Source organism: Pecten maximus, chromosome 2, assembly GCF_902652985.1.
Source record: "Pecten maximus chromosome 2, xPecMax1.1, whole genome shotgun sequence".
NCBI lineage: Eukaryota > Metazoa > Mollusca > Bivalvia > Pectinida > Pectinidae > Pecten > Pecten maximus.
In genome coordinates, this window is record NC_047016.1 from 52,329,416 (window position 1) to 52,393,118 (window position 63,703).

The 63,703-nt window shown below is 36.6% G+C and overlaps 3 protein-coding genes across 3 annotated transcripts; 1 reads left to right on the forward strand and 2 right to left on the reverse strand.

The window, feature by feature from the left end:
- Positions 1 to 1,542: 1,542 nt before the first annotated feature.
- On the forward strand, positions 1,543 to 17,171 carry LOC117343755. The gene is made up of 11 exons (XM_033906244.1): positions 1,543 to 1,653; positions 3,845 to 5,015; positions 5,399 to 5,502; positions 5,912 to 6,227; positions 6,612 to 8,747; positions 9,177 to 9,280; positions 9,688 to 10,003; positions 10,378 to 11,614; positions 12,040 to 12,191; positions 13,335 to 13,406; positions 13,773 to 17,171. Exons 1-11 carry the CDS (start codon positions 1,648 to 1,650, stop codon positions 14,156 to 14,158), a joined length of 6,000 nt encoding a protein of 1,999 aa, XP_033762135.1. The 5' UTR covers positions 1,543 to 1,647; the 3' UTR covers positions 14,159 to 17,171.
- Positions 17,172 to 17,659: 488 nt separating this feature from the next.
- On the reverse strand, positions 17,660 to 28,589 carry LOC117322451 (glycerophosphocholine cholinephosphodiesterase ENPP6-like). The gene is made up of 7 exons (XM_033877370.1): positions 28,008 to 28,589; positions 22,553 to 22,701; positions 21,556 to 21,727; positions 20,855 to 21,150; positions 19,923 to 20,066; positions 19,020 to 19,131; positions 17,660 to 18,633 (listed from the first exon to the last, which is right to left on the reverse strand). The coding sequence occupies exons 1-7, from the start codon at positions 28,276 to 28,278 to the stop codon at positions 18,413 to 18,415; spliced, it is 1,365 nt and encodes a 454-aa protein (XP_033733261.1). The 5' UTR covers positions 28,279 to 28,589; the 3' UTR covers positions 17,660 to 18,412.
- A 3,385-nt stretch (positions 28,590 to 31,974) lies between these two features.
- Positions 31,975 to 41,594, reverse strand: LOC117322452 (uncharacterized protein C17orf98-like). Its single transcript, XM_033877371.1, has 3 exons — positions 41,057 to 41,594; positions 34,197 to 34,296; positions 31,975 to 33,496 (listed from the first exon to the last, which is right to left on the reverse strand). Exons 1-3 carry the CDS (start codon positions 41,333 to 41,335, stop codon positions 33,339 to 33,341), a joined length of 537 nt encoding a protein of 178 aa, XP_033733262.1. The 5' UTR covers positions 41,336 to 41,594; the 3' UTR covers positions 31,975 to 33,338.
- Between the last annotated feature and the right edge of the window lie 22,109 nt (positions 41,595 to 63,703).

Below are 63,703 nucleotides of genomic sequence, written 5' to 3' on the forward strand. Positions count from 1 at the left end.
GTATATAAAATGAATAGGTCATAACTTCCTGTGAAAACATTCCTTCTAACAAACTGCATTTGGATACATTGGATTTCTTTTTTTTTTCTTTTTTTTACACAAGGTAGACAAGTATAACACTACAACTAAGAATATCATATATCGCTCGTATACCAACCAATACTGCTTAGGTCTCGACAAGGAACAGTGGGGCTTTAGTTTTACGTTGTGTACGTGTTCCTATCAGTGCGTCTGCTCCTCTGTTCACTAGTTGAGGTGGTGTCTCATTCAATAAATAGTAATTCATGGCCCATGGTTACAGCCGTGGATCCATAAGTAAGGCGACTTTTTATGTCCTCTATATTCTCCTGTATACCAAACTCCAGAACAACACAACTAGCATATGCATTTGAGCCGAGCGGACGATAGAGCCGGCGTTTAATCAATCAAAACATTTCAAAATTATACAAATCAATTTCATGTATACATCGGTAAATTCCTAACGCTCTCAAGCACTCCATTTCTTAATAAACAATATGAGAAACCAAGCGAGCCACCCAACCTTAAAACCATTTTTTTTCTTTTCTTTTCTTTTTAACGGAGAAAGGAGGTGCATCAGCTCTAATTCTTCAGGTTTCTTAACAAGTGCTGGGATTTCTAACCTATTCTTGGAAACAAAATGCCTGGCATTATAATGCCAAACACTTATAAAACTACGAAACTATAATACTCTTCAGTAACAATATTAACCAATATTAAATGAAAGTTTGTCACGATCTAGAAGTCCGCGGCTAGAATGACTACACTACGATATATTTCACCCGAGCACCTGTGTACCCCCACGTGACTATCTTACACGTACTCAGCCTCTGATTGGCTGCCCTACCAAGCACACCTTACACGCGAAAAACATAGGACAGTAAATTCCCGCTATTCTGCGAAATGCGGGAATTTTGAATTATGTCATCTTGATCTGCATTTTCACCTTGTACCTTTTGGCCTGCTGTCTGTATTAGTATGAGTCCCTTTCTTGATGCAAAGGTTCTCTTCAATTGAAATTCTGTTATCACTTTAGCTAGCGCTAATTGAGCTCAGTCTGCATATATGGTAAAAAAGATAGAGGCGTTGTTTGTAAAATTATTAGTGTAAATATTTTCGATGATATCATTTATGTGAAGAAAAAAGACAAGTGAGCCTTGGACAGAGTCTTGTGGTACTCCTGTGCTAATAACCTTGATATTTGAAACATAAAACAACAATCATTATGAACTCTTTGGAACATCTCTATAAGATAAATCTGGACCAAGATCAGCAAAGTAGGTAAGAGCTGGTCTGTGCTGTTGTGGTTGCGTCCTTGGACAAGCCACTTTACCCGAATTGTGTTGATGTTATGCGACGGTTTATGTCGGTTCGTGTTCTCTGTGATATATAATGTAACACAGAAGACTGACTATTTTAACATATATATATTTTTTGATACCCAGTGTTATGTGTACACATACACAAACACACCGTCCATGACAAGAAAAGAAAATGACCTAGTCATTGAAATCTATATATAAACTAGGTTGTCAGCTACGACAGTTTGAGTAGAAGGACGTAAATTGCATAGATAATCAACGAGGAAGGTGGAATTAATCACTCTACAGAACCAGTTAACAAGTAATAATGGTGGTAAGTAATAGTTTCTGTTTGGTTGTGGCCTAAAGGATATTTATCAGATCCTGTCTTGCTTAAATGATTGTGTTATTTGTATGAAATGGGCTATCCTGATTGATATAACCGTTGTAGGGTATTACATACACCGACATAATATTAATCGATATAACGTAGTATACAAATTGAAATGGGTCATAACTTCCTGTAAAACATTCATTCTAATAAACTGCATTAGGATAAAACTAGATTTGTTTTTACACTAAGTATAACACCACAACTTAGAATAAGAATATCATATATCGCTGGTATACCAACCAATATATGTACAGTGCATTTTATCTGTTCTTGTTTATGGTCTGATTAGCTCCCCACAAGGAGCCAGGGGAGGGGGCTTAAGTTTTACGTTGTGTCCATGTTCCTGTCAGTCCATCTGTCCTTCTATCAACTAGTTAAGGCGATGTATCATGTAATAAATAGTAATTCATGGTCCATGGTTAGGGCTGTGGATCATCTAAAGTAAGGCGACTTTTCATTATGTCATATTGATATACATTTTCACTTTTGAACATTGGGCCTATTGTCTGCACTATTTGTCATCGAAACCTCTTTCGAGAGACATAGGTTCTAGTGTGATAAAATTCTGATATCACTTTAAAAACAGTAATAATCTTGAATTCATCAACATTAAAACCACTGAATTATTAATTGAATACAATGGGTCTGTCAAATATATTAGCTTTGTGAGCTAATATTTGTGTGCAAACGAGGTCTCACTTCTTAAACACGCCCACCCAATCAATATCCGGTACACGTTAATAGTGTTCTAAAATACACAACACATTATTGTAAGCATTATCTCTATATACAATGTATACACATAGGAAAGTCCAAACTGCACCAACGACGCCTGAGTAAAAGTAGATATCATAAATTATGTATAGTTAAAACTTATCTTTGTTTGATAATACGTGGTCACCTTTCATGTAATAAAATATCACACGAATCACGAGATGTACGAAAAGACACTAATAAAGAAAAGAAATAATAAGATAAAAAGTTAACAACAATGAAATTTACTTTCCAGATATTCAGCAGCTGATATTTTTTCTGTCCAACTATTCTGATCAGGCATCTTTCATATTTTGGATCGACTGTATTTGCTAGCAATTCAATAACTTTTTCACGAATTTTGTGTTTAATTTGTATAGCTAATGTGAAATAAGGACCTGTGTCATACATTGTTAGCGACACAGGCAGGTTTGATGAACACGTGTGGTAGTTCTTAATCCCTTCGTTATCCTTTGATAACTCTTTAAAGTTTATGTGTTAGTCTATTTCACTTACGTTCATTTTGTCAGCTGGAATCGAACCATGGACATGTGGCTCACTAGTCTAATGCTTTATTAGCTGATAAAATCTCCCAAGCTGAGTCAATAGGATATAATTAGACAAATGATCATAATGCGATTGATTACGAATTGCAAATTTAGCTACTTAAACGTTTATAAAGTATCATTTTAAATATTTTCAGAAACCGTAATTTTTTTTCTATGGAGGGAGGGATATTAAAAAGAAAAAAAAATGGAATCCTACGTGTTTTCAAATCAAAAACACAAAACAGACACTAAAATAAAAAAAATAAGCAAAACTTCAATTAGACAGTAATGTCAATCGGGATAAAAAAAAAGTACAAAGAATCGGAAAGAAAAAAAAACACATCATAAAAATGAAAATATCATTCATGCTGTTAAAAATTATAAGTGCCAGAAACTGAAATACTTAAATTATGTAGGCAACTTAGAAGGTTATCAAAATATCCTTCTTCGAAATGTACTGCTACAAATATCTGGTGAAACGGTTAATTCACAAAGGGTCAACTTTAAAAAAAAAAAGTTCTTGACTATATTAACTTGACATCAAATATTATAGCACTTATCGATCTCCTGCAGGAGTACGGAATTATCTTTTTCGTAACATCAACACAGCTGATATAACTAAACGATTGTTGTTGATATGTCAATGAGCCATGGTCTTTATCAATGCATGGAAGGAAAGGGTCTCCTCTCAACGAAAATTCTACCGTATGTAAGGAAGCAAAATAATGGGACACATTGATCGACAATATGCTTATTGTGTATATATTACAATTGTTTAACCGGTCATATGGGGAGTATTCATACATGTGAGTTTTTGTCTTTTGTTTCAGAAGCCGAGGCGGCATTATAAAAGGAGAAATACTGATCAAAATCGAGATCATAAAAAGCGCAAAAAAGACATTATACCACCACCAACCACAAAACAGTCGAAAAAAATAAAACTAAAGCCAAGTGATATATACCAGAAAGAAATTAAAGAATACAAAAGCATCGAAAACAAATCGTGGACTCCAAATAGCACCATTCTCATCTATGCTGCCAAAAATGATAAGCGTGAAGACCTTGAATACTTACAGTCTGCAGGAAAATTGGAAGGTGCCGTAAATACTCTTCTCGAAAAAGCACTGCTCCATGGTCATGAAGAACTGGGGAAGTGGTTCCTTCACATTGGAGCAAATTTAGAAAACATGTCCAAGCGTGTCTCGTTACTGCATTTTGCTGCTAGCAATGGATATTCGGATTTCCTAAAAGCGTTATTAGAAAAACACTCTCTAGACACCAATGCTACAGATGAATATCACGAAACGGCCTTGCACTTGGCAATAAGAAATGGTAATCCCGAAATTTGTAGATTGCTCTTACATTCTGGTGCCAGAACGGATATCCCTGATCGAGACGGTTTGCAACCATTGCATCGTGCAGCCCAGGTCAAAAACATCGCTCAAATGATTGATATTTTGTTGGAATTCAAAGCTGATATAGAGGCTATCGATGAGCACAGTAAACGTCCATTGGAATACGCGTTCGAGAGATCTATTAACAAACATGCTGCTGTATGTCATCTGATCAAACAAGGTGCAAAAGTAGGGAAAACGTTTGTATCGCAGGGGTCATTCTTCGGTAAAAATGCAGTCCAGGTAGGACATAGGCTTGGAATGACAACAACTATTTTGCGTGCAGTGCGATATAGGAATTCTGAAGTAAACAAAAAGGATTTGTCTGTTCTTGACTGTGTGAACTTGAATGGAGATATCGGATCACTCGTCGATCTACTGAAGGAGGACGGAAATATCATGAGTTTGTGTGACCTTAACACAGATGACACTACCAAACGACTGCTAAGTTATATTGAGTTTACAGGGAGTCATCGTCTTTACCAATGCATGAAAGAAAGAGGTCTTTTAGTGGCCAAAACTCCACCGTATGCTCGTAAACGAGACAATATCAACACACTGACGGAATTGCTTCGAGATAGTAATATACTGACGAATGATGTAAGAGGTATGTATCTTGTAATTCAAAAGCCAGTGTTTTGCATAATAGTACCACACTACTGAATTATAAAACTATCTGAGGTTTAATAGTTAGTTGTTACATGTGTTGTATTTTTAATTCAAGCTACTTGTGGACGTAGATCTTGAGTGCGAGATTCAGGCGGAGACAAGAATCAAAAGTTGCCTCTTTATCATGCTTTCAATATATTGTTTTAAACAACTGTTCCCTCTTCATGGTATGATTTTCTCTTCTTGCTACATCTTGTTATGGTTTTCGGTAACCTTATGAAAGAACAAAGACTTATGTTTTGTTCTCTTTGTTTTATCACTTTATACTGTAAATAGTATTACTGTAGTATATGTAAATATACGTGTGCTTGTGTGTATTAGAAACGGCTATCCTATCGCATGAAAAAAGACCATTAGGAGAGCAGATGATGGTTCTTCACTTTGAAGCAGTGAATGATGTGGAATTCATTTTAACAAGGGGAAAGGTAAGTTGATATCAACATGAAAAAAAAATTCGATCACACCTCTCATTCGTTCAATTCATTGGCTGAGCTCTTTAACTTGAGTATTCAAATATCACTTAGGAAAAGGGCTAGTTCGATTGTACCTATGATAGGATAATCCGCGTTGAAGTCAATTGTACCAGATTATACTAACGTGCATGATTTATATTTGCAGACCGAAACATATGGATACATGGATACATGGATACATAACTTTTCTTTTACATGTTAGAAGATGTTAAAGCTTCCTACTAAAACTGATATGTTGTATAGTTTTAAACATACATTTTTTCGGGTATTTATATAAGGTCTCGGACCTTTGATTATGGATTTTACTAAGGTGATTTTATTTGTAAGCCACGATAACACACGTGATTACAATGTTTTACAGTGCGGTTCAGCAAACACACTGATGAAAGACGCTAATTCAGCAGAACTGGTTGTTGTCGTATCTCCGTCCAAAGACGAACAGTCTATTCAGAAAGTAGTTGCTCTTGCTGCACAACATCATGTACATCGAGCTCGTGGTGTCTTTAAGAAGGACTCTCTAACATTCACACACATCCAAACAAGCGATTTCCTGACAGATTCCAATTTTCTACACGGAATTCGGTCGGATCTCCAATATTCAGTACTTGATTCTGAGAACAAAACTGTTAACCTCCCGGAAAAGAAACTCAAACTAACCAGGAGGAAGTCACCCTACGGTACGTTACTATTGATCGATATATATCCTTACAACAAAAAATATCGACTCCTACTGGAAAAGATTTCCATTTGAAGAATTCGCTCGATGCAGACGATGAGTTCTTTAGCAGTCAGAACGATCTTTTTGGCATGTTTGTTATTTTATAGAGCTTCGATTGATAAGACGGGGTATCCCATTTTAACAACATTCTTCAATTTTGCGAGATTTCTTTTGATATAATTTGTATACTTTATTTGTTTTCGTTCTGTTCAGGATACGGATTAATTATTTTTTCTACGTGTACAACTAATTTTGTGAGATATCAAGTCATATAAAATTGAATATGTTGTAAGTCATTATTTTAAATAATTTCTTGACAATGATTAATTGTGTCAATTTACAGATCTGCATTCCCTGCATCATCATGTTCTTCACAACAAGGTCGATGAGTTAAAGAAAATGCTACACAACGGTAAGACAATTGACGTAAATGTCAAGGATGAAGCAGGATGGACAGCATTAAATCTTGCAATTCTCTTGGGGAAAAAACAAATGGTTGAAATGCTTCTTGACCGCGGAGCTATTGTAACATTGGATATGGCACAATATCTACCAGCTTGTGTCTGTGGAGATTGGGACAGAAATGCCGTTGTGGAATTATCACCCCTTATTCTTTCGGTGCGCCTCAACCTCACCCGAATTCTACAGCTGCTGATTGAAAAGAACTCTGGTCATCCGTCCATTGATTTCTGTATTAAACTCTCATACGGATTGAAAGTGGAATCAGTGTTGTTGGAATCCGTTTGTAAAACAGCTGAACGAAAGCATCAGGCTATAGGCGCCGCTCGATTTAAGCCCACCTACACAGCCCGTATGAGTCGACCCATTCAAAGGGTTTGCCTTGGATTTTCGGACGATGTGAGTTACAAAGAAGAGAAAGGTGATATTCATGGCGTGCATATTGCTATTATGAACAAAAACATTTCCCCAGAGAGTGACTGGACAGAAGACACCGAAATGACAGAAGACGAAGAAGTCGTTTCCAAGGCTATCATTGACTTATGGGCTGACTATCTTTGGGAGCAACATTCTAATTTGAATGCAATCACTGCTGGTAGCTTAGTTAGGATAAAATGCGAAGAAATGAAACGCAAGGGACACATCATTTTACACTGTTCGCACAAGGAATACATTCCGCTTGAAAGCGAACGATTCCCAACCGAATTGACATGTGAAAAAGGAGCAATGCCTGTTGCGGTGCTTGAGGGAGAATTCAGACTAGCGCCTACAACCAATCCGCTGGCTTCTGGTTCTATTAGCAGTAGAGAGAAGGCTGCAGCAGAAAAAGATGAACCAGATCAATCCGATAACGACATCAGGTCTAATACAACACAAGATGTTGATCGGAATCGAAAACATGAAACGCACAAATACGACATTATACTACGTCCAACCACAAAACAGGAGATAAAAACAAATCCAAAGCCAAGTGATATATACCAGAAAACAATTGAAGAATACAAAAAAATCGAAAACAAATCGTGGACTCCAAATAACACCATTCTCATCTATGCTACCAAAAATGATAAGCGTGAAGACCTTGAATACTTACAGTCTGCAGGAAAATTGGAAGGTGCCGTAAATACTCTTCTCAAAAAAGCACTGCTCCATGGTCATGAAGAACTGGGGAAGTGGTTCCTTCACATTGGAGCAAATTTAGAAAACATGTCCAAGCATGTCCCGTTACTGCATTTTGCTGCTAGCAATGGATATTCGGATTTCCTAAAAGCATTATTAGAAAAAGACTCTCTAGACGCCAATGCTACAGATGAATATCACGAAACGACCCTGCACTTGGCAATAAGAAATGGCAATCCCGAAATTTGTAGATTGCTCTTAAATTCTGGTGCAAGGACGGATATTCCTGATCGAGACGGTTTGCAACCATTGCATCGTGCAGCCCAGGTCAACAACATCGCTCAAATGATTGATATTTTGTTGGAATTCAACGCCGATATAGAGGCTATCGATGAGCACAGTAAACGTCCATTGGAATACGCGTTCGAGAGATCTATTAACAAACATGCTGCTGTATGTCATCTGATCAAACAAGGTGCAAAAGTAGGGAAAACGTTTGTATCGCAGGGGTCATTCTTCGGTAAAAATGCAGTCCAGGTAGGACATAGGCTTGGAATGACAACAGCTATTTTGCGTGCAGTGCGATATAGGAGTTCTGAAGTAAACAAAAAGGATTTGTTTGTTCTTGACTGTGTGAACTTGACTGGAGATATCGGATCACTGGTCGATCTACTGAAAGAGGACGGGAATATCATGAGTTTGTGTGACCTTAACACAGATGACACTACCAAACGATTGTTAAGTTATGTTGAACTGACAGGGAGTCATCGTCTTTATCAATGCATGAAAGAAAGAGGTCTTTTAGTGGCAAAAACACCAACATGTGCACGTAAGCGAGACAATATCGACACACTGACGGAATTGCTTCGAGATAGTAATATACTGACGGATGATGTAAGAGGTATGTATCTTGTAATTCAAAAGCCAGTGTTTTGCATAATAGGACCTCACTGCTGAATTATTAAACTATCTGAGGTTTAACAGTTAGTTGTTACTTGTATTCTATTTTGAACTCAAGCTACTTGTGGACGTTGATCCTGAATGCGCGATTCAGGCGGAGACAAGAATAAAAAGTTGCCTTTTTATCATGCTTTCAATATATTGTTTTAAACAACTGTTCCCTCTTCATAATATTTTTTTTCTTTTTTTTTTCGTCGCAATTCCTCTTTACTTGCTACATCTTGTTATGGTTTTCGCTAACCTTAAAATTGTGTTGAGCTATTTTATGAAAGAACAAAGACTTATATTTTGTTCTCTTTGTTTGATCACTTGATACTGGAAATAGTATCACTGTAGTATATGTAAATATATTTGTGTTTGTGTGTATTAGATACGCCTATCCTATCGCATGAACAAAGACAATTAGGAGAGCAGATGATGGTTCTTCACTTTGAAGCAGTGAATGATGAGGAATTCATTTTAACAAGGGGAAAGGTAAGTTGGGGAAAGGTAAGTTGATATCAACATGAAAAAAAAATTCGATCACACCTCTCCTTCGTCAATTCATTGGCTGAGCTCTTTAACTTGGGTATTAAAATATCACTTAGGAAACGGGCTAGTGCGATTGTACCTATAATAGCATAATCTGCTTTGAAGTCATTTGTACCAAATTATACTAACTTGCATAATTTATATTTGCAGACCGAAACACATGGATACATAACTTTTCTTTTACATGTTAGAATATGTTAAAGCTTCCTACTAAAACTGATATGTTGTATACTTTTAAACATACATTGTTTCGGGTGTTTATATAAGGTCTCGGACCTTTGATTATGGATTTTACTAAGGTGATTTTATTTGTAAGCCACGATAACACACGTGATTACAATGTTTTACAGTGCGGTTCACCAAACACACTGATGAAAGACGCTCATTCAGCAGAACTGGTTGTTGTCGTATCTCCGTCTAAAGACGAACAGTCTATTCAGAAAGTGGTTGCTCTTGCTGCACAACATCATGTACATCGAGCTCGTGGTGTTTTTGAGAAGGACTCTCTAACATTCAAGCACATCCAAACAAGCGATTTCCTGGCAGATTCCAATTTTCTACACGGAATTCGGTCGGATCTTCAACATTCAGTACTTGTTTCTGAGAACAAAACTGTTAACCTCCTGGAAAAGAAACTCAAACTAACCAGGAGGAAGTCAGCCTACGGTACGTTACTATTGATCGATATATATCCTTACAACAAAATATATCGACTCCTACTGGAAAAGATTTCCATTAGAAGAATTCGCTCGATGCAGACGATGAGTTCTTTAGCAGTCAGAACGATCTTTTTGGCATGTTTGTTATTTTATAGAGCTTCGATTGATAAGACGGTGTATAACAACATTCTTCAATTTTGCGAGATTTCTTTTGATATAATTTGTATACTTTATTTGTTTTCGTTCTGTTTAGGATACGGGTTTATTTATTTAGCTACAACTACCTTTTTCGAGATTTCAAGTCGTATCAAGTTGAAAATCATGTTGTAAGTCATCATTTTAGATACTAACATGACAATGATTTATTGTACAAATCAACAGATTGTTATTCCCTGCATCATCATGTTCTTTATAACGAGATCGATGAGTTGAGGACAATACTACACAGCGATACGACAATTGACGTAAACGTCAAGGATGAAGCAGGGTGGACAACATTAAATCTTGCAATTCTCTTGGGAGAAAAGCAAATGGTTGAAATGCTGCTTGACTGCGGAGCTACTTCAACATTGGATATGGCACAATATCTTCCAGCTTTTGTCTGTGGAAATTGGGACAGAAATGTGGAATTATCATCTCTAATTCTAGCTGTGCGTCTCAATCTAACAGATATTGTAGAGTTACTAAGTGAAAGGAACCCAAAGCACCCGCACATGGACATCTGTATAAAACTCTCATACGGATTGAAAGTGGAGTCAGTGTTGCTGGGATCCGTTTGCAAAACAGCTGAACGAAAGTATCAGGATATCGGTGCCCGATTTAAGCCAACCTACACAGTCCATATGAGTCAACCTATTCAAAGGGTTTGCCTCGGATTTTCGGACGATGTGTGTGACAAAGAGGAGAAAGGTGATATTCATGGAGTACAAATTGCTATCATGAACAAGGAAATTTCACCCGAAAGCGTCTGGACAGAAGACACTGAAATGACAGAACATGATGAAGTCGTTTCCAACGCAATCATTGACTTATGGGCTGACTATCTTTGGGACCAACATTCTAATTTGAATGCCATCACTGCTGGTAGCATAGTTGAATTGAAGTACCCGAGAAAGAAACCCGTTGGACACATCATTTTACACTGCTCACATAAAGGGTACATTCCGCTTGAGAGCAATATTTTCCCGACTGAATTGACATGTCAGAACGGAGCAATGCCTGTTGCTGTACTTGAGGGAGAATTCCAATTAGGTCCTTACAGTAAACCATCGGTCTCCAGCTCTATCTGGGGATATCCGATAAGAATATCGGAACATATTCTGTTGAAAATAGGAATGGAGTTGTGCATATCGGATAATGTGAATAGATTAGCAAATGAAGGAACATTGGGAATTTTCGTTGACATGGGCAATCATAAAACAGGATTTATAACTTGTGCTCACCTGTTACACACGACTGACATTAAAAACGGAAAGCATCCAATATATTTCCCACAACAAAGACACAGCGCTGAGGCGTGTGCACAACCAGATCATTCTGGAGATGTATCAAGACAGGAAGAAGACATGGATGTCGATGATGAACCTGTCGATGAATATAACTGGACTATAACAAACGCGTAAGTTTATATTTGCTATTTTGTGGTACTGAGTAGTTTGATAACAAAATTGCACGGAAATATAGATATCCCGATAAATTCGTCAACTCATCCATATGGATATTTGAGAGTGCAATAGATTACTGATAAAATTGAACCACTTCTTATCACATAAATAGGCGATATATATGACACATATTAGCAGTTACAGAGCACAATTTCAATGGAATATCGAATGAGTATGTATTATATTCTAAAAAGAATTTGTAAGATTTGTTCGTCAATCAGAAGTATGATTTAATGGAGCGATTAATCAAATCATTGTAATTATATAGTCAAAATTGATGTCAGAAGTATTATATTCATATATCATTGTAATTATATAGTCAAAATTGCCACATGATGTCAGAAGTATTATATTTCTATATGAATTTTCTTACGACCAGTATCCCATGGGAATGTGGAAAGGTAGTTCGGGCTGTATTTGACACTACACTAGAAACTGGCATCGATGCTGCACTTATTGAGATCGATCCTCTGAGAGTGCCACTTGATGGATCGTTCGATTCGATCAAAGACATCCATCTCAAACATGCTGGTAATATATTGGTTTATGTATAATATACCCTTAATTGATTTAATGTTCAATACTTTAAATGTAAATTCATTTTAACGTAAACTGCATGAAAAAACGTCTTCGTTGTCCCGAGATTTAAGCTGTACTATCTAGATATGCTCTTCTATCGCAAATCAGCATCGGGACCGATAGTGATTTTGATTTCGAGCTGTGAGGTCACTTTTCAATGTCGAGCGAGAGAAGTACTAACCCTACGTACATGGGTTGTTTAACTTGTTGTTTAATTACGAGAACTGGTAGTTAATAATTCATTAGAGTTATAGTCTAAACCTACCATTAACATTATCCAGTGCATAAAAAAATTTCATTGTATTTTTACTTTTTTTAGTGATTATTCAAGATATGGAAGGTAAAAAATGTTGCTACAATTGATTTGTAAGACAGAACAAAAACCAAAAACAACCCCCCCCCCCCCTCCACACACACACACACACACACACACACAAAATAAAATATCCTCGAAATATCCTGTCTGAAAAACAACCCTGTCTAAAAACTGTTGAACATTATTTTGAAAGAAATGATTATTCGTGGAATGTATATTCTCTGCACAAAGAAAATATTGCTGTTTCCTCATTCTCTAAATATCAGCAGTCATCGGATGATTTCAGAATGTTTTGACAGCTGTATCTGACAATAAACAACAACAATAAATAAACAAATAAAAAAAAATGAAAAATGAAAAACATTCACACCGAAATATGTATGTTAAGATCGCTTGATCTATACAAACAGTCTTTTAAGACGTACTGACAATCAGAAAAACAACCATAAAACAAAGAATCTCCATTAATATAATAAGCGAAGTTGTTCACGGCTTACTTTATTCTCGGTATCTAGTGTCTAGTGACTAAACATGTCATATCTAATTTTTCCTTAAAAGTGGAACGTGTTTACCGAGAACTTCCTGTTACGATCGATCTCTTAGATTATTTTTTTTCCCATTTTCATATAATGAGTAGGCTAAAATGGGGGAAAAATGATAATGATAATCACAATGAGTAAAGGTTGTTCGTTTCTATTTTAGTACATGTCTAACTGATGTTTAAACAAACGATACAGAAGGTTATGACTAAGATATGATATCAATTTTGATATTTTTAGCATTCAACTGGAGACATCCACCGACATTTACTTCAGGGAAACAAGCAGATACGGAATACCTTAATTTGATGGGTGAGTAGTGTACGTGACAGTGGTGTGTTTATCGGTTTTATTAATTTTATTGAATTGCTTATTTTTTTTCTCTTTAACGATCGCTATTATGATAGAAAAAATATGTATATAAAAAAGATCGAATTGATTAGTAGCAAATTTATATTATTCACTTTAAAAACATTGTGTAAGCACATTGTTTAAAAGAAATTTTCTCTCTTTTGATTAACACCAAAGATATATTTATATCTAATAACCTTAGTGAAGAGGTATTTTGATTTATAGATATTTACTTATTAGTTGGCTACATTATCATATATATGGATTATAGTGGCAATGCACGTGATGTATGTTTAATTTTTGATTTACTATTATTTGCTATCTTAGCTTCTTCAGAACGGCCAATTAGATGCATGAAGGTCGGCGTTAGTTCCGGCCTGACTGTTGGTTTTCTGACATGTAAACATGGCCAGGTCAAGATGTCCGATTCCGATCCTCTTGGGATAGAAAAGGCTTCTCCTCATGAATATATACTCAAAAACCAGTTCGTCATTACCGGATCCCGACGTAAGCAATTTTTTGAGCCCGGTGACTCTGGATCAGCAGTTTTTGTCATGAAGGGAGGCAGAGGACAGTATTATCCAGATGCTTGTCTAGGAATCGCGATTGGGTTTGTCGACAACAACAGAACTTTTGTTACTCCTATTGGAAACATTCTCGAGACATTGAAGTCTGAAGATTCATCTCCACTCACACTAAAAACTTTTGAGTAAGAATTCAAATATTCCGGTGTAGTGTTTTAGACTGTATGCATGATTAATTATGCTACGTTAACGTTATTGCATAACGTAATTCTTGTAGCATAAGGCAAATGATGCAAAATGTTATTCGAGATCTAATTCACCTAAATCTGTTGTCGAGGTTTTTTTTAGTTTTTTGTTTGTTTTTGTTTTAGAAATAGACCCAAGTTAGTTCCGAAATGTTGGCCTGTTTTTTATTTCACATATCACTTACACTGGTCGTTTTGGTGCTTGAATTACAAGGAAAGAAAAACAACGCGTTTTGATGATGCATCTAAAATCCAATAGAAAACATGCCACGTGTAAGTACGTGGTACGAACTCATCAAAACATTGTGTCCAGCACACAGTAAAGCACGCAAATTACTATTTTCAAAATTTTTGACATACAGTTTTTAAGATGGTTTTGTTGAACTTTTATAACGTCAAACTACAATTAACACATTCCCACAATTATGTATCTTGCATTAAAATAACAATCCATTTTAAAAAGTATTTAAGCATTATGATACTGGATTTACAAAATATCAAAGTTATCATGAAGTTAATATTATTACTTACCGTTATTATGCTAGTCAAATGCTACTAATTCACGTTTTTGTCTGTATTTTGTATCTTAATAAGACTGATCTATGTTGATAATTATTATATGTGTTTTCATATACAAAATGAATGTATTTTTCTGTGTATTGCTGTTCACAGTCAAACGATGGGTGCCAATTTGGGTCTTCTGGTTGGGCTTCAAATTCGTAGTCGGTCCAATCTTAACAAGTAGGTCAGGGTGACCCAGTTTTATAACTGCTACTTATGTTAATGATAAACTTCATTTTGTATCTAAACATAGAAGAACAATTCATTTATCATGTAATTTTCAGAAATATTTTGCAAACCATAGAAACAAAATTAAAAAGCAACTGTAGGAATGAAAAAGTAGGTGATTTGAGGAAGGTGTACTTTTTGACATCTTAAAGTCCAACAACTGCTGAGTTAGAGCTGTCCATACTGCAATATTAAAGGATTAAAATATATTGCAAGCAGGATTGTTTGAAATCAAATTATGCATATGGAATTATCTTAAACCTGTGTAGTACTGATGGACATTTTGGTTAACATAACTGATGTAATGCTATTCCTTGTGACATACCATTAGTGATTATTTTGTTAGTGACAATGCGGTTTGTGATGTGCACTGTGCCTCATAATCCAATTATTAGATATTATTTGCAACACAGTCACGATGTTTCACAAAATCTGAGATGTTAGTGTACTTTCTTGATTTGATATTTGATTGTGATCAGTGTTGTTTTACAAGTACAGTTTGATTTAGATAAATACGGGCAGTGACGTGCGCTTGTTGTAAAACTAAATGTGTAGATATGAAGTTAGACTGAGTTGCCCTATGAAAACAGACAAAATTTTGTCATTCTTTACAGCAAACATCAAACAGCAAAAATGAAACCTAAGTTTAGATGAGTCAGTCGATGTGTAAAAAATTAGACTTAGACATATCTAAACTCAATCAAGCATCATATTATATCATATTGTTGTTTTAAAATTGTGTTTATTATCAATTTTAATTGACACACAATACTTTTCTCTCTCTTGGTTATACTTATTATACCTCCTTTATATATAAAATGTCTTTTTCATGGGATGAAATTGATCGTGCATCAGGCTGACAAAAACACGGTATCGTCTGCTCTTGAGTGAGTTGCCCCATCGTGTTGTCGTTATTCGGACCCTCTGTTACACGCCGAAAAAGTTATTAGTCTTTTTCGAGTTCTAAGTGCAACAAGAAGGCAACAACTATGGCGGCGTGTTTATTTCGATATGAATAACACGTCCTTAACATTCTTAGAAAGCAACAAGGTCAACTTCAGTATGTAAAATATTCCAGAATAATAAACAATATCGAATTTGAACAATTTTAACAAATTATGTTGCTCAAATACTCATTGTATGATCAGTTTCAAATGTTTTTGTGATAAATCTGATATGTGAATTAATATGTTTTCATTGAGTTTAAAGAATTTCGGAAAGAATTCATTTGATATATATATTTTTTGATATTAGTTCTTTTAAACCACTACTTCATGATTCAAGCGAGTTAAGAAAAATGGGTTGAGCACTGATTCCTTTCCTGAGAATGAGAATGGTTTGATGATGCTTTGGCCGATAATAACATAATTTTTCTATGCTCGATTTCTATGTAAAATGGTATCTTGGCGTTTATAGCGCTATATAGATTGGAACGTAATAATTTAATCACATGTAACGTTTATTTAATGCCATGTACATGTAGTTGTAACCGATATTGAAATAAAATGATTATATCATAAATGTAGGTACAATTTTTGGAGATCAGAAAACAAATTGTATAGCAATAATGTTATTTAGTGTTGATATCGCTATCAAGATTGGTATTATATGTTTGTACCGTTTTGGAGATATCTGAACAAAATCTGAATCCATGTTTGATGTTGCGAACCGATAATAAAATCACGTGTTTGTTCCAAGAAGGAAATCAGAAAATGATGTTTTACAAACAGGATGTTGCGTGTTGATAATTTTAATTTCAAATATTTTTTCTGTGTAATAATTTTAATTTTTTTTCACAATTTTATTGGCTTAAATTGTGACATGGGATTCCACATAAAAAGTATACTGACCAGCTGTGCAAAAAAAGGTTGTAAGAAAAACTGGTTGTCCAGGTATTTTTTAAAATATTATCTGAATTACTTCCCCTTGGTATTGGCTAACAATGAATTTTAACAAGAAGTAACACGTGGAATGCTACTATATCATTCATAGTATAATAAATGCACTATGTATAGATGTACTGTCTTAAAAGTGTGTTATTTAATAGTAATGTTTAAATATTGAATTATGTTTGAATGCATATAAGTATCTGCAACTGACATTAAAACAGCGCAATTGTAAGTTTATATTTCGCCTTTGATGAGAAAATAAAATACATGACCATATGACAGGTTTATGTGTTTTCCTCATTACATTAAGTCAAAAAGAAATGAATTGAAACTTTGAATATTATTTCTAGTTTTTAAATTTTCTTTGTCACAATCCGGAGAGAACAATTTGTCAAACAATTGTAATACAACATATAAATATCACCTGCGTACCAGTAAGAAATACTACAACTTTTCATCATTCTATAGTGTACACTTTTTCTAACCTGAAATTCAATAATTGTGTAACTGGCATGGATTTTCTCTTTGAAATAACTAATATTTAAATGAAAACTCAATTTCCAACATTGGTGGTCTCTACATGTGTAACCGTTACATTACTTGTCATCAAATTTTAACTCAAACTCGTTGTTTAAACTTCGTATCGCATGTAAAGACAATGTCGCGCCATTGTTTGTCATCGTCCACCTCCGTGATTGTGTAGATAAATGTACGTAACACGAAGTCATGGTAAAAGGTAGATAAATAAATGAATATAAAATCATCGATAGATAACAAACGATTATTTATTGATTTTTGTATACAATACAATAACATTTAAATACATAAACAAATTAATGACGAAGTGGATTTAACGTACACGTATTTCCCCAAAAGTATTAAAGGGGATAAATAAGTATGATCTATTTGGAGTCTAAATGAGCAGTCTTACATTCATTGAGGTTATTGGTTTTAAATATTAAAGTATTGAAATTAAATTGAGCATAAGCATATCAATAATATATGTATACAATGTATATATAAGCAAATTTTACTGATACTGAGCGAGTGTACAGATATTTTTATTTATTGATGCCGTTTAAAATGTACGTTTACATCGTGAACCTTGACCTGGATTCAGTTTAACCACGTCATGTTGTGCTATGTAAGACATACTTGTCTCGGAAACGACAGTGACTAAGTCAAGCGAGCGATTGATACACGGCTATAAACAATGTTTTATTCAATGGATTCCCAAGCGTCACATTGACAAATATCTGATGATGACGTGGTATCTGTACGCCATGACCCTTTAAGGATATTCGCTCACTTGTATCAATGATGTTTCTAACCTCCATAGAGTTTCTTTTATCAATATATTTTGCTTTCGACACAAACAACGTACCATGTACAGGTCAAACGTGTCATAACATTTCAAGACCGACTGCTCCCATCTTCGGGTGATTCCGTCATGTTTTACGATATAACCCGAATGCTTTTGGTTGTATAGTAATGACTATATGGTCGAACGACAACTTTGGTCAAATAGATAGACGTATAAGACTGAACACCGCCATTACGATCACCATGGTGACGTTGACGACGACGGATGTAGCTGACGAGATGCGCTTGTGGGTTAAAACTCCCGCCACAGCGTCCCACTGACCGTCGTTTTGATTGGGCGTTAACCCTAAGACGTCACACATCATTTGGTAGATATGAATGTTGGCGAACCCTTTCACCACCACGTTTTGGCTTATATCTGAAACAGCAAAATATTAAAGATATAAACTAGGACGTGCCTCGGATAATTAATTATCGGTACAATTAGTTCTGATAGGTCCTATAGTTGAGTTTAATTGGAAAAATTACCTTATTTTGTAAATATAACTTGACGGCAGTATCCCCCATTTAAATACGCCGACATCTGAAAGTTGCTCTCATGGTATTTTTTGGTTCCATCTTTTTTTCATCATTAATTTCATATTTTATCGTTATCGTTTTACATTCGATTAAACATGAATCTTTGCTTTAAACATTCAACGTCGTAGTGTACCCGATATTTGTTAATTTGCAGTTTTAAGCTTAGGTGTTCCCATACCCACGCGACAATACAATGTGTCTGGCAGATATAACTAACCAACATACCCGGTCCAGTGGCGAGGAATATACCCTGCATATCAGTCTCATTGTTGTCAAAACCATGTGTCCCCTGCATCGGCCCGGAACCAAAGTAGGAAAAAAATCGAGGAAGTAACGGCTGAAACAAAAATGACAGACAGAATCGTGAGTCTGGCCATTGATTCCCGTACAAAAAGCAATGTTAACTTATCATGACTTGTGTACAAGTCCTACATAAAAGGGTTTTGTTGACTTGTAGAATAAATGTTGTCTGGTGAGGCATGATCATCATTATAACAGCAGTCGAGAATGTACCGATTTACAAAAAATTGATTTAATTAATTCAATTACAAATATTAAAGAGGCTTACCCGCAGAGAGATCAGAAAAATTGGCTAATAGAAAAATATTTTTTACACATGACAGATTGTTGGAATTGTTGAGTTTTTCATTTTATTTTCCTTATAAAACGCTGAAAAGTGATATTAAAACCTCATTTTTTAAATATTATTTATTTAATCGCAACCCGCAATAAGTCCCCGCTATAAAGTGGAGTCTAATTTGATTGACACATCAAAGAAACAAGCACGTGCACAGTGCCGCACAGTGATAACTTCAAAGGCAGCGGCGATTTACAAAGAAGATTTGCCGTTATATTCCATACATTTCCCTCTCAGGTTGAGTTTTAAAACGTCTTTTAAATACATATTCTGTAATTGTTTTCAAGAAATAAAGTCGGAAAGCCTCTAATTTTGTCACATAGAAACGTGTACTGAAGTTTATTTAGTGATCGGAGATGTGCCGTTTACCGGTCCGTCTGCGGGTAAGCCTCTTTAAATTGGAATCAGTATTATCTCTATTGATAATAAAAAAAAAAAATTCAGTTCATGTTTAAAGAGAGATAACTCGTATGATTACTGGGTGTACCTACCGTAGTGATGTACCAGCCATTGGCGGCCACCAGTAAGATAGGGGACGTCCGGTAATGATTACGATAATACCATCTGTCCGGGATGTCCGCCTTCTTCAGAACGGTCAGGTATGGGTTGTCCATAGCAACTAGATCACTATACACCTGTCAACCAGCAATAGCATCAGAGATTTGTTTATAAAAAATAATAATAATGTTTCTGAAATGAACGAAACCTTCGTTTGTGACTAATTATTGACATTTTACAGGCAAACACCTTATTACGTTGCGTGTTACGTCATTACGTAATCATACTTCGCGATAAATCAAAGTCATACCGCGAGTTAACCAATGAGCGATAAAATCATTGTTTTTTTTAAGATAAATAACAAAATCTTCAATTTGCCACTAAACCTTCCCATGTTCGTTTAAATATTAAACAACTGAACTACATAATATTTGGTATGAAGCTTTAAATGCTTTGCGGATGTTTTTAGTATATATCGGCTATAGCCGTGGTTTATTCTACGTGTGTTTGTTTTACTGATAGATCCCGTTGTCGACAAATAGTCACATGGTCATCAGTCGGTGGTTCCCTGTAGTAGCGGGTGACGACCTCTATGAAACAACATGGGGGCCAGTCGCATGCTTAACAGAAATGTTGACAATAACAAACTGGAAAACGTTAATTTCCTGAAAAATGCAAACTGCGTCTAAGGGATCGAACCGCACACCTCGGAACTTCACCCGGAATCGTTCAGTTCGCTGTTTTGCGGCGTTAGCTGTCAAGTCCCGACCCCCTTAACCACAGTATAACGCTTTTTTCGATCAATATATCATTACAAAGATGCATTTACATATAGCTAGCTGGATCCTATTGTTTTACCTTAAGCATTGACAGTGTAGATATGATACATGTACGTACCTTACTATAGATTAAGTACATACTGTACCTTGTCTAGTTTACCGGGGTTAGGCCATATGTAGACGTTCGCACCCGCATCGAGTACCACTCGGATGTCCTCTATATCTACGTAATCTGTAATGTTGATGACTCGAGTCTCGCTCACTTCTGTCATCCCGTGGTCGGAGAAAATCATGATGTTGACGTCATCGCGAAGATCACGTGACTCGAGCTCGTCCAATAACTTGTCCATTTCAGCGTCAATCTCTTCCAGTTTCTGATTCAGCTTTGCTGATGACGGTCCATACTTGTGTCCATATTTATCTGGTAGTTCCACGTATATACCTGATCGGGAAAATGATCCATTAGTATTTATATGATGTGTTGACTGTTCAAAATGAATCTATTTCTCGATAAAATTCTCCTCATCCCTTCTCCTCTATTCTGCCTGAAGACTTTATCTCGCCTCGAAGCCCACCATTTGTTTGCTAATTTTTTGTGTCAAAGTAGATGTTTGACTAATTCGGATTTAAGTGATACTTTGTCATATTTGTTAAGTAAAAAACGAAATGACTTACAGGGAACTTTTGGTTTTTCTTGATAAACCGGTATTTCAGTAGAACAGAGAGATCATCGTACCGTTTACAAGTATATCTGGAGCTAAACACTGACATCAAAGTGTAACAATTTCAATGCTTCAAATTTTTGCAATTTTACCAAAGTGAAATAGATATATACACTAAAACAGACCTACAACGTCCGCGGATCCGTTGGAGAAGAGTTCCAGGCCCTCGGCTATAGCAGCCTGCATGTCCTTTAGTTTCGGGTAAGACAACATGGGGTATTTCTTACAGTAGGTCGGGTCCACTCCCCGAATAGTCACCTCACATCCGGGCCAGGAGTAAAAGTAGGACCGTTTTCCCTGGGGAAAAAAATGCTTACAGTATCGGAAAAGAGGATAGTATTACTGCCTAATTTGCTTCATGCTCTTGTCAATCGTGGCTATGTTGGCGACGATTTTGAAATTTAAATGAGCAATGAGCGCATTTGGTCCAGTCATACTGAGTCTTTATACACTCGATGTCCCCAGACTTGAACTTCAGACTGGGATATAGATTATATGAAGAATAAAAAAAATGCAGGGATGTTAAATACAGAAAGTTCGTAACCAATTATCTAGTCACAGACAGGGAGCAATAATTACGACACGCATGTCCCTGAATAAATACTGCGGTAAACTTAAATCGTGAGCATGCGGTTAAATTAAATCTTGAGCATGCCGTAAATTAAATCGTGAGCATGTCGTAAATTAAATTTATCCATTTGGGAGTCGATTATCTTGAACTTAGATTGATAAAGAGTACCTTAGCGAGGTTATACTAACACCAGTAAGATGACAGATGAATATCCGAACGCCATTGTTTATTGTCAGGCTATGTTGGACCAAAACAGGGGGTCCGAATATATCGATGAGTAAAACATCCTAAGAAGAGATTTGGCAACCGATATACACTTCTCATTACTCCTTTACAGCAAAACCTGATTGTGTGTTTTCCTTAAGATAGGCAGGTTGTAGAGACTGTTGAGTATTATAGTTCCACACAATGTTCTCAAGTTATTTTCACCAAAAAAGATTTTATCGGGATGTTAAAATTGTCGTTAAATTGTGATTAGCCTAATCACCTTTTGAACAACTGGGGCATGGGTACAACACACTTAATTAAGGCCTAACTTGACATATACTGACCTGTTTCTCGGCGGTGACCCACAGCGGCTCGCCGTCATCCCACCAGTAGGCGTGGTACTGGTCCCTATTAACCCCTATCAGGAAGGATTCGTTGTGTTTGGTGTCAAACATGTAATTCCCTACCATTCCATGATCCTCGCAGTGTAACCCTGTAGACCGTAGCGATATTACAGATCAAACCAGAGTCACAGTTCGTTATGTTAAATTACCATTTTAGAGAAGAACAGAAAATGATATTAAAACGGATAACACCGACATACAAACGAAGTCATAACTATAATTAAAACTCGACAAAACGAGAGCAAATTCAAACATTATATAGATTAGTATAAGAATGATTAAAATGCATAGAGCGCATGACCAGGTGTTCCCAATTTAATCAAAATTAGATGTTCATTGTCCACTCCATAAACTCCGTAGTTTACAGAGTGGTAATGATATAACTTTAGTAAGAACCATGTGTCCCGGAAGAGTAAACGTCCTCTGTCACATCGACGACATCCATCATACAACTGATCAATGTTGTAGTGACAACGGAACCACTTGGAACATCAACAATCATTCAGCACGTCCGACTTCATATCGCACAAAAAATAAAATATTTCCCCTATGCGATGGTGATAACGACCAATGTTCTTCATCAACCCGCATCTAACGAAATCTTCTTAGCTTTCTCACAAGTAGTCGACATCTGTCATGGCAATCGTGATAATACGAACATGACCTTTGATTTCGAATCAACTGGGGACAGGTGAACAGAGTAGGTAGGGTACAGGTTAATTTATCATACAGTTTAGACGTAAGCTGCCCTGCCATTACTGGCTATTTTGTAAATATTTACATTTCGTGTGTGTGTGTGTTTTTTATATAACATTACAATAAACTATCGTTTACAAGTGTTTAAACATCAAATTGACCGGTGCACACATGCGCAATTAGTTTGAATCCACAATGACTATTTTCATTGCTGTTTTGACCTTTTCCCAATAAAATTAAAATGGGATATGGTTGATTAAACTAAGTTATAAAAAAATCAAATGTTTGAAATATCGTACAGGAATCGGAAAAATGATCTTACTGTGGAACTATATTTTGTTCATTCCTGTAGTTGACAACGTTTCCCGCCAAATTTGAATCGGCTGTTTAGCGATTCCTTTGGTTTTACGTTGTTACGTCTATTTATATAACGCAGAAAAAAAGAATGCCGATTTAATTTTTTATAACGTTAAAAAACACAGGTTGAAATATAAATATAAGAAATGATTCTTGTTTTTATCGCTTACAGCAGTGTAAACTGCATTTTTACAGATATTTCAAAAGGACACACTATGTCCGGTTAAAATACTCCACCTTGACATTATGCCTTCCTGCAAAGGTCAGATATATAACTTCGCTTTTACATAATGCATTTCTCAAAAATCTCGAATATCAAATATGACTTTACATGGTTTCATACTCGTTCAGTTCATGATCCTATAAACCTGAACAGAATTAACGTAATATGTAAAACAGCGTATAATAAATTCAATGTATTCCAGGCCCCCACAAGGGATCGAAACCGGGACTTACTTTTCATTCCGGCCAGTATTTACCGGGGCTTACTTGTCCTTCCGGCCAGTATTTACCGGGTTTTACTTGTCCTTCCGGCCAGTATTTACCGGGGCTAACTTGTCCTTCCGGCCAGTATTTACCGGGGCGTACTAGTCCTTCCGGCCAGTATTTACCGGGGCTTACTTGTCCTTCCGGCCAGTATTTCCGGGGCGTACTAGTCCTTCCGGCCAGTATTTACCGGGGCTTACTTGTCCTTCCGGCCAGTATTTACCGGGGCGTACTAGTCCTTCCGGCCAGTATTTACCGGGGCTAACTTGTCCTTCCGACCAGTATTTACCGGGGCTAACTTATCGTTCCGGCCAGTATTTACCGAGCTTTACTTGTCCTTCCGGCCAGTATTTACCGGGGTTAACTTGTCCTTCCGGCCAGTATTTACCGGAGCTAACTTTTCCTTCCGACCAATATTTACCGGGGCGTATTTGTCCTTCCGACCAGTATTTACCGGGGCCTATTTCTCCTTCCGGCCAGTATTTACCGGGGCGTACTAGTCCTTCCGGCCAGTATTTACCAGGGCTTACTTGTCCTTCCGGCCAGTATTTCCGGGGCGTACTAGTCCTTCCGGCCAGTATTTACCGGGGCTTACTTGTCCTTCCGGCCAGTATTTACCGGGGCGTACTAGTCCTTCCGGCCAGTATTTACCGGGGATAACTTGTCCTTCCGACCAGTATTTACCGGGGCTAACTTGTCGTTCCGGCCAGTATTTACCGAGCTTTACTTGTCCTTCCGGCCAGTATTTACCGGGGCTAACTTGTCCTTCCGACCAGTATTTACCGGAGCTAACTTTTCCTTCCGACCAATATTTACCGGGGCGTACTTGTCCTTCCGACCAGTATTTACCGGGGCCTATTTCTCCTTCCGGTCAGTATTTACCGGGGCGTCCTAGTCCTTCCGGCCAATATTTACCGAGCTTTACTAGTCCTTCTGACCAGTATTTACCGGGGCTTACTTGTCCTTCCGGCCAGTATTTACCAGGGCAAACTTGTCCTTCCGGCCAGTATTTACGTGGGCGTACTAGTCCTTCCGGCCAGTATTTACCGGGGATAACTTGTCCTTCCGACCAGTATTTACCGGGGCTAACTTGTCGTTCCGGCCAGTATTTACCGAGCTTTACTTGTCCTTCCGGCCAGTATTTACCGGGGCTAACTTGTCCTTCCGGCCAGTATTTACCGGAGCTAACTTTTCCTTCCGACCAATATTTACCGGGGCGTACTTGTCCTTCCGGCCAGTATTTACTGGGGCTTACTAGTCCTTCCAGTCAGTATTTACCGGGGCATGCTTGTCCTTCCGGTCAGTATTTACCGGGTCTTACTAGTCCTTCCGGTCAGTATTTCCCGGGGATTACTTGTCCTTCCGGCCAGTATTTACCGGGGCGTCCTAGTCCTTCCGGCCAGTATTTACCGAGCTTTACTAGTACTTCTGACCAGTATTTACCGGGGCTTACTTGTCCTTCCGGCCAGTATTTACCAGGGCAAACTTGTCCTTCCGGCCAGTATTTACGTGGGCTTACTTGTCCTTCCGGCCAGTATTTACCGGGGCTTACTAGTCCTTCCGGCCAGTATTTACTGGGGCTTACTAGTCCTTCCAGTCAGTATTTACCGGGGCTTACTAGTCCTTCCAGTCAGTATTTACCGGGGCTTGCTTGTCCTTCCGGTCAGTATTTACCGGGTCTTACTAGTCCTTCCGGTCAGTATTTCCCGGGGCTTACTTGTCCTTCCGGCCAGTATTTACCGGGGCTTGCTTGCCCTTCCGGTCAGTATTTACCGGTTCTTACTAGTCATTCCGGTCAGTATTTACCGGGGCTTACTAGTCCTTCCGGCCAGTATTTACCGGGGCTTACTAGTCATTCCGGTCAGTATTTACCGGGGCTTACTAGTCATTCCGGTCAGTATTTACCGGGGCTTACTAGTCCTTCCGGCCAGTATTTACCGGGGCTTAGTAGTCCTTCCGGTCAGTATTTACCGGTTCTTACTAGTCATTCCGGTCAGTATTTACCGGGGCTTACTAGTCATTCTGGTCAGTATTTACCGGGGCTTACTAGTCCTTCCGGCCAGTATTTACCGGGGCTTACTAGTCCTTCCGGTCAGTATTTACCGGGGCTTACTTGTCTTTACGGTCAGTTCTTGCCGGGGCTTATTAGTCCTTTGAAATTTTTCTCATGCTGTTATAGTCTTTGAAAATATTTAAATTGTCGCTGTTGTTTACGGCCATAAAATAGATTTAAGGTAAATAGTTTACTAACATTCGATACAAACGTTCTGACTCATGACAAATTAAATTACAAATTGCCCCAGGGGTGAACTGTGCCAGCGGCAACATACATGTACACTTATCTGTTCATGTACATAACATCGAACAAATAAATGTGTTTGTAAGACAACGCACTTAGTCAACAAACTGCATGACTTTAGGGTAGTGCTGACCACAGACTGACGCCGACACTATTTCAAATCTCGTTAGTTCTATAATTAAATATTGTACACACATTATATGACATCACACGAACAGTATGAGCAGTCTACAAAAAGGTAATAAAACTCATGTTGCATATAACATCCAATAATGTTATTTAATGTAATATACCCTGGACCATTTTCATTGGCTGAATCATTAAAAAAATGATTGTGACGTCATAAGATGGACAATAACGTGACGTCATAAATTGCCATTTGTACCACAAAATGGCTGTCTCTGCTTGATTTTGTCTTCAAAGTTTTGATATTATAGCCTGTCACAGTTAAGCTTAAGAATGAGTTATATGATAAAAGCATTTTAAAGATATAATTTCATATCAGGTTTCGTAAAACTCGTTTCGATGTTTTTATATTTGCTTGTGAAGGTTCGCAAAAATACGAACTTCTATGACTCGTTTCATAAAATCGTATATGTTAACACTCATATAGGATCCTATGTTTATGTTGGACCTGTCGTCCGTAGGCTTTTTAGCTCATGATCTGTAAAATCCCGATATCCAATGTCAAGTGACGTCATCATTACATTGCGGATAAAGAATCTTTTCTACCCCGTATTGAAATATTGTTGTTTTTCATCATATAATTAATTATTTTCCTTAATTAGATTAGTGTTGTGATAATATGATCAACTCCTACATTCTGAATCCGCGTAACGTATTTTTTTTTTTAACTTTGATGACGTCATTCATTATTTTTTTATAATAAAACAAATTAGTACAAACTAGTTTAGTTTAAACATATTTTATTGTATCATAAATATACAAAGGGATCGGGCACAAGTTTTCCAACTTATACAAAGACCTTTCCCAAAAACAGTATACAACACAAATATTTACACAAGATGACATTAGAATTAACATAAAGTGGTTTTATTTTTGAAAATATGAGTAGAGATAGGGTGATAATAAGAGGGAAACGGAGGAAGAGAAATTAGAAGTCTCCTACATTTACAATTTAATTTACATTTTTTTGAAGAATAATTAGAACATTTTTAACAAGAAAGTTTTCAAATATTATTTTTAGACAGAGTGAGTACAAACTAGTTTCACGATTCCACAATCAAATGTACATGTATGTTATGTACAATGTAAATAAAAATAAAATTGATTCATACATAACAAACCTGTAGCGTAATATGTTCAACTGACAATATCAAGTTTGTTTAAAATCTTAAACAACAAGTTGGCTCATTAGAAAAGTTTTGAAAATACCATTTTTTTTCGAATATTTCTTCCAAAATGTTTGTCAAAGAAAATATTACATTTATAATTTTAAAATCGTATTACAATACAGACTAGTGTAGCGTACAACACAGAGTATATTTCATAATTTAAATATATGAAAGCAATTACATTTGTAAATTAAATAAATACCTGTCATAATTGAATAGTAGTTGGGATAGGAGAGAGAAGGAAAATCCGGGAGAAGATATTCCGCCCTGGCTCCCTCTCTCATCATTCTTCGGAATCCGGGAAGGTTTATTTCCTGCCGATCAAAATAATCCCAACGAAATCCGTCCAACAAAAACAGAAGGAGTTTGTTATCCTTTGGTACGGCATGCATAGCGACAGATCCGAATAAAACACAATATAGCAACACATGGAATACGTGTATGGTTTTAAAATATCTCAAACCTGCCATCATAGTTTCTGTACAGCGCTATAAGTAAACCACGTTTACAATCACTACATCAAAATGTACTGTCCATGTGCAGCATGGCGATGGAAAAGTGCGGCTATTGTACACGGCACTTGATTTACAATTATGAATATATGACCATGTTTACAAGTAAGATTCTATATATCAAGCTTGGATAGTGGACAGGTAGATATATTGCCCTGGAGGGTGACTTCCTGATTCTAGTCCGCTGCGACACGTGCACCCTGTCCGAAAGTCCCGGGGCCCGGGTCGTATGTATACGTAGCTTGTAGATATCCTTACTCCGGGTATAATTACGAGCTGATACAACACATATACATATAACTGTCCCTACATGTCGTCAAGGCATGTTTGCGAGGGAAAATAATTCATGCATGCCTCAGATTTCTACTGTATAACTGTGATACAAAGAGAATGGCACATCGAATGTAAACATTTTATTTTTGCAACATAAAAAGTTTGTGAAACACTTAACATACCTGTCTTCTTTCCGAAATTAGTTTAATAGAATGACAAATCACCTTGTAATACTGTAGGTTTGATTGTGCGTTACAACGGATATCCCTCCAGTAGACTGCATTAAACTCTCATTAACCTGTAAATTAATGACGTCATTAGGGCCTCAGGCTGAAAGTCCGGGCGCATATCTTGTTACAAACCGGCTTCATGACGGTCGTTCATTACAACCTGCATGAAGGGCAAGTTTTTATCAACTTAAAAGTTCATTACGGTTCTCACGGTCTAGATCTTGAACCTTTCTCAAAATAAAGACTATTTGTTGAAGAAATTTTAGAACAAGACAAAAACGGACCAAGTTAAATGAAGGTTAAGAAACAAAGACTTTACAGTTTACTGTTCTAAGGAAATATATAAAGGAACTGAAGTCATTAGTAAAGGGAGCCCTATTGATAACAAGCTTTAAAGAGGCTTACCCGCAGAGAGATCAGAAAAATTGGCTAATAGAAAAAGATTTTTTACACATGACAGATTGTTGGAATTGTTGAGTTTTCAGCATTTTATTTTCCTTATAAAACGCTGAAAAGTGATATTAAAACCTCATTTTTTAAATATTATTTATTTAATCGCAACCCGCAATAAGTCCCCGCTATAAAGTGGAGTCTAATTTGATTGACACATCAAAGAAACAAGCACGTACACAGTGCCGCACAGTGATAACTTCAAAGGCAGCGGCGATTTACAAAGAAGATTTGCCGTTATATTCCATACATTTCCCTCTCAGGTTGAGTTTTAAAACGTCTTTTAAATACATATTCTGTAATTGTTTTCAAGAAATAAAGTCGGAAAGCCTCTAATTTTGTCACATAGAAACGTGTACTGAAGTGTATTTGTGATCGGAGATGTGCCATTTACCGGTCCGTCTGCGGGTAAGCCTCTTTAATTTAACTTTTACGAGATAGCTTATATCAAGTCAATAGAGAAATACAAAACAATACTTTCCAATTGTCGTACTTTACTGTCATAATTCATTCAAACATCATCTGTGATATATAAATTTGTATCAACATGCTGAATTATGTAATCAGTTTGTGATGTGATTTTCAATGTTTACAATACTTTGTCGGAATTAAATATTATCATTATTATAAATTCAAGAAACCGGAAGTAAAACCATGCCAAGGGGAATGGTAAGTGTTGTCATGCACCAGTTGGTGTACTTGTTATGACTTCCGGTTTTAGATTTTTGGTCAGCTACAAACAAATAAAATAAAGATTATTGGTAGGGAAAGTGATTTAACATGTCGAGATCATGCTGTGACACAGATCAAAATCATTTTTCTTGTTTTATAGCTTTTTGATACATCAATGAATTTGAAAAAGGCGATGAAAAATAAAAATATTCGAAATGAATGATGCAGTTCAGAGGAAATACAAATGATTTTGGTACTATTATATGTAAATGGCAAAATGTTCTCAGCGTGATGTTACAGAGACAATGAGGCCAGATAATCATCTCATAGGGTGCATCCTCGTGGAAACAGAGGATACCTCGTCAGATGTTACTCGGGAGGATTGAGAAACTTCTGTTACGTTAACCTTCTTACCCTAATTATAAGGTATCAAGTTGCGAGATACTAAGTCGAAATTTTCAATTTTTGAGATATTAACTCGAAAGTTTAAAACATCGCAAAACCTGGCATGCCAGACCTCTATATGCTTTCGTGGTTTACACACAGTGTATGTTGTATCGTGCTGTTGGCCAGTTGTCTGATTAGTTGTGTTGTAATACATTACATCACAGAAGTTGTTGACATAGCTTATATTGTTATGGTTGTAGACAATTTGCGTTGTTAATGTGCTGCCCATTGTTCTCTCTGTCAGTATTATATGTTCCTTTAATGGATGAAAAGAATGCTTTTAAAGTTACAGATTGTACACGACATATTATGTCATGAAAGATGAGGACATGTTGTCTAGCTGAGCAATTAAAATCAGAATCAAACAGGAATGAAGAGAAAACGGAAATAAAAATCAGAATCAAACAGGAATGAAGAAAAAACGGAAATAAAAATCAGAATCAAACAGGAATGAAGAGAAAACGGAAATAAAAATCAGAATCAAACAGGAATTAAGAGAAAACGGAAATAAACCATTTTGTATCATTCTAATTCAGCATCACACATCTCCTCTTGACACTCGTTCTGGGGCCGGTTGTTCAAAGGTTGATTAACAGTTAATGGAAGTTTAATTTAATGGACGTTTGAACAACCGGCCCCTGACTTTTAATGTTTTATGTAACACTTATATCACAACTGTGCTACGTGATATAGGTGTTTATTAGGCAGATTAGTCAGAGATCGATGACTACGACACAACATAGGGAAAAGGGGGAGGGACTTCGCCAGTGTACAAAATTGTGTGACTTCATTCAAAGTGTCGTAAGAATTGCATCCGGCAAGATATGTCAGTTCGCGATAGTTCAGATTAAGATTATAGAGACTTTAACGTGATAATGACACAAAGATATCACATCAAAACTGTCTAGTTATTTCACGTGCATTCTGGTATTTTCACAAAATGACGGCTTTCCTTTAGTCGGACACTATTGAAACCATTTCAACAAATACAAATGTCTACTCGATAAGCAAAAATATCCGACGATCTACACTCTCATAAACAATGGACAGATGTAGTCAAAGCATTCAGTCAAAACAAACTTATTTTCTTATCAAATGCATCGTTACAGCTCTTCCCTCGTGTTCCTCTTGATATTTTCCTCGCAGATAAATATCTGGGTTCTTTCGGCTACCATTTAAAAAAAGTAAATCATGTCGACCAATCGGATCGCAGGTTACATAACATGATATAGCCCATGCGGATACTTATCTGTGAGAAAAACATCCAAGAGGAGCACGATAGGAGACTCGTAGCAATGTATTAGCGCTCCATAGTCGGAGTTTTGCTGATATTCATAAACAAAATACCATACAAATATATTTTATATACTTTAAGTAGTATATTAGTAACATCATCAGGCATCAATATGTTTTTGCATTTGTCAAACAGGGGTATTTTGTTGTTGTTGTTTGTTTGTTTGTTGTTGTTGTTTTAAGTTCAGGACATAGTTTCAAAATAATGTAAGGGAAATAACTCGTGTATACAGATCTCGACTTATGGCCCTTCGAATATATATCAAAATTACAAAATGTACAACAAAAGCGATCATCATTTGAAATTTTAATGTCAGGGAAAATATGACAGGAGGGAATATACAACATTACATAATACTGAAACATATATTCTATACAATCACAGGGATATCCTTATCGTCCATTTATCTAGCTTGTCTAAAACACAGTCCTGGTACACGTACTCCCAAACATACCAAACATAGCATCTCACTAACCCGGATGTTAGAATGTATCAATACTAAACCGAACATCTCCGGGAACAATTCCGGATGTGAAGACATTCACAAATCCGGATTTATTATTCCAGATGAATTAGTTCCAGCGGTATACATTTAACTTAGATAGTACAAAGGACAAAATAAACGGACAATAAACATAAATTGAGGTACAATTGTCGGATTAACTGAAACCATTGCTTTACACGATTTTATAGTAGGGTTAAAGATCTAGCAGTGTTTTGTTATTTAAAATGACCATAATACTTGAATACATATCGATGTATATAATATAATGATAGTATATACTTAAATATTTCAAAACATATTAATTTATATAATACATCACTCGAATATGTATTGTAAGGGATTAATTTCTTAAATATTCAAAATATTCCCTTTTTACTGTAGTTATAAATACATTTTGAGACATATGTTGGGTTTGTATCGGTAGTATTCATTACGGCTAAGGATGGACACATACACAGAAATGAATTAAGCCTCAGTGACCTAGTTTTATGGACTCTCGACTGTCCGTCATCTCCTTAATCCGACAAAGTGAACAGAAATCGACACATATGATTTCATCTTGCTATTGATAAATAATAACAGAGGCGGACATACTCCAGTACGAAGTTTGTTTTTTTGTCTAAAGATTACAAGGGATTTTTTTAAAGATATAACATAAAAAATTATTAACTTAAAAAAAATATCTTCTCTTCTATGTGAAAAACAGGGCATTTGGAGTAAAATGGCAAAGTCTGAATGACTAACTGTCAAAATCGCCTAGAAATAAACAAAAGGAGACGAATACATGTACCTAATAGCATAGAGTAGTGTATTGCTTGATTTTTAAACGTCTTGTTTCCATTAAAGAACAAAAGGAAAGTTAATCACGTGACATGCTCCCTATCACTTTATTAGGGATTGTAATGGGTGTACGGTAAACAGGGGCCTGCATATCAATCAACATTCCGTCTAACTTCTATCGGCAAAGTTCTACCATGTAGATAAATAAACATATTGATGTAAAATTATCACAGCTGAATCAATACAAATCAACAGTCAATTGGCTATCACAGTCATGTCCTAACCATGTCATGCGGAAGTCCATTGGCCAGTGTTGAGCAGAAAATCAATATAACAAATGTCATTGGACAAAGAATCTAATGGAGATTTATCAATGAGTAGCCGACCGACTAGCTGTTCCGAACGGTGAGGGTTCTGCCCTGAGCCAGGGTGTATTCCGACGGTATCCGTATGGTCCGTTGTACCCTTTTACTGGTTCAATGCCTTTCATGAACTGTGAATGTCCGTCCACCAGCTCTCGGGAGTGACCTGTGAAATGAACAAGAAAATCGATATATTTGTATGACATTCCAGGGTGAGCGCACTATACATGTTTATTTACATTTTGGTGGCAAAGCCACGATATAAACGAAGTAAAAACATTTGCAGTATATGTGAGCATAATTGACACACAAAACATGACATCAATCTATGCCGCGCATGAATATATTCACCCACCGGAACTACTTGTAACTAACGTAAACCATCATGCCTAAATTACAAAAGCTTTGCACAGTGTTAGCGCACACACAATATGACGTTTGTTTGCAAAGCTCTGGCATCTATATCGACCATAGACACCAAAAACAGACAGTTTAATCCTTAGATATATGGACACGGTAGCTAGTACGACAACCGGTCCGGTCATGTTAAATTATAACGGGCTAGCTTTTGGTTTTGTCATTTTGCGTTTTGATTCCTGTTTATTTGTGATACATATGTACACAAATATCTTCATGTTGAAATGTCTAGCTCCGTATATATTCGTAGTGTAAGTTGGAAGTCATCAATATGCTTTATAACTTGCTTCAGAAAATTGGCACTCATCCTAATCGATATGCCTATTCCATGTGTATAATATAGAAAACAAAGAGAAACTATATCTGACATAGACTTTACTTACCTGCTCCGAATGCGTATGATATATAGAAAACAAAGATAAACTCTATCTGACATAGACTTTACTTACCTGCTCCGAAATTATTTCTTAACGATAAATATTGGTAGCCGGTTCCTTTCTCATTGAAATAATCTGCTACGGGACCTTCTATCGAACAGCCAGGGGGGTCCTGTAATGACACAAAATAAATCATAGCTTACCTCATGAACTTTAAAACAAAAAAACGAACAACAAAAATTGGTTTACATTTACCATTTTAATATTCAAAGGGAGGCAACTTGTTTCGCGAAAATTGCGTCATCTCGACACTTCAGTTACGCTTTTTATATCTATTAATATAGCTCTGCTGGTGGAATTTGGTCCCCGAGGTTTGCCGTTACCCTATATCCCACGGTTAAATTTTCACATTCTTATTCTGAACCAGATTCACTAGCCGGTATTTCTTGTGGTGGTGGGGAGAGTGTGGAGGGGTTTTGGGGGGGGGGGGATTGTGGAGGGGTGTGGGGGTGGTGGAGAGAGTTTGGAGGGGATGTGGGGGTGGTGGGGAGAGTTTGGAGGGGTGTGGGGGTGGTGGGGAGAGTGTGGAGGGGATGTGGGGTAGTGGAGAGTGTTTGGAGGGGATGTGGGGGTGGTGGGAGAGTGTGGGGGGTGTGGGGGGTGGGGAGGGTGTGGGGGGTGGGGTGGTGGAGGTGGTTTGGGGGGTGTGGGGGTGGTGGGGCGGTGTGGGGGGTGGGGTGGGGTGGGGAGTGTGGCGGGGTGTGGGGGTGGTGGGGCGTGTGGGCGGGGTGTGTGGGGGTGTGGGTGGTGGGGCGCGTGTGGAGGGTGTGGGGGGTGGTGGGCAGGTGGGGGGGTTTGGGGTGTGGCAGAGTGTTGACGGCGTTGTGGTGTGGGGGAGGGTGTGGGGGGTGGGTGGGGAACGGGGGGGTGTGGGGTGTGGGGTGTGGGGTGTGGGTGTGGGGGGTGGGTGGGTGCGGGCGTGGTGTGTGGCGTGGATGTTGGGGTGTGGGTGTGGGGGGTGGGCGTTGTGTTGTTGGTGGTGGGGGTGTGTTGTGGGGGTGTGGGGTGTGGGGGTGTTCGGGGTGGAGGGTGTGGGGGGTCGTTGGGGGTGTGGGGGTTGGGTGTGGGGGTGGGGAGGTGTGGGGAGAGGGGGTGGGGGAGAGTGTGGGAGTTGTGGGGAGAGGGGGTTGGGGTGTGGGTGGGGTGGGGGAGAGTGGGGTGTGGTTGGGGTGGGGGAGAGTGTGGAGTGGGGTGTGGGGTGGTGGGGAGGGGGTGTGGGGTGGAGAGAGTGTGGAGGGGGTGTGGGTGGGGTGGGGAGAGTGGGGGGGGGAGTGGGGGGAGAGTGTGGTGGGGGGGGGGGGGGGGGGGGGGTGAGGGGATCATCTATTCGCGTTCCTCTATAGAAAACGTCTCTGACCTGTGTGGGGATGACACTCTACATGTGTATCTGTAATAACACCTGCAGGTACGACAATTTATCAATATTCAGTGTTTAAAATTGTGTAACTAAACCAACAGATAGTCCCTAATCCAATAAAGGGGGCTGGTCCGTATTGATCCCATTCCTCTGTAGCCATGGCTAATCCAATAATCTCGCTATGACAAACTCGGGGAATCACAGACAGAGGTTTTTTTTATATTGATTCAGATTTAATGTTTAAACAATTTGTTTGATAACTGTTCGGCAAAGAGAGATTACGGCCTCGTGTTGTTCTGGTTTGGTATCTCTATTAGCGTAATATTCCTCTCATAAAGCACCATAGCCCATGCCAGGTACTGGTTACAATGGAGTCAATATAAGTTAAAATATTACATCGAAACCATGTGAAAATAAAATATGACGAGTTCCTGTGTGTCATAGCTGAACAAACGTTCCGTCGCTAATGAATTTGACACGCTACGTGTTCGTCTTCTGAAATAATCAATTTTGTATTGTGTATATAATATTCAATAATTCATGTGATATAGGAGAGAGTGTGTCTTTATGTACCAGCTATACATGTAAACATTGTTTACTTATATAGATATATATCGAGAATGAAAACAGTAAAGTCTTCATCTTGTAACTTTAGTGCATCTTAGCTGACCGGACACGTGTTTGGTTAGTTTGTATGTGGTATATTTATTTATTTTCATTAAGTTTAAAAGTATTCATCTTTGAAAATGGTGTTAAGAGTTGGGAATCTTAAACACATAATTAGGTTGACTTGGCCTTAGCCCGAGTTTTCTCCGGCCCTGTCACCATGTCTGGTCCCTACACCAGACATGGTGACAGGACCAGAGAAAACTCGGGCTAACTTGGCCTTAACAGTACATAGTAACACTAGACAGTTTGTTTAAATTATTGAATTGTTTAAATGTATAATGCCCATTTTGTAAATCATAAAAGGACCATACCGGTGATAGTCATTGCGTGTAGTCAATATCACTTCTGAAATCAACTTTGCCTTGTTAGAAATTTGATTCGAAATTGATTACTCCATACAAAATGAAACGATCGAACAATTAAATGAATACCCAACACAACTACGACAATGAATTGATAATATATACACCTGGTACCGTGTTCAATATAGTAAACTTCATGTCAGTAAAACTTTCAAAAATGACAGTTACACATTGTAGATACAGAATAGCATGATCATACAGATATTGTAAAGGGCCTAAGTATTTATCAGAGGTGGTGACAAAATGAAGATACTCCGCCATGTATATTTCATATAACGGCTTAACATGGGGAGTAGATAAATATTCTTATCCCGGTTATTTTTCTATAACTGAGCTGACCAGTCCATCGCTTCACCCCCTGTCGAAAAACCCAGGGGGTAATGTACATTTCTGTCAATCTCTTATCCGACATGTTTAAACGAGTGTGTTACGTCATAGCTCAAACTACACACAATCGGAAAAAGTATAGTACTGTCATAGTGTCATTTAGGTTTATTTTCTACATTACATGTGTAGTACTTTGTTAATCTCATTCGGAGAGGTATACATTGATGTATACTCACGCGTTGCTGTCTAAAACGATTTACCTACCCAGCATTATATCACGTAGGGCTAAAATCAGATCTGCCTGATCTCAACGGAGGATGTGCGAGTTTCTGGTAGGGGTATCCCCAACCACTCTCGCATCTCCCTCACCGTTGGGATCATTCATTTGGATCAAATACATAGCTTTTAATATACTGTTATTATATCAATATTATATGTAACCAATAGTACATGATTTGACTAAGTATAGACTTTTATATTTAATATAACTTATGTCAGTGAATTGTATCATGCAAATCTTATTTTCGAAGCCAATAAGATCCTGGCTATATGTACAAACTCTGAACTCGTTCTCCACTTTGTAATTTCTATTGCTGTTCACGTATATTATGATTTTGTATATTATAATACAGTATGTACTAATGGGCAATATGGCCCACAGTTAATAAAGAAATTGACATTGAAAAGATCGTGTCAGTTAATATCTTAAACACTATCCACAGTAAAATGTACCTCTAAGGCAACTCATTGTATGCAAACTAATGCTACTTTATAGAATAAAGCTAATTACATTTCAATTTCAATGTAAAGACAGATCTAACACAAGAATATTGGTTCGCAGATTAAAAATGATTAATTTGGTGAACTCTTACCTTTGATAAATAGTATGGCACATATCTCTTGATTGAATTTGGCCTCCTTATGAAATTAGAATTAAATCGTATGTGTGGATTTTTAGTACGGTTTTAATCAGATCCTTGTAATAGTTCATTTGATTGATTGATTGATTGATCGATCGATCGATTGATTGATTGATTGATCGATCGATCGATTGATTGATTGATTGATTGATTGATTGATTGATTGATCGATTGATCGATCGATTGATTGATTGATTGATTGATCGATCGATGCATTGATTGATCGATCGATGCATTGATTGATTGATTGATTGATTGATTGATTGATTGATTGATTGATTGATTGATTGATTGAGCTATAGTGTCTCGGGCCCTGTGTTACTTGTTATAAACCTAGAGACGATGAGACAGCGGTCCAATGAAGTCATAACTTTAAAGTACAATGTACAACGTGGACTACATGTAGATTGCGAGTTCCAGGCCCGGTCAGGGCACGCGATCATAAAATTGACTTCCTTCGTCATTTGTAGACATATATTATATATAAGTTTATATTATAGTTACGTGTTTTAAAAACATGCACGTGACTTGCTACAAACTCGTACTTTATATATCACATTTACATTGAATATACCGCATGTCGCTCCAGACGGCCTTCCACAGGTATGTCATTAGATAAAGTACTGGCATTACTTTAAATACTACTGTATATGTCTATAGACTTTATCATTACTGGTTTAAACACTGTTAGCTTCTACAATTACCAGATTATTTACGACCGGAGCCTAGTCAACTTGAAATAAAACTTCTGTTTAAGCCTATCCCACAAGAACCATATTAGCGTAGCATTCCGTAGGATCAAACTTCAGCCATCATCATAATAGAAGTTTATACTTAAATAGTAAAATACTATAATTCGACATTATGCATCTTTAACCAAAATTTCGACAAAATGATTAAATCTACACACGTTGTATGATTAGATAGGTATGGATGATGAAAATTAATTGTCTGTAGTGGGAATGAAAATAAACTGCATGGTTAATAATGATTGCTGTTGATCTAAAATACGTGTACATCAGTTTCCGGATATAAATGTTCCTGTCTGTCCGGATTATCGCGATCTGATTAACGATGTGAGATGATCTGTACCACCAAATGACATCACACGTACAGTACAAATAGTCACGCTAACAACATACTAAATACTTGGATCAGTTTTTAAAGTATGGTAAGCTTAATCATTTAATTGTCAAATGGAAATTTCAAATTGTATGTTTTATATTTTCTGTAACAAATACAGGATGTTCGTGAAAACACTAATTTTATCAAAACATCCTTTACGTACACGTAGATATCTCTGAATTTTTAATATTTATGGAAAAAATATAGCCATGTAAGAGTGTTTGTTAATGTTTGTTAAGCTAACAATGCAATACTGAAAAGGTTCAATATTGATTTAAGTTATTCCTTTCTTTGATCAGGTGATTGGAAGCTCGTGGTAAGTAAGATCTAGTTTTATTGTCCACAAAGCTAAGGTGACTGTCAAAGAAATGGTGACAAACATTGACATTAGCACTCACAATAAAATCTGACAGGTTATGTTTAAATTGTATGGAATTGAAATTCCCTGATAATATTTCATTTTAAGTGTGTGTATTGTTTGTCGCTAAGTACATATGACCTACCGACAACTTACAGTGTATATATATATATATGGAAGATATTTTGTCGAGTTGTTATGCTAGGCCGAGCAAAGCTGATGGTTTGTTTCATTGTATATGATGTAAGAAATTTTGTTATCTGTCGTTAAATATCATGAATAGTTTGACAATAAAACAAGATGAGTGCATATTGTGTTATCTCTCTTCATAAAATGAAATTACATACACTGTATATACCTAAACAAAGATTAAATAACTCTCTCAAATTAGATAGATAAATACACTGTATATGTTACTGTATGATATTGACAAATGTTATGTAAAAAAAAAATCCGTTTATACTAATGATTACGGGTAAAGAAAACAAAAACAATAAAACAAAAAAACAAAAACAAAAACAGGTGGAGCATTTCTCTTATTTATAGTTTGTGTGTGAATTTACGTTCTTATCAATGGTTCTTACGAGTCATGAGATACTTGCTACATTCAAACAGACATGTAATTAAATGCACTCGTGTTCATCCAGAGAAATCTATTGAACACTAGCATCACTGTAGATAAGTATTTTATTTACTTCGCCCGTGTAGACGATGATGGAAGGCCACGATTGACACCATTAGTGCTATTGTAGTATTATGACCCAATTAAGAAAATACTTAATTAATTATTAGTTCCCAGGCAGTAGCGTTACCTACGTGTTAGAGGCCGGATATATGGTAGGCCTTGTAAGTAAGCCATGAAGCAGGCTAATTAACAGGCAATGCGATGTTCTACAAGAGATATCGATTACCTATAACCTTGGCTCTATATAACAGACATATACAGTCGAGTTAACACGGTTTACAACAAGGTGGACATAACGTTAAGCGATTGTGAAAAAATCCGACACATTTTTTTACGTTTCCTTTCTCACGAGCTTCGGTGTTAGATAAAAAATAGAGAAATTCTTCAACAACTTCCCCTGAGGTCTGTAAAGTCACATTTAATTTGCAATTTAATTTTGATCATTCTACTTTCACCTTTAAGATAAGTTTTATATCTTTAATAAAATTATCCAGTTTGGATCTATATATATATATGTATACAGGGTTTATCTTTACACAAACCGTATACGTCACAATGCGACGAGTGCCTTTGCAGCTTCTACACGATATAGACCGCTGCAACGGCACTTTAAATTTGTCTTCCTGTAGGAAATTACAATTATCGGTAGAAAAAGCAAAGAATGTATTGTTTTCACACACACACACACACCTGTCGAATATCCTTAATTTGATAATATCGCAATATATTCGAGATTTGTATAGTTTTTTTCAAATGTAAATTTTAGGTCAAATATATAAGAAATGTACAGTATATGAGCATATATATCAAAACAGTATTGATTTGGGTAAAAAACTAAATACATCAATTAATATAGACTTTTTGATTATAATATTTCCATTGAGTTCTGATCAACCCTTTTCTCAATACACAATGGGGAAAAAATCATGAAATAAAAGGTAAAAATGTATACATTGCACTTTTTTTTTTTGCATGAATGAAAAAATTGCGAGTTTTCATTTCTCTTTAACAATGCAACAATGGTTTGGATAAATTGGAGAAAATCTGAACAAGTGGAACAAATATATACCTGTTTAGTTAGAGCAAGTGTCTTCTGAACGCCCTGGAACTGAAAGTAGGGGTCGACGTGTGAATCCCTTTGTGAGTTGTAGGGAGGTATGACTGGCCCCAGTTTGGGGTTCGTCTTGGAATAGTCCGTAGAGATACTACTTGCAGCGTTACAGTCCAGAACAAACCCCTTCTCCTTAACAAGTAGATCCTCCGGGGGTGGGGTCGCCGGGGTCCGATAGATCTTGTTATGACGCCCCTTTTGGCTTGTCCTGGGGCGTTCGGATCCGGATTCTGGCATGTTTGGCGGTAAGATCCGTACGTTGGATAGATTATTAGTTATCCAGATTTCCTATCGTAAAATCGCGTCACCAGTTGGGTAGATGTAAGCTATAGATACAGAAGTTATCCCGCTATAATTATCCACAAAACGGTTTGTTTTGATACAGTATATCCAGTAGGCCTACTCTATTTCACAGACACCTATCGTCAACGCAGTTCCGCTTAACTGCCTTAGTTGCTAAGTTGGGAATTGTAAAGCATTAAATTATTTCAAAGCCGCATATACACACAGCTCAGGTATAGATTATCTAGCAGGCCTTTAAATGCCTGTGTATTTATATGTTAAGCAGGTTTAGGTCAGATACTTATGTAGAACTCTTTTGTGTCTCAGGGTTCAAAGAGCTGTGTTGCTAATCACGTGATTCGTCTGTGTGTGTAATTCAATTACTTGATATTGAATTGAGAGGAGATATTATGGCAGTCAGTTGGGCACATATTAATGCATTAGCTGAGACACACGAAGACCGATTTTCAACATTCATTATAGTTTAAACAAACATGTAAAGAGATGCAGTTCACATTTCAAAATAATTGAGCTTATATGACCACTTTAGTGTGTGCTGTCCCACTGAGATCATTGAAGAGTAACACAAGTATGCGTGTTCCTTTATATGGAGTTTGATTGCTGGGTGGCGCAGTGGTTAACACTATCGTCTTTCGCAGAGTCAATCGGGCTTATACCCCCTCCTTCACGCAGCATCTGCGCATGCTTGGCAACTGACTTCCTTTCATGTTTAGATTATCTGTTTATCGGATCGATATCACAACTTTATACATAATGTACCTTATATCTATATAAATATTGAGTGGAAGTCAGATATAGATACGTTTAATTTACCTCTTGTTTTGTCTGCTATCACTGAACTTTGACCTCCTTCGATGGACTCAGTCAATGTGGACCATGAAACGACAACTACATCAAACTGTATCAACGCGTATTAATTTGGGACCTTTTTTAGCTGCTTTGCAGTTAAGATAATTAAAATCAACGGGTTTGTTAAACTGATTCAGAAATGAGATGCATCGTTTAATATTAGGGAGTATGCATTATGTGACAGAAGCATTTGGTGTACAACTTGGCGAACATTGAAAGAAACAGGAAATCCCAGGGAGGTGTTTAGATAAGACACCTAGCTGATACGCCAGAGTAACGTTCATTTTCGCTCCCCACATGGAGCGAAAGTGGACCTAAACTCTGTAGTATCGAGGGTGACTGATAACAAACGAGGTTAAATAAATTGACAAGCGCGGGTCACGACACACACAAATGAAAGGTTATTGATTTGGATAATTAAGAATCCATTAATAAAGTATGGGGCAATGATTTCGAAGTGGCAGGTAAAAGTAGCCCTCTGGATATGTCGTAACGGGGAGAGGGGATATATGAAACGAGATGAGGGGTCCTATTTGCGTTTTTCGCAGTTATAGCCAAACTTAATAAAGTGCAACTTTGTAATTTTTTACTTCTAAATGCTTAGATGAATTGGTTTTATGATTTGATCATTTCGTACATTGTTTACGCGTACGTTTAAAAATCAAATGTTGCCTAATCAACCTGTCAGTTAATTGATCTTCTCATATTACATATTTAAGGATTGAATAAAGTTATGTTGAGGTGTATGAGGGTATAAACCTCAATAGGTCTTGAGAAAAATTCATTATGAAGTGCGAAGAAGCAGTCCATAATACATTTGTCTCAAGATCTATTGAGGTTTATACCCCATACACCTCAACAAAACTTCAGTCAATCCTTTTATTTATATTTTTTGATATGTTTGTATAATATTTTGTCCTTGACAAATAGGGACTTGTGCAAGTCTACCACGGAACTTACCGAAATGTACGTCACCACTCTTCGTCTACATATGGTTATTACTTTCAGGATTTCTTTCGTGAACAAACTTAATAACAAATTAAAACAAATATTATTTTAATGGAATTTATTTCATATAAATATTATCATTTTTGAAAAAGGAATTAAGAAATATAGTTCAAGCTCGACAAATGTATTCCTACGCCGGACTTGATATAGTTCATTGAAAAATGACTTGAGTTAACTGTGGTAGGTTCATTGAGTCTGAATCAAGTGGAAATATAAATATACCTTGATGAACGTTACATGACTGGTACTTGAATGTGGAGTATGACATGACATTACACCATGTAGTCATTGTGACGTCACAAATAACGTGTTGTCGTGTATGTTATTCGAAACTCTATGAGCTAACCAAAAAATCATCTAGAACCATATATCGGATTCCGAAATCTATTTTTTCATACGACGAGTAGTATATATAAAGATTGAAAACGGGTGTCGATTACGATGGCCGCACGTATTTATATGACCCTGTTAATCCTCCATACACAACCCTTTATATAAAACACAGGTATATACACATGATATACGTATGTACCCGATCGTCGACGTCGCACTCAGCGCCGGGGTTGGAATAAAAGTATTGATTGCTTAGTTGTCATTGCATATACGTATTAGCGTTATTAGTAAGTAGGGATATGTCTGACCTGTTAGCCGTACCTGTACACAGTAGCGACAATTAAGTGGTAAAACAATATCACAATCTTTATCTTGACAGCAGACTAATTGTTTTATATTGATACATGTCACAAAACTGTCGTGTTCCCGGCGATCATTAATTTAACGCAGTTTGGTTTTATACCATGTACTTCATATCAATACGTATGCCTCGTCTCCCACGAAGAAAAATCCAATTATTTTACAACGGACCAAAAACTTTAAAGAATTGTCAGTATATCGATCTAGCTATACTTATCATAGCGATTCGTTGATTTATTTCTCGTTATCATTCGCTTATATATATCCGTTAAATTAAAGTTAAGATATACAATGTCATGTGGGTATATTTTTTTTTATCTTAAAGTGATTATTTCCATTTATCCATGCGATTTGTTATGCATGTTTGGATGTTAACCAAACTCAGAGACGCTGAGGAATATTAATTTGATACACGTGCGAACATTTTTTGCGTAATATAAAACTCTCGGTAGTTATAGAGTGACTGTATAATACCGGTCACGTCTGTCTTCCTTGTTTTACTTTACACTACATTATGATGTTCCAAGTTCCTATAGCGCATATTTGCAGATTCGCTTTGTCTTCGTCTACAATAAGCTTTCCGAAACTGTCACACACATGTTATGTTCGCAAGACTGTATATTGTTACTAATATCAAGGACGAGAACCTCCTACACCTCCCCTACACCCCCCCCCCCCCCCACCCCTTATACCCCCTCCTACCTTCCAATACCCCTGCCTTCCCCTCCTACCTTCCAATACCCCTGCCTTCCCCTCCTACCTTCCCCTAACCTTTCCTACCCCCTCATATCCTCCCCTATCTCTTCCTACCCCTTCTACCATTCCCTACCCCTTCCTACCCCCTACCCTCCCCTACCCCTTCCTATGCCTTCCTTCACCTTCCTGTCCTCCCCTACCACTTTCTACCCCCCCCTACCTTCCTACCCCTTCTACCAACTTCTACCCCTCCTACCCTCCTACCCCTTCTACCCCTACCCCCCTACCCCTTCCTAGCCCTCCTACCCTCCCCACCCCTCCTACCCCCCCCCCTCCACCCCCCCTACCCCTCACCCTCCACCTTCCTACCCCCCCCCCTACCCCCCCTACCCTCCATCCCCCTACCCTCCCCTACCCCTTCCTACCCCCCCCTCCCCTACCCCTTCCTATCCCCTCCTACCCTCCTACCCTTCCTACCCTCCTACCCCCCCTCCCACCACCCCTATCCCCTCCTACCGCCCTACCCCCTCCCCCCCCGACCCCCTATCCCTCCTACCCCTACCCCCCCCCCTACCCCCCTCCCCTCCCTACCCTCCTACCCTCCCCCCTCCCCCTACCCCCCTACCCCCGACCCCTTCCTACTCCACCCCTCCTACCCCTCCCCCTCCACCCCCTACTCCTACCCTCCCCTACCCCTTCCTACCCCTCCACCCCTAACCCCCCTCTACCCCCCCCTACCCCTGCCACCCCTTCCTACCCTCCCCTACCCCCTACCCTCCCACCCCCCTACCCCTCCTACCCCTCCTACCCTCCCCTACCCCCCTACCCCTCCTCCCCTCCTACCCTCCCCTACCCCTCCTCCCCTCCCCTACCCCTCCCCCCCCCTACCCCCTCCTACCCCCCTACCCTTCCTACCCCCTCGTACCCTCCCCTACCCTCCCCTACCCTCCTACCCCTTCCTACCCCTCCTACCCCCCTACCCTCCCCTACCCCTTCCTATCCCCTCCTACCCTCCTACCCTTCCCTACCCTTCCTACCTCCCCTTACCCTTCCTACCCCCTCCTACCCCCCTACCCTCCACCCTCCCCTACCCCATCCTCCCTCCCCTACCCCTTCCTACCCCCCCTACCCTCCCCTACCCCTTCCTACCCCCTCGTACCCTCCCCTACCCTCCTACCCTCCCCTTCCCCTTCCTACCCCCTCGTACCCTCGTACCCTCCCCTACCCTCCCTACCCCTCCTACCCTCCCCTACCCTCCTACATCCCCTACCCCCTCCTCCCCTCCATCTTACCTCCATCTCACCTTAATCTCACCTGCATCCCACCTGCATCCGACCTCCATATCACCTCCATCTTACCTCCATCTCACCTTAATCTCACCTGCATCCCACCTCCATCCGACCTCCATATCACCTCCATCTCACCTCCATCCCACCTCCATCCCACCTCCATCTCACCTCCATCCCACCTCAATCTCACCTCCATTTCACTTCCATCCCACCTCCATCCCCACCTCCATTTCACCTCCATCCCACCTCCATTTCACCTCCATCTCACCTCCATCCCACCCTCCATCCGACCTCCATATCACCTCCATCCCTCCTCCATCCCACCTCCATCCCTCCTCCATCCCACCTCCATCACACCTCCATCCCAATTCCATCTCATCTCCATTTCACCTCCATCCGACCTCCATTTCACCTCCATCTTACCTCCATCTCACCTTAATCTCACCTCCATCCCACCTCCATCCGACCTCCATATCACCTCCATCTTACCTCCATCTCACCTTCATCCCTCCTCCATCCCACCTCCATCTCACCTCCATCTCACCTCCATCCCACCTCCATCTCACCTCCATCTCACCTCCATCTCACCTCCATCCGACCTCCATCTCACCTCCATCTCACCTCCATCTCACCTCCATCCCACCTCCATCCTACCTCCATCCGACCTCCATCCCACCTCCATCTCACCTCCATCTCACCTATATCCGATCTCCATCCACCTCCATCTCACCTCCATCTCACCTCCATCCGACCTCCATCTCACCTCCATCTCACCTATATCCGATCTCCATCCACCTCCATCCGACCTCCATCTCACCTCCATCCACACCCTAATCCTCATCCCTTCTCACCTCCATCCCACCTCCATCAAACTTCCATCCTCACCTCCGTCCTGACCCCCGTCTCACCTCCATCCTGACCCCATCTTAATATCCATCCTCACCCCAATCCTCGCCTCGACCTCACCCCACCCCACAGAAGAACTTAAATTCAAATCTAACAGTAAAGTTTGTTCCTATTTCTACTTCATACTTTTGATGACCGACACCAAAATACTACTTAACTTCAGGTGTATATTCCCGGTTAATAACCGTCTTTGTAATAATTAGTCCGACTGTGCTGTAATTAAAACCCGGTCGTATTTTAAAAGACTACACATATAGCTTTCCTTCCCTTTGGTCTAAGCCTTAAGTTTACAATCAGACCCAAATACGATTAGAACTGAATTAAGACGGATATCAGATTTTTTAAAAGTTAAATCTTTGTATATCTAAATATTAGGATTATATGTTTCAGTTTATTTAGAAAAGTTTAGCCATTTTTAGAGGAGTTTATGTAGGATTTAAAGAAATCAAAATGAACGAAATCTTAAGGCATTGTACGTAAATATATTAGATTTTACAGTGAAACTATAAGTTTTGCAGCGAAGATCTAAGTTTTTCGTTTTTGACCAATCAGCGCTAACCTTTATATTCACTTCATTGAAACTTGCTGATTTTTCTAATCGAAGAGAAGATAGATAAATGGGTAATTTTGCTGTATTTCTGAAATATTTGACAATATATTTACTAAACGTTAGCTGTTCATGCACAGATTCTCCGATAACAGCAGAAAACGCTTAAATTGCGCTGTTCAGTCCTTTCAAAATGGCGCCGTCAAATTGATGTGGAGTAACGTCACAAAGAGACGACGTCATGATTTATGTTACTGATTACCGCACTTTTTGACACGATTAATTTTTCGATGTTTTTAATTTAAGTTTTTTAACATACTAAAAAGTAAAAAATGCACACAAAAAAAAGAAAGAAAATTGATTGGCATATCGTTGAATATAACATATTTCACGAGTATGACCGAATGTTTCGATATTTTTCACTCGTAATGACAGAATATTTCGATACGCACTTGTGAAAATATCGATATTCTGTCATACTCGTGAAATATGTTACTGAGTATATTCAACGGAAAGCCATTCAATATCCTCTATATAATGCTTTGTTATCTTTGATTTTCTTTTTTTTTTTTTTTTTTTTTTTAAGTTTTGCCATTTAATGAAATAATGAAATATTTTTTTTATATTTCTTTTATTTTTTAAACATTTTGCATGATAAACATCAAACAGGTTACATTTCACAAGTACATTTATATAATTACTTGCTCACAAATTTTCTTCATTCTCTCATTTGAACAGTTTAACTGATCACACTAATACTTACGTTAGATCCAACCCACCTTACATTCACACTCGCATACAACATGAAGACATACAGAATCAGACAAAGCACAAAGAAACAGCAGAACAAAAATATAACACATATAAAAGAGCTATAGTAAAGAAAGAGACAGAAAAGAGGGGGGGGGGGGGGGTTGATGGTGATGGAAAAGATAGAGAAGATAGGGGGATATTAGGGTGAGAGGTGGTCAGACTTTTGGTTTATATATAAAAAAATATTAAATTTAACGTTTTTGATCAGGCAAGTTCAACAAGTTTTAACCATTTTTTCCATTCATTATTTAAAACATTGAGGCACTGTTCACCTTTTCCCTGAGCAATATACTTTTGGACTTTGTAATAATCTTTTATCAAATTTACCAATGCCATAACATTTAATGATTTATGAGCGCACCTGGTTTGGTACAGGTATTGTTTAAAAATTAAAATAATTTCATTATCAACTTTATTATAAATGCCTTTATGTTCAAATAATCCAAAAATCATAGCTTGTTTATTAATTGCAAAAGGAATAGTAATGCTCTCTAAAAGTGATTCAAAAGTGAACAAAAATTGTTGAACTTCATTACATTCCCATAAAATATGAGTGATTGTCTCCCTTTCACCATTACAGAATGTACAGTTAGGATTATTTGTTAGGCCAATCTTGTAAATAAAAGCATTAGTGGTTAATATGTGATGATTTATTCTAAACTGTAGCCATTGTAGTTTTGTATTTTTTGTTATTCTAAATGGGAGAGAGTATATCTTTTTCCATGCATCATTATTAAAATCAAATATATTTCCCCACTTATTTTGAGCTAAAACAATGTTTTCTTGTTTTATAAGTAGTTTGTAAAAATCTTGAGACCCCTTTTTCTGTTTAAAAATAATTTCTAAATCTAAAGGGATGATCGGGTATTGTGGGGTTCTATTTAGGATAGGATAGTTATTAAGGAACTCTTTTATGCTTCTAATTACTCCATGATATTGTAAATAGTTAGCTATGTTCCCATATATATCGCAAAATTCTTCAAATGAAAAGAAAGAACCATCACTTTTATCCTTAATTAGGTCGTTAATTATTATTATTCCTTTCTTAAACCAGTTTGGAAAAAAGATTACTTTTTTACCCACAATTATATTTTTATTATACCATAACGGTGATTTAAGAATAGAATAACCATCTTTCTTATATATTTCTTCTCTTACTCTAAGATTATTCCAGGCTTTAAAAACATCCACCCAAAAAACATTTTTACAACAAGTCAATATTTTGTCAAGATATTTCCTTCCAGAAACAGCCAAAAGGTTAAGGTTTATTCGGGTCTTAAGAATTTCTAACCATTTCCCTTTTGAATTGAAAATCCTTCTTATCCATCCTATCTTTAAAGACTCAATAAAAGCTATCAAATTAACCATTTTAAGGCCACCATCACTATAATTTTGAATAATTACATCCCTCTTTACTTTATCTGTTTTACTGTTCCATAGAAAATTAAACAGAAGTGAATTCAGTTCCTTTACAAACTTTCCATCTGGATTTGGTAGGGAAATAAACAAATGATTTAACTGTGATATTAATAGTGATTTAATTATTGTGATTCTTCCTATTGGAGTAAGTAACCTTTTACTCCAACTCTTAATTATTGATTTCATCTTAGTAAGTTTTTTATCAAAATTCATTCTAGGTATTTTATGTAAATCTACATGAAATTCAATCCCAAGAAGGGTAAATCTATCTACTCCCCATTTAAAATTCAACTCTGGTAGAAAAATGTCATTACTGTATTTTTTGCTGCCTATCCAAACAACTTGTGTTTTACCTGTATTGACTTTTAGACCTGAAATTTTTGCAAAAAAATCCAATTCCTCAATTGATTTCTTCATTGATTTCTCGGTTCCATCTAGTATTAGTGAAGTATCATCTGACAATATATTTACTAAACGTTAGCTTTTCATGCACAGATTCTCCGATAACAGCAGAAAATGCTTAAATTGCGCTGTTCAGTCCTTTCAAAATGGCGCCGTCAAATTGATGTGGAGTAACGTCACAAAGAGACGACGTCATGATTTATGTTACTGATTACCGCACTTTTTGACACGATTAATTTTTCGATGTTTTTAATTTAAGTTTTTTAACATACTAAAAAGTAAAAAATGCACACAAAAAAAAAAAAAAAAATTGATTGGCATATCGTTGAATATAACATATTTCACGAGTATGACCGAATGTTTCGATATTTTTCACTCGTAATGACAGAATATTTCGATACGCACTTGTGAAAATATCGATATTCTGTCATACTCGTGAAATATGTTACTGAGTATATTCAACGGAAAGCCATTCAATATCCTCTATATAATGCTTTGTTATATTTGATTTTCTTTTTGTTTGACTAGAGGCTTGAAATTACCCGTAACTGTATTGTCTATGGTAAAGTTCAAGGAAAAGCACGGATTAATTATCACCGTTTTGCGATACTGAATGATAGAGATTGAAGGTTTTACTCTAAAATCTAAAAACGTGTTTTGTCGGTGACGCTAGTGTAACAGGAGTTACTTCCCCTTGTTCGTACCTTGTATATACCCGGTAAGATATAACTCAGTAATAACCATTCAACCTAACAAATTCACGGTATGATACGATGAACTTTATTAATATCTGGTTACTTTCGCTGTAGCTGGTAACATCCTGTCAAATTACATTGGTCGCCATCACAGCATTCGGAACATAAATTTAGGTCTGATCGTCTAGCCAGGTTCCGGCCTGTGTTGTGGACTGCGGTACCGTTCCGACAGAGCTGTTGTAGTAATACACAGTATGAGTTGTATGTTATTAAACGATAAATTCGTATGAAAATCTAGACAATATTTAGTCGACAAATACATATATCGCTTTTAATATTGATTTTTTATGGCCCGTTTAAGCGTTTAAATACCATAGAAAGTAATTTCTTTAAAATCATGATTTAGCTCCATCTTAAAATCTTCATTTATGACCACAAAATTACAGGTAACTTACGGATTTTTCTCTGCATCCACGCATATAGCGGAGTATACTACCACCATACATATATATGTCACTGTAACAGAGCTACAAAGGCGGTATTAACGACAATATGGAAAAACATATACACAATAGTTGTCATTATCGAATTCCTACCCCTTCGTCAGATTAAAGGGGCATTCCTCCATTTGAATAAAGTTAAGGTCGTCAAAATTAGATTTATTGGAAAATATTTTCTTTTTCAAGTAGTACAAGTTATAAATAACCTTTACATTAATACGGCAGGTTTACTCTTAATTCGCGCAGTTTTCGACACTACTGATTTTTCGATATTTTTATTATTTTTTTTCATGTAAATAAAATGCAATCAAAAGAAAATTGATGGTTTCCCGTTTGATTTAACATATATTTAATTCGTATGACCAAATAGTTGGTTATTTTTCACTTGGGCTTCGCATTCGTGAAAATATCGATATTTTGTCATACCCGTGAAATATATATTATACGGGAAACCATTCAATAACCTCTATTTCCTGTACATTTTGGCTTTAATTGCATTAGATGTAGACACAAACACTCATATAATCATCGTTCGGACATATGTTTCATTAACAGAAATTGTGCATATTTCTGATGTCCACACAACGAAATGCCCCTTTAATGCATACGTTTGTATCTTTTGAATTTGTAACATTAATTTATCTTCAATGTCATCGGGAACCGTTCAGTTAATGTTTTAGTGTTTTGTGCCCTAACAAACGAGGAATTTAATTATTCTTACCTCTGTAGGTTTACAAGTAACCATGTGAGGGCAATCGGTGGCAGAGGCGACGGGGTGGGGACATTGCTGACACTGCATCGCGGGCACTGTAACTAATTATCATTACACTATAAACTGATGTTGTAACTAATTATCATTATACTACAAAACTGACACTGTAACTAATTAGCATTACACTACAAACTGACACTGTAACTAATTATCATTACACTATAAACTGACGTTGTAACTAATTATCATTATACTACAAACTGACACTGTAACTAATTATCATTATACTATAAACTGACACTAACTGATTATCATTACACTATAAAACTAACACTGTAACTAATTATCATTACACTATAAACTGACACTAACTGATTATCATTACACTACAAAACTGACCCTGTAACTGATTATCATTACACTATAAACTGACACTGTAACTAATTATCATTACACTATAAACTGACACTGTAAGTAGTTATCAGTATACTATAAACTGACACTAACTGATTATCATTACACTATAAAACTAACACTGTAACTAATTATCATTACACTATAAACTGACACTGTAACTGATTATCATTACACTATAAACTGACACTGTAACTGATTATCATTACACTATAAACTGACACTGTAACTAATTATCATTACACTATAAACTGACACTGTAACTAATTATCATTACACTATAAACTGACACTGTAACTAATTATCATTACACTATAAAACTGACACTGTAACTGATTATCATTATACTATAAACTGACGCTGTAACTAATTATAATCACACTATAAAACTGACACTGTAACTGATTATCATTACACTACAAACTGACACTGTAACTAATTATCATTACACTATAAACTGACACTGTAACTAATTATCATTACACTATAAACTGACACTGTAACTAATTATCATTACACTATAAAACTGACACTGTAACTAATTATAATTACACTACAAACTGACACTGTAACTAATTATAATTACACTATAAAACTGACACTGTAACTGATTATCATTATACTATAAACTGACGCTGTAACTAATTATCATTACACTACAAACTGACACTATAACTAATTATCATTACACTATAAACTGACACTGTAACTGATTATCATTACACTACAAACTGACACTGTAACTAATTATCATTACACTATAAACTGACACTGTAACTAATTATCATTACACTATAAACTGACACTGTAACTAATTATCATTACACTATAAAACTGACACTGTAACTGATTATCATTATACTATAAACTGACGCTGTAACTAATTATAATCACACTATAAAACTGACACTGTAACTGATTATCATTACACTACAAACTGACACTGTAACTAATTATCATTACACTATAAACTGACACTGTAACTAATTATCATTACACTATAAACTGACACTGTAACTAATTATCATTACACTATAAAACTGACACTGTAACTGATTATCATTATACTATAAACTGACGCTGTAACTAATTATAATCACACTATAAAACTGACACTGTAACTGATTATCATTACACTACAAACTGACACTGTAACTAATTATCATTACACTATAAACTGACACTGTAACTAATTATCATTACACTATAAACTGACACTGTAACTAATTATCATTACACTATAAAACTGACACTGTAACTAATTATAATTACACTACAAACTGACACTGTAACTAATTATAATTACACTATAAAACTGACACTGTAACTGATTATCATTATACTATAAACTGACGCTGTAACTAATTATCATTACACTACAAACTGACACTATAACTAATTATCATTACACTATAAACTGACACTGTAACTGATTATCATTACACTACAAACTGACACTGTAACTAATTATCATTACACTATAAACTGACACTGTAACTAATTATCATTACACTATAAACTGACACTGTAACTAATTATCATTACACTATAAAACTGACACTGTAACTGATTATCATTATACTATAAACTGACGCTGTAACTAATTATAATCACACTATAAAACTGACACTGTAACTGATTATCATTACACTACAAACTGACACTGTAACTAATTATCATTACACTACAAAACTGACATTTTAACTAATTATCATTACACTATAAACTGACACTGTAACTAATTATCATTACACTATCAACTGACACTGTAACTAATTATCATTACACTACAAACTTACACTGTAACTAATTATCATTACACTATAAAACTGACACTAACTGATTATCATTACACTATAAACTGACACTGTAACTAATTATCATTACACTATAAACTGACACTGTAACTAATTATCATTACACTATAAACTGACACTGTAACTAATTATCATTACACTACCAAACTGACACTGTAACTGATTATCATTATACTATAAAACTGACACTGTAACTAATTATCAGTATGCTACAAACTGACACTGTAACTAATTATCATTACACTATAAAACTGACACTGTAACTGATTATCATTACACTATAAACTGACACTGTAACTAATTATAATCACACTATAAAACTGACGCTGTAACTGATTATCATTACACTACAAACTGACACTGTAACTAATTATCATTACACTACAAAACTGGCATTTTAACTAATTATCATTACACTATAAACTGACACTATAACTAATTATCATTACACTACAAACTGACACTGTAACTAATTATCATTACACTATAAAACTGACGTTGTAATTAATTATCATTACACTATAAAACTGACACTGTAACTGATTATCATTACACTACAAACTGACACTGTAACTGATTATCATTACACTATAAAACTGACACTGTAACTAATTATCATTACACTATAAAACTGACACTGTAACTGATTATCATTACACTATAAACTGACACTGTAACTAATTATCATTACACTATAAACTGACACTTTAACTAATTATCATTACACTATAAAACTGACACTGTAACTGATTATCATTACACTACAAACTGACACTGTAACTAATTATCATTACACTACAAAACTAACACTGTAACTGATTATAATTACACTATAAAACTGACACTGTAACTGATATCATTACACTACAAAACTGACACAGTAACTAATTATCATTACACTATAAAACTGACACTGTAACTGATTATCATTACACTATAAACTGACACTGTAACTAATTATCATTACACTATAAACTGAGGCTGTAACTAATTATCATTACACTACAAACTGACACTGTAACTAATTATCATTACACTATAAAACTGACACTGTAACTGATTATCATTACACTATAAAACTGAGGCTGCAACTAATTATCATTACACTACAAACTGACACTGTAACTAATTATCATTACACTATAAAACTGACATTGTAACTAATAATCATTACACTATAAACTGACACTGTAACTAATTATCATTACACTATAAAACTGACGTTGTAACTGATTATCATAACACTACAAAACTGATGCCGAATTGATTATCATGACATTAAATAGTTGGGATTGTAAGTTTGTGAAAGTGATAGATTCATGACAATATCTATGAATGTTTCAACCCATAATTTGTATAGTATTATTCATTAGTTGTAAATTTTATCAATACATTGGTTGTTTTGATATATGCATGTATACTTCTGTCGATAATCTTTTTTTCTTTTACTATAAACATGAAAATTTGGTTTATGTTTTTCCAATAGCTGTTACAAAAAGTGTATTCGCTTCATTTTCTGACAATTCATTAGCTTGTGTGTTATGCTTTTCTACTGTTATAGCATTCTAATGAGTGACATCGTACTTTGTATGAACTCATAATGAATAGTTTTTATATACATACTGCTTGGTCTTTGGCCACAGAGGAATCTATTGCACGGCTGACCTTGGGTTGTGGTGTCATTGCAGCATTGTGCACAGTTTACAATGGATCGTTTCCCTGTTGTGCCAGCTAAAGTGGCCATAACACTACATACCTAATATAAAAGATATAGTTATGGAACATATTTTATACATGGTTATCGAAGATATGAAAAACTGTTAACTCAATGTTTTCTAAAGCTGATCTCTGGCCAGCTGTTATAAGTTCGGAATGAACCATAAAAGTACTGTTTTTCTATTAGTTATCTATAAAAATAGGGAGGAAAAAAATCATGAACTATAAAATAAGGAAATGTTTATCTCAGTCATCTTCAAACTTTCCTTTCAGTTGACGATACGATACAATAAGGTAAAGGACACCTGTTTAATTCACATAAATACAGATGTATCTCCACTTACCTTTGTTTATTTTGCATAAGAATATCTACATTTTATTAACGACGAATATTCCTACCACATTAAAACAAAATGCATGTATTATTTTACGTAGGTGTAATTACACTATAAATGGAATGTGAAGTTTTGTCTACTCCATATTGTGTTGGGACATGTACGTACTAGGTATACTTTAGTAAGTTAGTGATTGATGGCTTGGTTTTATGTCTGGCAGATCCATGTAATTTTTCGCTCTGGTTCGGAAAATAAACAGCTAACTATTTTTCAAGGCAATAAGGAATGCCGATTGGGATGGATTGTTGAAGGCGAGAGAAAAGCGAAATTGAACTATGCTTAGTGTGAGTTTCAAAATGTGCATTCAATATGAGCCGTCAAGGTAGCCCGACAGGCTCAAGTGATCTTCAAATATTAAAAACAGTAGCGTTATGGCGAGATAATTTTATCTTTATTTACTGATTAACGAAAAACAAAAACAAAAAAACAAAAACAAAAAAACTTACTGCTTTTGAACGACATCCTGCGTTGTACCTTAATGCCAGACTGTCCGTCGTCATTTGTTCCAAGAAGCAATCCTGAAGTTAGGAGAAGATTTATATAGCATTACAGAGACTAACCAACCAATTGTTTTCCCATAGACTTTAGTGTTAATGTTTTGGATTATTTCATTCAAATTCTTGAATTGAATATGACGATTATGGTTTATAACAAAAGTTTAGGGTCTGATATAACACCTAATCAAAAAAAAAAGTTGGGTCCTTCAGCTCAAATTTTCTCCATGGTAGCCATTTTGAAAATAGGTGAATTTCGCAGTAAAAATTCTCAAAAATCTTAAATGTTTACCTGTTTACTATTATTACGTGAACTTTTGGGAAAAAAAACAATCGGACTTAAGAAATTTATATCAACATTTCTTATTGATAGTTACCTATCAGGCTACATATCTATTTTCTCACTTCATAACATACTGGCCAATCAGTGGCTGCCAGACATTTTATCCTTGGCTCAACGTTCTATACACAGGGGCTGTTTCAAAAATATATTTTTTCAATTGGTTGGTTGTTCCCTTACACAGTGGACTCATATATATCTAGATAACAATCTAAGCTATGAATTAACAAATAAACAAATATAGAATAAATCGACAGACACTCGGTCCGTCTAGGTCATTGAGGCTAAAGGGGAAAAGTGTGAAACTCTAGAGGAAAAGTCAGGAAATTATAAATGGGACTAAACAACGAAATATTAAGAAACGGATGTACAATTTCCTCTGATCAACAAATCAGGAAATTTTGGGAAGAGATGTTTAAAAAAATGATATACGTGCATATATTCCACAGTGATGTTACTACTAAATACATATATAGTTATAAAGGTCTCTGTTACTACTACAACGTATTAACATATATGTAGAAACATCTCCGGGAAAACAATATCAAAATATGAACAATATATATATGTATATATATATTTGAAGACAAGAGGGAACTAGACCAGGTGTTCTGGGGGTGAGGCGTCTTTTAATTCCAGGTCAAATCGAGGTGATGTCACATTCTCTACATGAGAACCGGGATGGTAGCATACAACATAAAACCTTTTTGGGGCTCTGATCACTGCAGCTTTGGAGAAAGGCAACATTTGGGATATGTTTTCTTGCTAGTAAGTTCCTTTCATAAAGTGTCACTTGGTAATCTTATTAGTTCAATTACGGCCCGATTTTGAACGCCAAAAGGCCAAGTTAGTAGTGGGTTTAGACAAGCTTAAGTACTTAGTGTATAAAATCGATAGTATGGGTATCTACCCGATCTTCGCCTTTATTTTTAGCAAAGGACCGGCTCGTCGCTGTCAATGTAATGCTACCAGGTGGGTATTATGCAGAGTGGTGGCACTATGAAACGTTCATTAACGGCTCAATAACCCGCGAGCACCGTCTTTTTATAACCTAGCTGATTCGATGACGATATTTTAACCCAAAACAAACCCGCTGAATTATAAAATGTTACTTGAAGTGTATCTCTGATAACATTCTCACCGATTATTAACAAGTCGTTAATCCTGTGTTACATTATGATGCTATTGAGCGATATATACAAAGGAATATGTTTCATAGTGACAGAAATGAACAAGTGGTATATTTTACCTCGTCGTCCATACAGGTCACATGGCCGACACAATCCCCGACACTTACAGCATCATTACATGAAGTGCAGTTTATTTCCGCCATGACTACAAAATATTTCTTTCTGGTTTATAAAAGACAATAAATAAACTATTTCGTACGTGTACAACTCATTGTGAACATTATTAAGCTTATTCAAGAAGTATTGCATTACAACGTTACAACTAATCCGTTCATTGATGGAAGGAAAGATACATATTTGTCAAAGTCAATGGCATAAAATTGTCTTGAAATTGTTGATGTCGAGTTTCCGCTGAAACATACATGTTTACAGGTAATAACAAATTTTAAATGTTTAATCCTTAACAAGGCCTGAAGTGATATATGACCACGTGAACACTCTATTATTTGACTGACATTTAATATGTCTCTGTTGGCCTGAGTTTTAAACTTTCAGTAATATTTGTTTCAAACATTACTAAAATCTCCCAAATGAAGTAAACAGTTTATTAAAATACGCCTATATGAAAAAGTTAGTAACCACTTACTAAAAGGCCAAGTAACAAGAAGGACGAAACATTCTGAAAACAAAGGGAAAACATGAAATATATTACGAAACAGGTTATATCAAATTATATTAATCACTTTAATTGGAAACCGGAACACTCAGGGAAGGCCCATGTGGTCGGGCAGCTGACCTCATGTCTATTTCTATCCGTTCATGGAATTGAACCCCGCCCACCTAGGTGATGTATGTTTCATATCATTATGTGCAACACGGTGTCACCAAACGCCCTATAAATCACATTAAGGTTTACGCAATCCGTTTGTTTTTCGCAATAGCTGTATGTGGATGCCAAACTGTTTTACACACAGGTACGACGGGAGTTCTTGGAAATAGATTTCAGGTAGAGAAGCCGGGATTTTTCTTTGAAAGACCGTACTTCCTGGTTTCCGGCCCCCTACCACCAATCAGCCTTAAAATGACAGACGAAACAAACTCAAACAAACAAATAAATTTGTCATTAGATAGAGAACAATTTTAATGTCCTTAACAATTTCTACTATTTAATAATAATAAAAAAAAAGAAGAAATGTGTAAAGATCAATATTTACAAAATGTAACAAGCTGAACCTTTGTGATCTTTCGATAGCGATCAGCTACTTCGGTCAGTTAACAGAAGTAATTGGTAAATGCGAAAAGCTGTAAACTCTGCTTTACTTACCAAATAAATATTTTAGATGCGCCATGGCTGATTCAAATATGATTCCAGTAAGGCGTAAAATAAGGTCTTAAAGGTTTTGTGGTCCTGTCAGAGATAAGATATGTTTCTGTGTGCAGTGTGCCCGATTACATAGACTATCTGTCGAAGTTCTGTAAGACCCATATACTTTCACACACATAGTTTATGGCCAGATATCAGACAAAAGTCTATCTACTGTCAACTCGGCCATTACCTAGATGAGCCTAGTTGACTTCTTTGGAAATAAGCCATTTCGCTATAGGGAACAACCAATTGAAAAAAATATATTTTTGAAACATCCCCTGTGTATAAAAAGTTGAGCCAAGGATAAAATGTCTGGCAGCCACTGATTTGCCAGTATGTTATGAAGTAAGAAAATAGATATATAACCTGATAGGTAACTATCCATAAGAAATGTTGATATAAATTTCGTAAATCCGATTGAATTTTTTCCCAAAAGTTCAGGTAATAATAATTAACAGGTTAACATTTCAGATTTTTGAGAATTTTTACTGCGAAATTCACCCATTTTCAAAATGGCTACCCTGGAAAACCATTGAGCTGAAGGACCCAACTTTTTTTTTTGATCATGTGTTTTATGAGACCCTAAACTTTGGTTATAAACCATAATTGTCATATTAAATTCAAGAATTTGAATAAAATACTCCTTAACGTAACACTAAAGTCAATGGAAAAACAACTGGTTGGTTGGTCCCTTGTACACTATCACTACAAGGTGCGCTTACCTGTCGACGGTGATTACCATATCGTACCAACTTATTGTTACCAGCTTGTACACACTTACCACCTTAGTGTACACAAGTATTAATTAAGTTGTACTTGTCATTTAAGTCAGTGGAAGATAGCAGAGCTGTTTATGAAACGTTCCTTCAATGTATCAATAACTTTATTGGTTCTGACAGATAATATTTTAGATAGAAAATAGAGGTCATTTTGTGGTCTATTTCCATTCAATGATAACAATCAGGACCATATACACGTAATATAATACTATTATGACGTCATAAAGTCGCTTTATTATCTCTGTTAGAGGAAGATTTTCACTAATCAAGTAGAAAACTGAAGATACATTTGTATATGTAGTATCGTACACGAGTGGCTTTTTCATATGGAACTGAACTGTATGGAGTCTTTAGGATTACTTAACGGCCTTATTAGATTCAATATGGCATGATCACGAGATAAGATTGGTGTGTATAAATTAATATATATATATATATATATATATATATATATAGCCTTGCTAGATTAAAAGAAGCTGTCTTGAAATTACATAACAAACTGAAGTCAATTTTCATTTTTTTTTTATTACACGAAACTTTTAATGCAACAATAATATTATATGACTTTTTTTTTTTTTTTTAGTATTATGTTTTACAATTGATGTTACCTTATAATTATTGTATTAAAAATAAAACAAAAGATAATTAGAAAGAAAGAACGAAAAAAAAAAAGAAATACAGAAAGAAATAAAGAAGAAAAAAGACTTTAAAAGAAAGAAAGAAAGAAAGAAAGAGATGATAAAGAATGAGAGCCCTCTTGTATGAGGACACATTATTGTCAAAGAGCTGACCCCGGGGCTCCCCAACCCCGGCAGCTTTCTAATAGATGGGGGATTAAAATTGATTTGTGGAAAAAAAAAAAAAATGGTGTGTTCACATTTTCCCCACTTTATGGAAAACAAATATAAGTGTTGATCAATGCAAAATGTTTAACATGTACTTATCAATATGGAGTTAAGGAAGATTTAGGTAAGCAAGCTAAGATCACAACAACTTGTGTGAACGATAAAAGAATGCTTAGTCATGTATAGTCTCATGTGTTGTTTGTGTGTACATTTCAATGTTTATCGTTAGTATATCAATATGACGACAAAGTAACGTCATCATAATATCATGACGTCATGTAAGAATACATGTATACTTGTTTGTATACTAGGAATGACGTCATATATAGAATAGGTATGTTGTGTTAATACGATAAAATATATCATGTGTGTGTGTACCGTATTGCTGTAGTATTGTATAATCAATGGATATACACTGTATCCGATAAGTCTTAAGAGGAATAAAGAACTTCAATTTGAACCTGGTTTAAAACGTAAATAAACCACAACTAAATATAGGGTAACTCTTCTGAAATAGACTATAATCATTCTTATAACGCGATTTATGGAATATGTCCAGAAGCCAATGCTGCTATGACCTCATGAAAATTGAAAAAATAAATTCATTCCTTAAATGACGTTTCAATCTAGTTATTACACCGGCGTCTTTCGATATTATGATTTTTTTTTTTTTTTTTTTTTTTATGAATTAGTTTTATTTCATCTCTGGGGGTAGAAACCTCGGTATATTTCACGAGTGGGAACATTTGCCAATGCCAGTCTAATCTGTCGCTCTATCTATTTGCTTGCCATATCATTATCACTCCGCTGAAAAATAAAGTTCCACATGTGGGACACAAATCTCTAGTTAAATAACACAAAGTAAAGAAATAAAACATTTGAATCTCTAACATTTTAATGTAAACATTTTAGTATCCATGATATGTTACTATCACTTAAAAATTATTGAACAGGAGGCTATAGAGATATGGTGTAGTACAATGTATATATACTGAAACGAAAAAGAAACGCAACTTCAAATTGTAGGTTTAATAAAATAATACTTGTGAGCATTATGTTTAAATTTCATATGTAATAGTTAATATTGAATATTGATGTAACATCCTTTAAATGTTTAGAGATTTTTAAGAACAGGTCACTTTGCTAGAAGGTCATGATTGGTAGTACCCTACGTGAATCCAAGTTGAAATGGCAGCAGTTTTGAAACCGTGCCCTAATATCGTGTGTGTCCTCCTCGAACAGTTATCACATCTCTAATTCTTTGTTGCATTTAGTTCATCAGGGCATTGACTTTCCGTATTGGAATGTTATTCCATTCTTGGACGAGTGCATTTGCTAACTGAGGGAGGGTATTTGGGGGGTTACGGCGATTTCGAATTCTTCTGTCTAATTCATCCCACAAATGCTCGATTGGGGACAGGTCGGGGCTATATGGAGGCCAATCTATAGGAACAATGTTCTGTGTCGCAAGAAAGTCTCTACAGACTCTTGCAACGTGTGGTCTCGCGTTATCTTGCTGAAAGGTAAGATGATGCTGCCTAACAAACGGCACAACATGGGGCCTAAGGATCTCATCCCGATAGCGTACGGCCGTTAAATTCCCATTGACTATCACCAAAGGCGTCTTCAAACCATGGGAGATTCCCGCCCAAACCATAACTGATCCACCCCCAAATCGGTCGTGTTCCAAAACACAGGCGTCAGCAAAACGTTCGCCTCGACGCCGGTACACACGTTGACGGCCATCTGCTCGAAATAACGTGAATCGAGATTCATCGGTGAAGAGCATAGACCTCCAACGTCTCATAGGAAAACGTCTGGGCATATGTGCCGTTGCCCATTGCATACGACGTGCTCGACGTTGCGGTGTTAGTGGTAAACCAACGTACTGTCGCCTTGCACGCAAATTAGCCTCACGCAGTCTGTTGATCACTGTTTGGGGATGAATTCGACGGTTATGATTACCAATCGTATTCCTTGCCGTTTCAGCGGCCGTTAATCTCCTGTTACGCAGGTGTGCCAACCTAAGAACCCGGTCTTGACGTCGCGACGTTACGCGTGGACGTCCTGATCTCGGCTGGTCATCGACTCTTCCTGTTGCGTTAAGACGTGAAACTAATCGACTAATAGTCGATTTGTGAACTCTGAATTGTCGAGCGACGTGAAGTTGCGTGTTCCCTGCCAGAAGCATCGCTATAGCACGTCCTCTATCAACCTTTGATAACCGTGGCATAATTGTAAAAGGAATTATTGTTTGCAAAAGTATTGGCGATGATGTGGCTCAATGTTAGTGATGAATTGATACTGGTTTTAATGAAAAAAGAACGCATATGTTTGTACAGGCACGGTTTTTGATGTTTTTACCGCGCCGGAAGTGCATAGGTCTCTAGTCACACTTGGGTGATTTTGAAGATTGGTATGGGTGTTAGGCAGGGTGCATGTTTATTTCCGCGATTTTTATACAGATATGTATATTT

Bases quoted from the DNA above. Each gene is read 5' to 3' on its own strand.
- LOC117343755 (XM_033906244.1), top strand. The intron at 5,503-5,911 runs GTAAGTTGATAT...AATGTTTTACAG, and splicing joins TCATTTTAACAAGGGGAAAG to TGCGGTTCAGCAAACACACT. The intron at 10,004-10,377 runs GTACGTTACTAT...ACAAATCAACAG, and splicing joins CAGGAGGAAGTCAGCCTACG to ATTGTTATTCCCTGCATCAT.
- LOC117322451 (XM_033877370.1), bottom strand. From the start codon at position 28,278: ATGATGGCAGGTTTGAGATATTTTAAAACCATACACGTATTCCATGTG. The intron at 20,067-20,854 runs GTACAGTATGTA...GCTGGTTGACAG, and splicing joins ACCCCGGTAAACTAGACAAG to GTGTATAGTGATCTAGTTGC. The intron at 19,132-19,922 runs GTAGGTACACCC...TTTTTGTTTCAG, and splicing joins ATGGCTGGTACATCACTACG to CCGTTACTTCCTCGATTTTT.
- LOC117322452 (XM_033877371.1), bottom strand. From the start codon at position 41,335: ATGCCAGAATCCGGATCCGAACGCCCCAGGACAAGCCAAAAGGGGCGT. The intron at 34,297-41,056 runs GTATATATTTGT...GTGTCATTACAG, and splicing joins CACTTGCTCTAACTAAACAG to GACCCCCCTGGCTGTTCGAT. The intron at 33,497-34,196 runs GTAAGTAAAGTC...TTCATTTCACAG, and splicing joins AAGAAATAATTTCGGAGCAG to GTCACTCCCGAGAGCTGGTG.